This window comes from Tachypleus tridentatus, chromosome 7 (genome assembly GCF_004210375.1).
Source record: "Tachypleus tridentatus isolate NWPU-2018 chromosome 7, ASM421037v1, whole genome shotgun sequence".
NCBI classification, from domain to species: domain Eukaryota; kingdom Metazoa; phylum Arthropoda; class Merostomata; order Xiphosura; family Limulidae; genus Tachypleus; species Tachypleus tridentatus.
The window spans coordinates 52,048,530-52,120,618 of NC_134831.1; the positions used below are offsets into that span (position 1 = coordinate 52,048,530).

Below are 72,089 nucleotides of genomic sequence, written 5' to 3' on the forward strand. Positions count from 1 at the left end.
TGGAGGGAGTGTGGCTAGTCAACATCACTCACGCTAACTCCTAGGCTACTCTTTACCAACAAATAATATGACCTACCGTTATACTGTACTCCTCCACGACTGATAGGGCGTGAATATTTGGTGATTGGGTTGATCCTGTGAGCAGCAGATTGTTAATCGACTCTAGTACCTTTGTCAAAATTTGGCGTTTTACAATATAACTGATGAGTCTTTTTTACTAATGTTTTGATAAATAATGCTGTAATAAAACTATTATACTTAAAGTACAGTTCTAAGAAATTGATTTACAATAACAATTCATTTTATAAAATTACCAAAACTAATACATGATTATTTTGTTCTTGATCAACAGATTTGCTTTTTTTAATTATTTAAATAATTACGAGTTGGTTTTGTTAAGCAGAAAGCGACACATTAAGCTATTTTCAGAGATGATATGCAATTTTTTTATAGAGTTTTCAAGTTAGAAGATAAATTGGAGACTATCATAAACAAATTAGAAGTGGTAGATAAAGAGAAGAGTAAAGAGTGGAAAATGTCAACAAAATTTCAAGAGGAACTTAATGTTTTACAAACAAAGGGTACAGTAGCTAATAATGGCTTTCAGTAAGTCAGAAACAGTACCAAGAGAATTAAAATAATGGAGTTAATTATAATGAAGAATTTCTTTTGATATTTCATTCGTTCACTTTTGCAGATCGGGAACTATAAGAGAGACAGAAAGCAAAATGGATTGTTTATTTGTTTGAAGTTAAGCACAAAGCAACACAATAAGCTATCTGTGTTATAACCACGGATATTTAACCCGGTTTATAGCAGTATAAGTCCACAGACATGCCGCAGTGTCACTGGGGAACAAAGGGTACTGGTGGAGATGGCGATTAGAAGCGTATGGGATTATAATTATACTTGATTTTTAATACAGTACGTGGATAAGATACAATACGGGATAAATATGAAGAAAATAAGTAGATTATACCATCCAGAGAGGGAATAAAGGATCTACTTGACAGAGCAAATTATGTAGTAATAGGTGCAAGCAGTGATGTTATCTCAGTAGTTTTCATAGGGGCTAATTATGTAAGGAAAGGCAGGCCAAGGAAGCTAACTCACAGGCACAAATGATTGATACCAACTTTATTCTATAAGAATATTGCCGAGATTTAAATATGTAGATGAAATTATAAATAGATCACTACAACAAAGTGATTGACTTCGGTTAGTATTTAGGGATGAGCAATATGCTTGGTTGAATTTGTAGAATCGGTTCAAAAGGAGAAGGATATATTTTGGAATGGGTGACTTGTGTATAAATAGAGTAGGAGATGGCTTGCTTCAAGAACTATCAAACCAGTTAGTAAGGGAGGGCAGTTCGACTAGGCAGGTGTGAGAGCCAGAATAAACTAAATTGAAAAAATACAAGATGTTGAGAAATGTGAGCTTTCAGAATAAAATACAGAAGTAATTTTAAAAGTAAACTAAACCTTTATTATTCATCATATTAATTTGCGTTTGTTAACAAACATTTGGAAATCTGAAGAATGACAAAACTTTTGGGCCAGATAACATTCTCTTGGATCATGGCTAACGGTCTTATGAGAAGATATAAAGTTGACTAATGTTACTTCTCTTTTAAAAGGAAGTTATGAAAATTGTCCAAGTAGTTATAAGTCTATCAGTTTTACATCTGTAGTGGGAATAGATTTATGAAAGTCTGATAAAACCTCTTTGTAAAATCGAATGACAAAGTTTAAATTTTCGTTGGATAATCGGCCTGACATGTTCTAGTTGTTAAGGCGCTCGACTTTTGATCTTCAAGTCGTATATTCCAGCCCCATCATAGAACAAGCTCGTCCTTTCAGAGCTGGGGGCATTATGATGTAATAGTCAATTTTAGTTTTCATTAGTAAATAAGTACCTCAAGAGTTAACGGTGGGTGATATCGACCAGTGCCTTCTCTGTCTATCACTTTTAAATTAGAGATGGCTATCATATATAGCGCCCATGTAGCTTTGCGTAAAATTCAAAAACAAGTTTTGTTAGATAATCAACATGGTATCACTGCATAAAAATCTTGCTTTACTAATATATTTGACATTCTTTGAAGATTCTTGTGTTTACGTAATTAAAGGTACGGGTGTGGATTTAGTGTATCTGGGTTTTTAGATGTCAATAAAAAGCATGTTAAAATGATCTCTTTAGTTGTGGAGGATACACTAACACACTGGATAGAAAAGTGACTGGATGGATGAAAACAGATGGTTATTATAAATGGAGTTGAGAAAAAATGTCCCAAGTTATATATTTCAAGACTCACTGTTAGAACCTTTACCCTCTTTGATTTGGATCAGTGATACACATGAAGGAACAAAGAAAAAAATTATTTAAATATGCTGATGATATTATGTTTGGGATATTACTCGTTGTTAGTAAGAAGCTGCTACTTTACAAATGCATTTAGATTACCTTAAGATTATGGCAAATAAATGGCAGATGGCTTTTAATTATAATAAATAAAAGGTAATGAAAGAAGGACACAATTTTAATCATAACTTTGACAGGAATAGTCTTAACAACGTTATGAAAGAAAAGGATCTTGGTGCTGTGTCTCAAAATGACTGGTATGGGTATTAACACTTTTATTGATTAGCAGAGAACAACGTTTCGACCTTCCTAAGTCATCTTCATGTTGTTCTCTGCTTATCAATAAAAGTGTTAATACCCATACTAGCCGATTTGAGATACATTTTTATTTCAAGTGGATTTCTCGTCATCAAGGAGTTTGGTGTTCTTATGCTGTTGCATGTAGCAAGTAAATGAAATGTTGTTGTATATTTAGAGAAATGCTGAATACAAACATAAAGAGGTCGTGATTTAATTGTATAAATCATTGATTAAACCATATTGTAGTATTGTGATCGGTCTTGAGTTCATTATCTCAAGTCCGGCATGGCCCAGTGTTTAAGGCACTCGACTCGGCATCCGAGTGTCGCGGGTTTGAATCCCCGTCACACCAAACATGCTCGCCCTTACAGCCGTGAGGCGTTATAATGTTTGGTCGATCCCACTATTCGTTGGTAAAAGAGTAGCCCAAGAGTTGGCGGTGGGTGGTGATGACTAGCTGCCTTCTCTCTAGTCTTACACTGCTAAATTAGGGACGGCTAGCGCAGATAGCCATCGAGTTGCTTTACGCAAAATTAAAAAAACAAACAAACCAAATAAGCTGCTAGTTTATGAGTGCGTATGCAAATACTAGATACAATTGCTTTAATTTTTCTCATAATTATAATATTGTTGAAACTTTGTAGAATGGAAGGCAACTGCCTGTTGTGGAGACACAAGTGTAGTGGACTTGAAGACGAAAGACTTTCGAAACATCGTACTCTACACTTGTGTCTTCACAACAGGCAGTTGCCGTCCATTCTACAACGTTTCATCATTAATACTCTGCATAAACAATCTATCAAAGAATACAATATTGTTTTTAATTCGAAAGACGATATCCCTGTTGAATGATAAGCAAGTTTTATTTAGTTCTTGATGACGAGAAACCTGTTTGAAATAAAAATGTATCTCAGAACGGCTGGTGTGGATATTAACACTTTTACTTTTAATACCCATACTAGCCTGAGATACATTGTTATTTAGTAAATTTGAAATGGTCCCCTCTAAGTATTTGACATTCACAGGGTATACAGAAAATGAGACTGAAAGGATGTGTGACCAAACGAATAATTATTATTTATCATAAAAAAAGGCACACTCTGTGTTATAAGACATTAATAAAATCAAATTTAATTAACATTTTTCTTACTTTCAAATCGTATAATATTTGATTGAAAAAAACTACTATAGTGTATTTAAAAGCAGTGACCTTTTTTTAAAAAAAAAAAATAGCCATTCGTTTCGGGAATTTTCGTAATTACCGATAGCACATATCACTAGTTACAGAGCTATTTTGCCTTTGTGACATTTAAAATGTTTCATCGTTAGGCTGATTTTCAGTGAAATAATTAAATATATTATAGTTTGAGAAGTATCCAGTTCTGGAAAGGTAAAATTCCGAATTTTAGTTAGTTAGGACTGATAAATTGTGTACTTTGTTGTTGACCGATACCCGTAAAGTGATACACAACTTTGTTAAGCCTAAAGACAAATATTTTTCTCTTCATGTTTACTACGTTTAGGCCTAACATTTGCCAGATGTGCTTTTAACTCGAACGATGAAATATCGTCTTTAAATTTTGGTGATCTGTAATGTGATAATGCAAAACAGCATATTAATATATGTATATGTGTATTATAATAATCAATGTTGATGAGCTACATTTTTTCACGACAACAACAAAACTTAATTTTATAATATATTTAGGTGCTAATGTATAATTTAATTATACTGTTATTTTGTTACTTGAGATTTTAAAGCCAGTTTATATACTTAATTTTTAAAATGGATATTGGTTTAACAAGGTACTTATATTTATAACAAACCATTTCTAAAGCCATAATGTGTTACTTATATAACTTATGGTTAGCATAGTTTCTTATAACAGTTCAAACAATAGCCTCACACCAAGAGTCAGGTTCTAAAGTTTTATTTGATGCACAAAAAATTTAGTTATTTTGATATTCAGTAGTTTCACTGATTCTGAGTAGGTATGTGGTATGTGGTAGCGTTTATGTATAGTAGTCTTACTAAAGTTAATATTTATTGGTGTTTAGGTGGAATACACAGTAAACTTGTAATTATAGTAGATGAAAGACAACTTTTAAAGCTTTATCATGTACACTTATATTTTGTACAAAAGGCAATTGCCATCCATTATAGTACACTTCTTATGTATATTTTGCATAAACTATCAAAGAGTGTTTCAAAATTGTTTTCTCTTAAGGGGAAAATGTACGGGAACCAACTGAAGTGTTTAAGATTGTTAAGATAAGAGATAATCTTTCTGCATTATTGTATCTCAGAATGGCTTGTATTGGTATTAACACTTTTACTGATAATGAAAGAACAATGTTTCGACCTTTCTAGGTCATCTTCAGGTTAAGAAACAGAGATATTTTAGTGTGACTGTTGATGGACACATTTCTTAGGGACGAGAGTATAAAGGGTTACTGGATTGTAGGGGGCATTACAGATGAATGTTAGGTTATTAATTAGTATAGGTATAAAGGTGTTCTTTTATATTGGCTTAATTTTGGTTTTAGTTGCTCTATAAGTAAGGCTTCTTTGATTTTGCATTTGTTTATATTTGTTTTCCTACTTAATATCTGGGCATTTTGTTTGGTTATGTTGTGTGTATTTGATTTGCAGTGTTCAAAAACATGAAGGTGTTTTTTTTGTGTTCTTTGAATCTAGTTTTCATTTTTCTGCTTGTTTCTCCAATATCGAAGGCATGGCAGTTATTGCATTGTATTTTATAAATTATGTTGGTGTTGTGTTTGTCAGTGTAGTTTTTACATAGTATGGACTTTAGTTTTTGAATAAATTTGGTGTTTACTAGACTGTTGTGTTTTGTTAAGTTTTTTTCCAAATGTTGGTTACTTTTTTGCTGACGTTGGGAACGTGGTATACAGCAGTATAAGGTTTTTCTCTTTCTCTCTTAACCTGAAGATGACCTAAGAAGGTCGAAATGTTGTTGTCTCCTTATCAGTAAAAGTGTTAATACCAGTACCAGCTGTTCTGAGATACATTTTTATTTCAAGTAGGTTTCTTATCGTCAAGAATTTTTGTATTATCGTTTTTGTACTTAATGGTGAGAGTGATAGGATTTTGAAGGCACTAGTATCAACTTGGGCAGGATAGGAGTAATCTTCAAGTGGTTAACATTTAGAATGGGTTTCTTTCTGATATGGGGGTATGCAAGTAAGTTTAAGGGGCTTAAGACAAATCTTTATAAAAGGTTAGGCTAGGTTTGGGATTTTTTTTAAAATAGAAATTTAGTTAATGGGTGGGCCTCACAGGCAAACCAAGAGGTCCCTTTTCTGTCTTTAAACATTTATTTACATTAAGTAAATGTTTAAATTATAAAATTAATTACCCACAAAAGACAAGAAGTATTTTACTTCAATAATAAAATAGTAGAAGTCTAACAATGAACTTTAAAACTTATCATCATCTGAATCACTACCATCACTGTGAAAGTGTTCATGGTGCAACTAAGGTTTAGATTATATCATAACACATGAACAACAAAGGACTATTTGATTCTAACAGCAAGGATTTTTTAAGAATGTTCGTATTAAGCAAAATGTTAGGATGGAGACTAAGCATTTACAGGATTCTGATAGCAAGATGTTTATGGAAGATTATGAGATGGCTGAACTTTCAAGTTGTACTTGTTCCACAAAGGAAAATATGAAAAATACTTCTGATTATGAGTATTCTGTTTGAAATATTGGAATTAAACTGAATTTTGTAGGTATTAATTGCTTGGTGGTAAATCAAAATAAGATTAAAGTAAAGGGCAAGAAAATGATTGTAGTTAAAGATGATAATGATGTGTGAGCCTCTTTCAATTGAAATAGGTCAGTAGGCAGTGTTGAGGTACATGAGATTCAGAAGGTTGCTTGTATCACTCCTATTCTTATGGGAGTTGATAAATGTTGCTTGGAAATTATTTATCATATAAACCCATTTTGTATGGAACAAATTCTAGAGAGTGAGATAAGAAACTATAAAATTACTTAGTGAAATAAAAACAAAAGCGAACATGGATTCATCAAAGAGAAATCTTGTCTTACTGATCTTTTATAATTTTTTAGGATGTGAACTTGATGTACTTTGATTTTCAAAAATACTTTTAAGGTTCCACATGAAAGATAAGGTAAAAAAGTCATTGATGGACTGGGAGAAGGTTAGTTAATTGAAGTGTAGTGTGACTGGATGAGACAAAACAAAAGGTTGTTACTAATGGGTTTCACTTAGAATAAAATCTTTGTTACCTGTTGAGTGCCTTGGGGGCCAGTGCTCTAACTTTTGCTTTTTTTTATTTATATTATTAATAATGCATAAATGCATAGTAAGTAGATTATGTAAAGTTTGCTGAAGACCTTCACTTGTTGAGTATTTGTAATTGTATTCATAATGAGATTTTGTCTGATTGTTCTTGAAGTTGGATAGTTATAAATGGATAAAGGTGAATAAAAGTCATAACTCTTAGGTCAAAGGTCATTGGTAGTCAGTTGGAGGCTAAAGCTTGAAATTTTATAAATCGTCTGTTGTTGTTTTTTTTATGTAAGACTGATTTTTTTTTTAATCAAAGTTGGATAAATTAGTAAATGGATAGATATGCCTAAATATTGTTCATGTTTTGTAAGGCTATCAAAGGTCAAATCCTAGTAACATTTGAAATATTTTGTTTGATCCTTTCCAAAGTTAGAGAAATTAATAAGTGGAGAGAGGTTCTTTTAAGCTGTATACAATTTTCAGATCAAACATTATTTGGAGTCAGGAGGTGGTAAATATGAGAAATTTTACTAAGGCCATAGGACATTTTATATCAGCATGGCACCTCTTTTTTTATTCTTAAAGCTGATATACTGTTATTTAAGTCTTATTAGTTAAAGTTAATACCTATCTGATAAACATAATCTTGAAGGATACGATAGCTTCCCAAGCTCCAATAGAAAATATAAGTGCCATATTTACTAAACTGATTGGAAAATTCATTTCTGTTTCATAAATATTAATGTGTACTGTGGCTGTAGTGCTCTTCAGTGAATTTTTTGGACCTTGGTGCCATTGAAAATGAGAGAAAATCCATGAAGTCTTGTCCTGAAAAATGATGAATTTTCTAGCCTGTACTGTCAGCGTGTAAAAAAAAAAACAACAAAAAAACAGATTAATACGTCTTAATAAACTCTAACATTTCAAAAGTTGTAATAATATTTTTAGTAGCACTTCCAATGATTCAAAATGTGCTTCAGATGCTGATTGGTAATTGTTGTGCACAAATATAGAATAATGTGAATGCAAAGAATTGAATCCAGTGAGAAAACACCATCAGTAAATAGATATGAGCTATGGCTGAATTTAATTGGCTAATACTACATAGCATTCATGACCTCTGTGATGTATGCTGTAAACTGGCAACTAGGTTCACATGTTGTTATTACCATTGTGTTTTTGTAAGTTAGTTTTAATGTGTATACATGTAATTGGGGATAGAAACAGTGAAATAAATTACATTCACTTGAGGAAAAGCTATCAGGAAGATTACATTTCCCTCATGTAAAGTAACATTTCCTCATGAATTTTTATTATTATTTAATTCATGCAGTTATAGCATAACTAAAAGGAATATTGATGGGTTTTGTCTTTCTATCATGGTGGGCTGGACTCTTTCAAAATAGACAAATTACAGTTCCTTCCTTTGGTTTTCATATCTAGGGACAACTGGCTGAATTAGGTCTTGCATTGGATGATGTTGGTGTCCTCAGTAATCAGCCCATTCCACCATGGCTTATTAACACCCCTAAATGTAACCTTTTGAGTCATCTGAGGAAGGCAGTTACTCCCAGTTAGAAGTATTATTTTCTTTTTGACAAATCATCTTTTGAATCACTCTTCTATTCCCATTTATAAAGATTGTTTTGAAATCAAGTGACTCTGTGGGCTCTTCCATGGTTTGTTGCAGCTTAGTGGTTGCTCACAGGATCCTTTCTGCAGTTTGTGTGTTCATGGCCAGTGTTTATGCCATTTCTCTTGCATTGGTTCATGTAGAAGCTACACAATGCACTGATTGTTCCATTTATACTGACTCTCTTAACTTTGTATTAACCCTGAAATTGTTTCATATTAGTTCTCACCCTGTTCTTGTTGATATTCAACAATAACTGGTGCATTTTTCTCAATTTTCCATTACTGTAAGTTTTCTGAATGCCTGACCAGCTCAGTATTTGCAGGAATGAGCTCACTGACACTGCAGTTAAGTCTGTCTGCTCTCGTGCAGTTAAAAAAACAACAAAAACTATGGTATATATTTAGTTTTAAGGAAAGATATTTCACTTTCCCAACTGAGCTGCTTGGGGATAAAAGTATCCCCCTCCATCCTACTCATGAATATATTAAGAAGTCAAGCAATTAATTATTTCATTGGTGTCGGTAAAAAGGTCAGTGAATGCCTACTACAAGATTTGGTCTTGTGCAATTACAGTCATGCCTATCCTATATATGAACTATGGTTCTATATTCAAGGTTCAGCTTCACACCATTAGGCAGTCAACTTGGAGTGATCAACATCATAAAAAAACTTTTCCAGATCAAACCTTCTGTTGTTTTTCAGCTGTCTTGTTTTTCTAACAATTAGGAGAAAGTTGTTCTGGTTAGGCTATACATTGGTCAGTTTTTCTAACTCATTTTCTTTTATCTGGGACTGATCCACCAATGTGTGACCTTTATGTTACTCAAGTCACAATTACCCATTCCTGTGTTTTACTACTGTGCTGTCCTTATGACTGTGAGTCTTGGCAAAATTTTAGACATATTTTCTACGAGTTTATTCCTGATGTTCCAGTGTCATTTGTGGTGGTATATACATTTCTCACAGTATCCTTGTACATGGTGGTTTCCATTCTGCTAGTAGGCACAGAGGGTTAAAAAACCTGCCTGGGATAAGGTAACACATAAAAACATTATTAATTGGCAATGTGAAAAAAGGTAACAGAATTATAAGTAAACAACTATGTGAAAACTTTCAGTAATGTGGATTGAAAGTTAATACCATGCTTTGGTCATATCTTGAACTAACTTAGTCATCCAGAAAGGACTAAACATAGGAATAAATTGAGCGATGGCATACTGTTTTAATTGGCTGAGCATTTTCATTAGAGTACTATTGCCGAATATTATCTCATAAGTAAGCAGAAACAGCTTAGTTTGCTGAAAGGTAGTAGCTAAAATATATTCTCTTATATTCAGTTTGTAAACTATTAGTTTATAAAAGTGAAATCACATGTCACATCTTTACAATCATAAAGTGATAGTGTGAACATAAATCATCTGTTAGCAATAAAGTGAACAAGATTGTTTTATTAAGCTGTAACATTTGCAAAATGAAAATAAGCTGTATGGAAAAAATTTTGGCTGTCAGGGAGAGTGTTGTAGTGAATGTATGGCATGTGTTATCAAGCAGTGCTAAAGTTTAGTAGCAATGCTACAAATACATGAAACCATTTACAGCTTCTTCACAATGCTAAATTTGGGTGATGCTTCAAAACACTTAGTTAAAATTCCAGTAACAGTGACTTTAACAGAATTGACATCATCATAATCATTAAATAGCAGTATCATTAGTCACAGCACTACAAGTTCAACATCTGTACAACAATCAGTCAGTCAGCTATACAAGTTTTTAGCATTTAAAGTAAAGCATCCTAAAGAGAACATAAACCAGAAAAAAAGGTAACAGAAGTACAAGTAAATGACTGTGTGAAAGTTTTTAGTAACATGGGTTGAAAGTGAACTCCGTTATCCAGAAAGGACTAAACATAGGAATAAGTTGAGTGATAGCATGCTGTTTTTAATTGACTGAGAATTTTCATCAGAGTTTTATTGCCAAATGTTACCTGATGAGCAAGTAAACACTACTTGGTTTACCAAAACACGAGCAGATTTTCCATTGTCAGACTAAGTGGAACAGCTTTAAAGCCACATTGAAGAGCAACAACTTCTCACATGTATGGCACTAATTGAGTTTGATAAATCAGTTAATGTCAAAATTAGAAATGAGTAATGTGGTAAAGCTGTTTGAAATTTTCTAGAGCTTTTTCATAACTTACTCAAAAATTCAGCAATAAATTTATGTATTTGCTTCAGTTAAAAATCCTTCCAGGGCCAGTTGAAGGTATTTTGGGAATGGTAACACAGATTAATCAAGCTTTGCTTGAGGATGTTGAAAATAGATATAAATCAGCTGCCACTGTTGACATTGTGATGAGAGCATGTTTTCTGGTTGCCAGACTTAAAAGATATACTATTCTTGAACAAATGGAAGAAAAAGGAAATGTGTGATATGATAAAGAATGAAATTATTTGTTGACTCTAAAAACACAATTGTTTAAGGGAAATAAAAAAGTCATTGATGAAGGGACATTCTCATGTAGTTTTAGTGACCAGGAAATTCAGAACTACCAACAAAGAAAAAGACCGTTGCTGGTTTAAAACTGCCGATGTCTATTTACAAAAAATGACAGTCTTCAGAACAGAAACACATTGAAATTATTACTAAGAAACAACTGAATTGAATAGGTGCATGGTCACTCACTCCATACATTTATTTACAAAGTAACCCATTAAATTCTGAGTAGATAAAGTCTATTTTGTATCCACAACTTAGTAGACTTGCAGTTATCCTGTAATTCTAAACACCACCACTCCTGCAGAAAAGTTGTTTTTGTGTTGCAGGTTATATATTGAATACTAGATGAGCCTCATTGAATCAAGAAAAGGTTAACATTTTAAACTTCATTAGCTACAATATTTAGAACTGGTAACTGTTGGCTATTTGTTACAAGTTTTAATGACTTATTCTTACTGACGGATGTTAAATTATTTCTTTACTCACTGGTGATTTAAGCATTAGAATATTTGTTTCTACTTTTTGCTGAATAATTTGTGTTATTTCTTTATTTCTCTAATTTTAAATAAACTGACTGTTCTTCTCTGTAGTAGTATTCTTTGTTGTGCTTATAACACCAGATACAATACCTAAGGCAGGTATTGTCATGAACTTGCTTATACACTTGTAGAAACAATATTGAATTGTCTGGAATAACAAGTCTGAAAAAGTGTAAACATTACACAGGATTGTTGCAAATGGTTATGGAGAAATGAATAAATAGTTTAGTTTCTAAACTTTAAACTATACAGTTGCTTTACATATAAAACACATTTTTGAGTACAGAGTTTAAGATTAAAAGATAACTTAATACCAAATTATTATGCCTGAAGACTGAGGAGAAGGTTTCCTCTGTCTTTTGATATTTTTTGCTGTTTTATTAAGCTTTTGAGACACAAATTATGAATTAATTTTATATGTTAATTCTAAATATATTTCAATGATTGTAACTTAAGTATTTGAGATTCAATATTTTGTCATTTTCTATAATTATACAATATAAATGAAAAAAATTAATATATTCACTTCACAGCTACAGCAAATTTTGTCATGAAACAAAATAGCCTATATGTTAATTATTTGTTTTAGAAATTTTCTACCCCTCACAAATAAATCTTATTTTTCCTGTCATCATCCCTTAAGAATATATTATCAATTTCTTGATTTTCAAGTGTTTCCGTTAGTTTCTGTACAGGTCTTGAAACTTGGTTAGAATCTTGTTATAGTATGGCTTCTAGTGGTTTGATCATTAGTTAATAAACAAAACTGCTATAAAGAAAGTTTTAATTATAATTGAATGCTGTGGATAGAGGAAGAATTAGACTGTCAAGTAGTATCAGAGTAAATGTGTAAGTTTAATTTTTATGGTTACTCTCCTTTCAGTACCTTTTCTTCTTGGACTGTTGAAAGTATTTTTATGTTTGATTGCTTTCGAAATTTTGTTTAATGAGAAAATGCAAAATAACTTTGGGCAAGATAAAGCTTGTATATTTTACAGACAGGTTGAGTAGGTGACAAGGTAAACTTTATTACAAGTTTAATACAATAACAAATGTTTTAGAAGTTTTGCAATCATCAGGTATAAGTAGTTTACCAAGATATAGGAAAATAATTTCTCATCATAAGACAAAAGTCGCATGATAAGAGATTTATTAAAGTTTAATAAAGGTATCTTGCTGATGTCTAGATTTTGTTTAAAACTTTGGTGTTTTAACTTTTCAACAAATGTACTAATTTTTAATGTTTATCAACATGTTTTATATATATATAAGTTCATCAAGTCAGATCAGTATGGATTTGATGCATGCTTTAAAAAGAAACAGAGTAGTGACTGTTTAGTGGTTATGTTATGTTAAAATTTACCAAGTACTTTGTTTATAGTAAAAAATTCTACAGAAGTAAAATAATATTCAAATAGATAATGACGATAACACACATGCTCTTTTTTATTATTATTATTTATGGAAATAGCAGTAGTGGTTGTGCTTTCACTGATACACACAGAGACATTTCTTGTTTTGCTTGATGAGATTGTTGATTAATCAAGTGGTAAATTCCACTAATCACCAAGCTGTAATGTTATCTGACAGTGTAATAGAGGAGACTTCATTGTATTATGAACCAACCCATTTCTGGTACTTGGACCTAGCCAAATAAGACCCATATTTACTTCAGGAAACAGGATTAGGATGCTCTTCCTGCACTTGGTTTCTGTGATACCTTGTGTATTTCTCTTGCATGCAACAGCCTGACTTATCGCCCTAGCCACACTATGCATTTGTATTCGGGTGTTGTTATTGCTTGAATGAACTTGTGTTCACATGCTAGTACCCAAGGTAATTACTGCACATGAGAATGTGTTGCCTTCCTACTGGTGGAATGATATAATCTAATGATTATTATATCACAGGCTACAATGGTTTTTAATATTAAAAGACATACAAAATTCAAGAGCTCTCAAATAATTCACTATTCTTCTTCAGGAAGAAGAAGGAACTCTAAACTGTTGGAAAGTGCTGAAGTTTTGGGTTTCTTAAAAGCCATTGCAAGTTTTGTGTGTGATTATGTGTTCTGATTTCTTAATCAGAATATACCACAAGTTGGTGCAATACATTTTGACACTTGTAGGGGCTGGAAAATAACTACCTTATTGTTTTCAGGGAAACTTTTATTGCCCTCTTAATTTTTTTATTTTTTTTAACATTAACTACTCTTCAGACCTCAGTCACATGTCCACTGTTTAGTGCATTAGTAAAAATTAGAGTGGAACTTAAATATTTTAATTCTAATTTTCTTTAAAACTATATATAAAACTTTGTTTGGTCCAAATGCTTTATCTATTTTCAATATCATTATTGTTCTTACTACCAAGGGATTAATATTTGTTTCTGGTCAATTTCAGTATTCCTCATAGAATTACTAAAATCTAAAGAAGTAATTTTAAAGCTCAACCATCCAATTATATTAGGTAACAACAAAATTGTTTTCTCTTATGAGAGAAAATGCAGCTGACAGTGAGTACTCTGATGATGTTGTTGATATTAAAAATCATGTTGAAAATTTATGATCACTTCTAGTTTTTTGAGTTATGACAGATTTATCCAAACTATTCTTATATATATTGTAAAAGTAATATAATTTATTCATTAAAAATTGTATTAAAAAAAAAAGCAATACATAATAGCAATACCAGTTTTAAAAAGGAATGAATATGATAAGATTATATACTGCAAATACATTTAGGCTATATTTAAAGGTTTCGTCACGGTATTTTTTGTTACGAAATATCTGCTTGATTTGTTGCACCTTCTGTAAGTTCTCAGTTTTATGCTCTAAGAACCAACAGTAATTTCCCATCATTGCAGGATTCCATCAACCTTGATATAACTGTTCCATTGTAGAAACGTGTTGGTGAAAGCTGTCGCCACACTTGTTGCTCACTGCATCTGGATCGTTTGAAAAGAAGTCCAAATGGGAGTGTAAGAAGTGCATCTTTAGTGACATCCTAGACCACATTTTCCTGTAAATTTTAAGCATATCATGAATCATCACAATTTAGTTTTTATCTCCCTGATTTCTGAAGAAAGTTTTGACAATCAGTTTGAAAGATTTCCAAGCAGCAAGTTCTTTATGATTTGAGTACTGTTACAAAATCATCATACATTATTACTTCTTGAAACTTTGTCCCAAAAAAGATACTTCTTTTAATTTTTGGAAACATGTCAAACAATTATAAATCCTTCATGAGTCCTGGTTTAATATGAAGTGGATACAGAAATCTATTTTGAAGACTTTTTAAATGTTGGTATTCAGTATTCTGCTTTCCTTGTAGGTAATTCTTTTTCACTAGCCATATCTTCTTTTTGAAATGATTTTTCTGGTCTTGACTATCCCAGAAACACAAAAAGCAATAATATTTGGTATACCCTCTCTGCAGGCCGAGAAGGAGTGCAATAACTTCTAGATCACCACATACATTCTACCTATAGTGATCATATGTTATGACCTAAATATAATCATGGTGTGAAAATGAAAGAAAAACCACACTTATTAAAGCTTGAGGATTATACTTAAGGTCATAACATACATTCTACATATAGTGTGATTTTTTCTTTCATTTTCACACCATGAACAACAGTGCAAAAAATACATCTTTCAGATCAACTTTAGATGAGACAGTAAAAATTTTCCATTTTAGAGGATGACATATTCAGCACATAATTCCTTCATTAGTACATAAACATTTGTAGAAAACCACAAAGTATTTTGCATACTATAATGAGAAGCAAGATTTTAATGGTGACTTAAAACTTAACTCTTGTTCCTGTAGCTAATAAATGCCATTCCTGTAAACGAGACCTTTGACAGGGAAGTCACAAGTGAGATCGTTTAGCTCTTCTTAAGTGATCAGGTATCAGATAAAGTAGTTTATGTTGAGGTGTGGAGGGAATATAATTACTAGATAAAGAGGATAAAGGTTATTCGTTGTTTTCTTTGCAGGATAACTCTTCTGTTTTCCAATTTGCTGGTGGATGTGACAGTGGAAGACTATAAGTCATGAAGTACTGGTTTCATTGTGCATGGAATATGTGAATATTGAATGTATTGTTTAATTTTGCCTAATTATCCACAAACATTAATCATACAGAAATAAATTAGATGATCTTTTTTGTTCATACCATATTAGGGGAACTGCAAATGGCATACTTACTCTCTTCTTATTCAGCCACTATGCCAAATCAGATATTAAAACTGTACAACACACATATGGAGCCAAAACAGTTTCTGCTACAAGTGTAGAAAATATATTATAATTTCCCAAAGGAAAAACATCGCACACAAGATAGTTTACTATTGGTGTGTTTCAGGTATATAATTGGTGACCAAGAAATACATTCAGTTCAAGTAAAGTCTGAAAGCAGCCAGCATTTCAAATGATTTTTTAAACAGTATAAATGAATTTATATTTACATAACTAGAGTTCAAAAGACAAAATTTTGCAGAATTTTATATCATGGGTTTTATGCAAGGAAGATCAGACTTTGTTAGTGTGTGGAGTGGGGTAAGAAGACCAGCTGAATGAGAAAGAGAAAAGCATTTGACTCTGACTTTTTTATTCTCAATAAAAATACTTCTCAAATGTTTCAAGCAAACTGAACCCATAAGCTTTCATTTAGATAATGATAATTTATTGGAAAAAAAAATTATTTAACACTCCTACGAAAAGACGTTTCTAGTCCTGATTTCTTCAAGCCCGTTCCCCTGGCTGTGGTTTCCCTAGACAGTAGATAGGGACAGTGGGAATCTCGTTAATCAATTCATTAATGGATTTAAATGACAATTTCATTTAAATGCAAAATTATTAGCCTAATATTAATAACCTTTCAAGTTGCTCTGGGGCCTATTAGGCCCCACTTTTCGTAGGAGTGTTAATGTGCTTTCAAACTGCTTTATAAAATCAGTCTTATTTTCAGAAACCTATAATTGACTACAAATTTTTGTTTTGTGTTTCAAGCTGGTAAAAGGGTGCTATTAAACCATCATTTTTTGTAGTTCACTCTTTGTAGCACAACCAAAAAACACTTGTAATAGAATTTAAAATGCTAGTGTCCCTTTGTGAGTTTTTCATGTGAGAACCATCTTTATTAAAATTTTTTCAAAATAGAACAGTATCACTATCATTGAAGATGTTAAACAGTGGTAATAAATATCAAATGTTTTCTTATTTTATAAATTTATTTAGGTTGAAAGCTATACATTTGGTTTCCTCAATGGAAAAGAAGATCAAACTGAAGACACTGAACCCTCATATCAAGTGCAAGCTATGTAAGGGTTACCTGGTTGATGCTACCACTGTTACAGAGTGTTTACATACATGTAAGTATGATACCAAACTAAAGTTATATCTGGACCTGTACTAAATAAATTCATGTTAGAGATCTTCGAAATTAGCTAAGAAACTAATTAGATTTGTGAATTCTCCAGATGTACTTACCTCAAATTTATAAATATATGTTTGTTAGAATCAAAATAAGTTGCCTCAAGTCATTGAGGCTGTGCTTTCTTGTTAATAGCAAAAATAATGGAATTTTAGGGTGCATATGTAGACAAATAAATGTAGACATAGGGTGCATATAAAGAAGTAATGATACTCTTAAAGAGAAAACAGTCTCAATTGGAATATTGTGTACAGAGTTTGTCTCCTGATCTAAGACAAGATATTGATTATATTAGAAAGAATGGATGGAAGAGTTATCCTAGGGGTATAAATTGATATCTGATAACTTGTTCTCTATTGAGAGAAGAAGTGTAAGATATTAAAAGTTTGAGATCATCTGGGGTATTAATAAAGGCTGTATTAATTTGTGCTATATTTTAAAACTATAGCTCAATAAGATAAAATTTTAAGGTGTGGAAAAGACAAGTTAGCCCCTATTTAAGATATGAATAGCTTTTCACATGATGTGAGGAATCTCAGAGCCACTGGCTGGAAACCCATTTTGTAATGACTTGTTTTTTGTTTTGTTTTTTATTTGAAATATGTAGGGAAAATCTATATATATTTTTAGCTCTGAAGGCAGAATACAGAAAATGGTGTCTATGGAAACACATTTTGGCCAACAAGTGACTCCCAAACTTTTTTTTTTATTTGATTGAATGCCTGGATGCTTTCTCGAGAAACATCATACAACATTCCCTATTTTCACTTCTTCATTGCATGCAGTGCAAAACTCAATAGATGCTTACATAATGATTACAACCATCACTTTAATCCATCATGAACTGATAAAAAGAGAATTCACTTCAAATAATATAAGAAATATAAGAGGAATTAAGTTTAATAAATATCAGTATAGTGTAAAAGATGTGTTGATAGTAGTTTATAATAGACTGCAAGGAATTACACAAAATCCTAATAGAACATTTCAGCAAAAACAACTTAAACAGTGAAGATTCACTTCAAACAATACTTTAAAACTTTTACTGTTGACTGCTAAAGCTGTACACATAAAGATTGACAAAAAAAGTATATATTTTAGACTTGCAAGGAAAAGAAAATTTACTCAAAACAGCCCTTTAACAATTTTTCTTATTATTATTGCTATCTTTCCAACGTACAATAGAAAGAGATCGGTATATTTTGCCTAATTTTTTTGTAGAATACCAAATAAGGTGCTGCAAAGATTATAGAGGTATTGAAAAGTTGATTTATTTCTTCTGTATTTTACATAGGGTACAAAACATCATAATTATAAACAATGTCATCATTACCCCTTGAAATTAGCTTTCTTATAAATAGCTGGTGTTCCTTTTAAAAGGCTTAAGTACAGGATGAAACAGGAATTACCAGCCAGTAGTAAATGAATGAGATTACTGTAACATGTAGTTATTCAATGCCTTGTACACTGTACAGTTAGTCTTTAGGGGGCCTATCTCTGTATTATGTACGAAGTGAATGAGGAAAAATCAATACAGGTAATATTAAAATTTATTACATACATTCATAGAATAATTACTTTAAAAGACACAAAGATTTATTTAAAGTGATATATTGAATGTGTGCATTTTATTTGAAAAGGATGTTATTCTTACTGGTAATTTTTCTTTACGCTTAGTGGGCATTGTGTTTTAGTGTAAGCATATACTTGCCCATTGCTAAGCATTATATATATATATATATATATATAGAGAGAGAGATTTAATTACACAGAAACTACAAATATTCACTGTATTCTCAAACAATTTTCAGCTACTGCTTAACATTTTATATTTCAAACTAATATGATCATATAGTTGATAGCTATAGTAAATCATCATGAACTGTACCAGCTAGTTACTAGCTATGTTTAGTATGGTTAAAATGTATAAAGTTAGCTACCATGTTAAGTAAGCTTCTACCTTTAGTTAAGAGTAAAAGGAAATCCAATAAACAAGATATATTAAAAAAAAAAATTGACAATTTCAAAAATTTGTGAGTAGAGATCATACAAAATGGAAACAAAGTTGAAGATACTATAGACATAATTTCCTCAAATTACAAATATTTTTTTAACTCCAAGATAGCATGTGACAGAAAATAAGAACATAACTGTAAAGAGAGATCTGGGAGAGAAAAAATTGATAACATTGTGTGTGGAATCTCTCCCTTCTCCCAAAACAAAAATTATTCTCAGTTTTATACTTATACTGATTAATAACCTAACATCCAACTGCAATACCCCTACAATCCCTTACCTGTTCATACTCTCATCACTAAGATGCACCTGGCAAATGTCAATTGCGAACTCTCTCTCTGTTAACCTAAAGATGACCTAGAAAGATCAAAACATTGTTCTCTGCTTATCAATAAAAGTGTTAATACCCATACCAGCCATTCTGAGATGCATTTTTATTCTTGCCTTGGTTCCATTTGAAACATTTTATTTTTCTAACAGGGTGATTGGCTTATAGAATGAGTTGATGTGGTATTTGGAGCTAGGCACTTTACAAGAATTTAAAGAATGGACAGATCAGTAATTTTATGAAAAAAAAGGATGGGTTAATTTTTTTTTACTTTTTCTCAAGTATAACTGTAGGAACAACCTTGAAGGACTAGACTGTTCCTCATTACGCTAAGTATTTAAGTCATTCTTGCCATGTACACAAGATTTTACTAAATTAATGCATTGTTTTATTTGGATGCATACTTGTGTTTAAATAGTGTCAGATTTTTTTCTGTTGTTAACAGATACATTCTGGCAATGTTTTAATGTCATCAGGCATTAAGTGTCACTCCCATGGAAAATTTATTATATTAAACAATTACACCACCAAAATGTTATATGTAACAGCTTGTGTTCATTGAAGCAGACTTTTATGGTGAGGCATAGGTGGGGGTGAGTTTAGTGACATCTTTGCTTCAATAGAAAGAACTAAATGCCAAGTGTTCAAGACGTAAGAGAAGTATTATGAAAGTATAAATATAAAATAACATTTAATGCTAATAATTTTAATGTTTAAAAAAAAGGCACTCTTCCCAAGGAATATCTTCAATTAATCGACAGTGTCTTTCTAAAAGTGTGACTGATAGCAAAATGTTGTAACAGTTATAATCAAAGGTCTAAATTTATCTTCTAATCAAACTGTTACTATTACTTTATTCTGTTTTGCTGGTTATTTATAATTGTGTATTGTGTATGTTTGTTTGATCTACAGTGTTTTAAAATGGCTGACTCTTAATATGCATTGAGTAATGACTATTGACTAAAGATGTAATTTGCTTAAATCCAGCAGTTGCTTTAATTAGTGACAAGGTGCTCTTCTAGTGCAAGCCTAATTTACCTAACAATGCATGTGTTATTTTATTTACAATTACTGTACTTGCTGTTCTCTGTAACATATTTTCAAACTACATATCAATGTTTTATATTATATTTATACAGATTACCTGTAACATAAGGATACTCAGTACTAGTTATGGCTGTTATTACATTGTGCTCATTAAGACTATCAAAAGTTCAAACCTTCTTTCATTAATATGTTGACCAAAACTTCCATTTGTTGCATGAAAAACTGAATTTGAAACACATTTTTGTGTGGTTTAATGGGTTTATTTGCTCATTATTTCTATTTTTCAGTCTGTAAAAGTTGCCTTGTAAAACATCTTGAAGATAACAATACTTGTCCAACTTGTGAAATAGTCATTCATCAGAGCCATCCACTTCAGTATATAAGGTAAGAATGGATGTGCATTAAGCTCAAAGTGAAGAAAAAACCTTATTTTGTAAACATAAATTTCATGGAGGCTAATGAAAGATGATAAAAGCAGTGTACCGGAAGTGTGGTTATTTGCATATTTATTCCTGTTTTATTGCATTATCAGATATAATACAAAATACAAATACACAAGTTCCTTTATTAAGACACAGTGATACCATAGATAGTTTCACATAGGAGTGATGTCCAGAACGTTTGTGTTGTGACCAATAAAGAAAAGACACTGGTTGAACTATGATTTATTTTCAAGACTCTTTCAGAATCTATGTACATATGTCAGGGATGTTTTAAGGTCTGTATGTCTAACTAAATTCTTTCTTGGTTCTCAGTTCATGACTGGATGGTATATATGAAATCATTGTCATTTTGCAGTCTTTGATCTTTCAGAAAGGTTGAAAGTTAGAGAAGAAAAAGTCACTTGAAGCTAGATTCAGTGAGTAAGGGAGAAACTGAGAAATTCAAAGCCAACATTGTAAATAATTTGATTTGTGAGCTTTGGCCTTGCTGTAATAGAAGAGTGCACCTTTCTTTTTGAGAAATTCTCTTCTCTCTGCTTTGATTTCTTGATTAAGGTTGTTGATTGAGCATACATAGTAATTTTCTGTGATTGCTTGGCCCTTTTCCAAATAATTAACTAGTAAAACATCCTTGGTTCCCAAAATATTAATGTCATGATCTTCCCAGCAGAGGGTTATGACTTGAGCTTTATTAGGGTGGGTGCATTTGAATCTTTCCATACTTCATCATAGTTACAAATATATTTGAAACTTTTGGAATAGGCACTGACTTTAAACAACTTGGATCTGTTTCTGCTCAGCTGACAACATTCTGTGTAACCCCTCTGGCACTAACCTTACTCTTACCTAAACTGTCACTTGCAATACTTGTTGCAGTACCTCTACTGTTTACCATTTTCTCTGCTAACTTACAAATGGTAATTCATATATCATATATAACCAAATAATGAACTTTATCTACAGTTACTGTTATGGTCAGTGTTGAAAGCAGATTTGACCTCCAGTCATTCTCATATGGTTTTCAACCATGCTCAGAGTCGTAACACAACTTTTAAGTATGCCAGGGTACTCTCTCCTACTGTTGCTTCCATGTCTTGGTGTATTTTATGTAGTCTTTTTTTTTTTCTAAACAAAACATTTATCATGCACAAAGTTCTGTCTTCTCTATGATGCTTAACAATTCTCACTTCTTTCCTTCATCAATCTGCAACATACAAAATAAGCTTGTTAAGTTATATGGTGTGTGTTTTTTAATCATAAAAAGAGATCAAGCTTAAGATTTACCAGAAAAAAAAAATATTCCTTTTTTTTGGTTTAAGCTATTAAATCGTTAGACAACCTTTTAATTTTGGGCAGACTTAGTACAGTTTATTGTAGCACTGCTTCTCACTGATTTAAATAATAGGGCTTTTGTATTGTATAGAAGTTCACTTATTTATTTGTAGCTTATACATGTCTTGGCAGTACCTATGTTGTACAAAAACTTGTTTTACTAGTGTTAGACTTTACAGTTTTTTTGTTTACAACTATATATAAAAGTTTTATGCTTAAAATCAGCAATTTGTACATATTGCTGAACTTCTTGTGTATAAGTACTGACTTATCAGATTTTGTGCACAATGGTACAAACCATAACATTCTTAAAAATATAGTTTGTTTAGTACTGATTGGAATAAAACTGTTTATTTTTTTTCTTTTGTTTTACAACAATCCTATGCAAACTTGACAAATAAATTAAGAATAAAACTTCATCTGAAAACTACTAATATTTTACTGTTCACAAAAAATTAAAACACTAACAGTAAGTTTGAATATGATGACAGCTGCACCTTCAGAATGCAACATTATCTTTGTAAATCTAAACTAGAAACGTAATTCCTACCTAATCGAAAGATGAATGAAAACTTGGTTGACAACTTAAGGAGTAAAACAAAAAATGTTTTCATTAATTTATGAAAAGTTTAAAAATCTGCAAAGTCTTATGAAGATATGCAACGTGTATTAAAAGTTGTAGTAAAGAAATCATAGTTAGTACTTAGTGGTTAACTCTATTGTAAGTAGATACATAATTCTCATGAAAGTTCTTTATAAAAAAAAAAAAAAAATTAAACTAGTTTATGAAACAATTTTAAATTTGTCTTGAATGATCCTAAAATTATTTAGTTTTTAGAAAAAATAAGATAATTTTGATTATTTCTATTATTTATTATAAAACATTTGGTATTTAATGTAGTTGTTTGCACTCACTCTTAAACAGTTCACATGCAATGTGATTTTTCAGTTTTAGTATAAAAATATAATTTATCTTATTATTTTCATATTTGATTTGCATAACCTCTGGAATCTTCTAAATGAATATCAAATGTTTTTTAAAGTAAAATTTATTTTATTTTCAATTTTGTCTATTCTGTAATTAAGTCTAGGTATTACATCAATGTACAGTGCAATGCAATCAGTAAATTTAAAGAATGGAAATATGTCCATACCTTTTAAGTGTTCCTAGAATGTCGTCTTTTTCTTATATGCATAAGTTCACCTTTTTATCTCTTCACTTATAGTTTATTTTTAGTTTTTCCTTTTCAGCTCTTTGTCCTTTATTCTTAATGCAGGTATTTCAACCTTTTCCCTACAACATGACCTTTCAGTGTTCTATAGTTATTATACGGCAAAGGTCGTCCATAAATTATTTCACTACTGCTTCAAGTTAAATGTATACAATCAAAAAATTTTAATATATGTATTTATAGACACAAATAATACATAATTAATTAAAATATAATTGTAAATCCTAAATGCAGTTTAGCTGTTTAGCAAACTAATACATATAGAACGAGAAACACTTGCCAAGCACTAGGTACACCTCAAGAGGACAGTGAATTAAGCTTCTTTTCTAACTCATGCAACAAATCTATACACTGGTAGAGGTTTATTCAGGTTATAACTGAATAGTGTGAAATCTCTTTTTATCATTGTAAACTTATCACTGAACTTCAAACTGTCACCTAGCAGCACAGTTTTGACTTTGCAAGTGGGTGTGACTGACCTAAAGCTTAGAAATATTAGAACCCTCATCAGGAAATTCTTGGAAAGACGGGTGGAACTTTAATTTGACTTTTGGTGCTGACAGTCTTTATTATATTCCTCCAGTATCTTGCATAATAATTCATAAAGTTCAGGTTTGTAACTGCAAGCAGATAATGTGGCAGTAAAAACCTGCAGTTTCAATTGTTATTTTAAATGTTGTTACTTTTTAAGGTGATAGAGTTAATTGCCAGTCAAAACTGATGTTGATCACTATAGGGTGTAATTACTTGCAATCTGTTGCTTGGCATATTTTGAATCTGTGTTATTAAGTTTGACACATCTTTAAGCATAATAATATTTAATCACATTTGCCACTTAAATTATACTACATATACAATCATGCACACATAAGATATTTATGTATATTTTCAAAATTGTGTAAAATATTGAACTTGTAATTTGCTATTAACCAATACATATTTGTCTTTTATGTTTTTACACAGTCATGAGGAGGGCAAGTTCTAATGTTACTGTACAGTATTATTTCTTTTTACTAACTACTAAAATATATGGAAATATATATATAATTTGTGGAAGACATTATCTTAGTTGTCAACTTTCTTTGCAACATAGAAAAGCAGGTTTATATTCAATTCAAATGTTCTATATGTTCAGAATACAGAGTGAAAATATTGAAAGAAGAGCTAGGTATTGTTTCTTTTAAAATCATTGCATATCTTGGGTTAATCATATAAAACATGTTGATAGAATATGTCATAACTCTGAAGCAAGATTTTTAAATTGTTGATCTAAAACAATTTAAACTATAAAATATTTAATTTCAATTATACCTACATTTAACATCACTTATTTCTACATCAGTGTGACATTGTGCAATCTAGGGACCTATTGCACACATTATTTCAATGCTCACTTGTATACCATGGCATGTGATGTACACATATAGAAACACATGAATACTAAATGATCCATTTAGTTCAAAATGGGAGATTATTTTATCTGGATATTTTAAGCTCTTCAGAAACAACTGATCTCACTTATGCCATCTTTAGATGAAATTTAAATGCTCATGAATATTTTTATTTTATTGTTTTCAAATAACACAAATGTGATGGAATTTATAAGGATTAAAGATAATAAAGCTTTTGAAATATGTTAGAAAGAAATTTTATTTATCTCTTACATTTCAATACAAAGCCTTCTTAGAGAGAATGATACAAAAACATACAGACAGCACTTTTAAGTACCCTCTTGTAGATTACTTCATTAGTTATAGCTTCATTGGTCTGTCTTAATCTTTTATCATAACTCTTATTATGATAAGTGGTCCCTAATTTTTTAATGGAATGCATAAGCTATTTTTCTTCTTACTTTCAGTAGAAATCTGTCTGTATTTTCAGCTAGTTTTAAATGTAGCGCCATGACAAACGTCTTTATGTCTTCTTTGTTTCATTGTCTTCTAGCTATCTCTGAGACCTTTATCCTCTATCTCTTTATTAACCGTACTAGGTATATTAATTTCTTAAATACTTCCATTTAACAAGTAATATACTTACAGCTTTAAAAGTAATAAGTGAATTTGAGAAATAAAAGTTTGCTTTTGAGTGTAATTATTTTGTGGTAAAGTTGTATAATAGTCTAATTGTTGATGTGATTTGTGCAGAATGTTTAAATTCTTTTATGTTTTGTTTGACATGTGGAGATTAAAAGGCAATGTTAAAATAGGTTTCTGTTTGATTTTTGGTTTAAACAGCTGGCCTTAACATATATAATTGAGTTTTAAGTCAACCTTAAGTATTTAAAAGCTGTGTAAAAGAAAGAAAACTTGTGGATGAGATTTGAGTAAAGCTTCATACTCTGTGTAAATATATTTATATTTTAAGATATTTAGTCTGTGTTTGGGAACAATAAGGTGCAATTTGATGAGAACTTGTATTAATAGGTTAAGGTTTCTCCACATTTACCCACTAACCTTCCTTTCAAACAAATATAAATTTTATTTTTGTCTCTGACTTGCTTTATCTTTACAGCACAGACATTAATCTATGGTGTATGCTCAATATCTCAAGTTACAGGGAAATGTAACTTCAGGGAAAATATTAAGTGAAAGGTCATATTTCTCTGTGGAGTGAAATATTTAGGATACTGTTCATGTTTACCTTTTAACCAAAATGTTCACGTGCTGAAAGAATAAGTAACTTGTCCTTCTTTATTAAGGACTTGTTCCTGGATAAACTGTCACCTTAGGCACAAGTTTTGGCCCAATCTTTGTGTTAAATTTTGAACTTTAGAAATACTATGTGAAATTCTAACAAGAATTTTTTTTTATTCTGTGGCACTCAAACCTGTAAATGTTCAGCATCTTTAATTTCAAATATCAATTGCAACAATTAAAAACAATTATTCATAAAAATATTAGTTCCTTCTACTTGTGTAGACAAGTATATAAAATTCTGTATTGTTTAATTGAATTACTTTGAGAGAAAGTGATCTGTATTGAAATGTGCTAGTTTATTAATATATTGTTTAAACTGTTTCTTCCTTAGCTACGACAGAACAATGCAGGACATTGTATTTAAGCTTGTGCCTAACCTACAATCTAGTAAGTATTTATTGTTCAAAGTTGATAGTTTGTTCTTAATTTCATAGTTTAGTCGTTTTTGTTTACCTTTTGTATTATTATGTAAATGATTTGTAGTTAATCATCTCAAATACATGTGTATGTCTAAAATCAGTAAATTGGGTGTGAAAGACTGTTCTAAACTAGAAAAGTCAATACACATGTAAATGAACTGGTATGTTGTAAGGTGTAATATTAACAATAGTATTCTTATTTACGTTTTTTCAACAACTTTCTTCAACTTTGTCCTTTTTTTTAATTACATACTGTATATGATTAAACACCAAAAAATGTTCAAATGGATGAATACATTTCAAATGTTAAGTGCATGCCTACACGTAAAGTTTTAAAATTAAACAGTTTTAAGTCAGAAGTATTTTAGAGCTGATATTTTGTAATCTTGTAACATTTATATGGTGTAACTTGCCAAAATATTTCCCAATTGTGATTTCTGCACAGTTCCAAGAAGTTTCATCTGGAAACAATATCTTTGTACATTTTGTTTTGTTTTTTTTTTAATTTTTCTGGCACTCCCAAAAGTGTAGGTTTATATTTGCTAGTAAACCTTTACCCCTTAAAAAAAATAATTATTCATGTTTGGTTTCTCCAATGATTTTCCTCCCCTGTTTTTTTACTACAACTTTTAATTACTACTCATTTATGATCTCAAGCATTTGCCTGAACAGTTTCTGGTAACTTACTTTGACGGTAGTTATAGCTAACATTTAAGTGTGATTGGCTAGAGTAGATTATAACTATATAAGTAACTGTAGAGTACTGTCTAACTAGAGATTCTGTATGGTTGAAGAAAGGAATATAATTGGAAGTATGGAAGTCTTAGTAAAGACCCACTAACATGAATTTTTTTTTTAGTTTATTCAGACATTTCACTTCATTTTTGAAAATATTTTTGTTGTTGTTATTTAGTTATATTTTTCAAAGCTTTGGATAATTTTTTTTATGAAAATACTTCTGGTATACTTATTTAGGTATCTCAAGTACATTAATTGACAGCAGAATATTCCATTGACTTCAATTATTAATTTTCATATTCAGTTGCCCCTCGATGTGAATTCCTGCACATGATGAGGGGATGTCTCGGAAAGGTTCTGTTTTGTGAGTTTAATTCCTCTGAAATCTAAACATCCACCCATGTGTTTACCATGTGCGGTGACTCATGAAAGGGAGAAGAGGATCCTGGTGGTTGAGGGGCCCAACCCTAACAGACAACTTTGGCCTTGAATTCCTGTAGATGGGAAGCCTTGGAAAGGCCCCCTTGGGTCAGTCGGCTGGTCCACTTGGACTATGGTCAACCAAATACCAGTGTCGGATGCTCTCAGCAGGTGTTATGGACATTGTATCTGATGCTGGTGTTTGGATATAGTACTCACGAAACCCTGATATTGGTTCTGGGTATGGGCATTTCCTCAAGTACATCTTCTTCTTCCACCTCAAGATGCAAACTGATCATTTGTTCACATCCTCAGTCACTGGAATCTTCTTCCAACAGCAGACCTACCCATGGAGGTAACAAACCTCCCTCCAATAAAGACAATAAAGAAATAGTTGTGGCCGTAAACAAAAGAGCTCTCCACCCAATTTGCCTACACGAAAATAAAAATGGCCACCTTGATACAATGGAACTGTTCAGGTTTATATTCTAATCTGGGTGACATCAAAACAATGATTGCTTCCTACCATTTTGTATGTCTTTCCTCACAGGGTTACGTGGCCATTTGCCCATTTTTATTTCAAAAAAATTTTAATGGACAGGCAATTCCAAGTCAACACTTCAACACTTGCCCATTCTTTTCTTCAGGAACTTGGAGTCCCTCAGTGTTGTTTTGAGTGTCACACTTTTCAGTATAAAGATTAATGTCATCACAGAAAAACTCCCTCTTACTCTTGCAAACAGGCTTTATGTCAACGACTGCCCTCAATTATTTACTATTTACTGAAGTGGAGCACAGCAAATGGCTTTAACTTCTCTCTCTTTCTCTAAAACCATTTGCATGTACTTTTGCTGCCAACAGGGTATTCCTCCTGATCCTGAACTCTGTATCTGTGAAGTTGTACTGCCTGTGGTCCTTGAGACAAAGTTCTTGGGGCTTACCTTTGACAGTAAGCTGACCTTTATACCACACATCAAGCAGCTATGGGTCAAATGTACAAGATCACTGAACATCCTCAGTGTCCTTTCTTCCCCCACTTGGGGAATGGACTGATGTTTTGTGCTAAAGATACATCGTGCTCTTATTCGATCGAAATTCGACTTTAGATCACTGGTCTATGACTCTGCCAGGACCTCGGCCTTAAAGATGCTAGACTCCATTCATCATCAAGGACTTCGACTCGGCACTGGGGCTTTTCTTACTTCCCCAGTTCAGAGCTTGTACACAGAGTCTTATGAACCTTTTTGCACCTTTTGCCATTTGCAACTGTTCTTACTATATGCTTCAAAACTTTGTTCCTGACCAAAGCATCCTACCTGGGGTTGTGTTTTCCTTCTTTGGTTGGCCATAATTTTTCAGAACAGACAGCCTACTATTGCTCCTTTTGGCCTTTGTATCCAGACGCAGTTGGATGAAATGGTTCTGTCTGTGGATAACATTGCTGTATCCACTGGTAAGTCCATTCCACTATGGCTTATTACAGTTCCCAATTGTGACCTATATTTAACTCGTCTGAGAAAAGCAGACACTCCCAATCGGAAATTCTGTCTATTATTTGTTAAACATCTTTCAAACCATGTTTCCATTGCTATTTATACAGATGGTTTGAAATCAGATGACTCTGTGGGCTCTGCTATGGTTTGTAGTGGTTCAGTGGTTGCATGCAGAATCCCCTCTTCAGCTTCTGTGTTCACTGCTGAACTTTATGCCATATCTCTTGTTCTGGATCACATAGAAGCTAAGCAGTACTTAAATTGCACTATTTATTCTGACTTACTTAGTTCTCTACTGGCTGTGGAATCGCTTCACATTAGTTCATGCCGCTGTTCTAGCCGATATATTCAAAACTGACTGGCCTATTTCTCTTTAACACCTACTTCTATCCAGTTTTTCTGCATACCAGCCCACGTTGGCATTCATGGGAACGAGCTCACTGACACAGCAGCTAAATCTGTCTGTTCTGGCATTACCACTGCTGTGCCTTTTCCATACATGGACTATGGTCCTGTATTCAAGACTCAGCTCCATGCCAGTTTGCAGTTGACTTGGAGTGAGCAACGTGAAAACAAGCTTTTCCAAATAAAATCCTCTATTGGACTTTGGAAGTCATGCTTCCGTAAGGACTGGAAAAAGGAAGTTGTTCTAACTAGACTACACATTGGTCACGGTTTTTTTAACTCATCGTTTTCTTTTTTCTGGGACTGATGCACAAATGTGTTGTCTGTGTAACACTCAGGTTATTTTACCATTTTAAATGTGTTCTGTTCCCAGGTTTATCTGTAACATTAGACATTGCTATTGGTGATAGTGACACTGTCCCCTTGGAAATGTTTTTAGTTTTGTAAAGGCCATTAATCTTTTTAATTTTATTTAAGTTTTTTAATTTATACATTAGACCTTTTTTAATGTGATTCCCTCTTAAGAATCAAAGTCCATCTAGTTTGATTTGATATTAGAAAATGGCTGTAATGTCAAATAACTTGAAACCAGGACTGGAAAGGCCAATTTGAGGTGACTTACGGTGGTTTTTGAACTTACCTGTTAGTCTTCCTGGCAAGTTATGATAATTACAGTAATGCTACAGAAAGTCCTTTACAATTTGTATAACTGTCGTGTTTCTCTTACTGCTGTAGACTAGATGTAAAAATTGATTTTAATGCTATTTGTTTTTAATTCAGAAATTAAACTTTGTTTTGTTTTACCTTAATTCCTTTTAAGATTTTTACTAATTTTACTTTAATTTTAACTTCTTACCAGATGTTTGCAGATAGCCTAGTTACTTTGTGCCATAAAACACCAAACCAACCAACCATATTTAGTTGCATCTGCTTAATAGTAAAGAAAATTTTTCTTTTATGGGACATTGCATAAGCTTAGTTAGATTTAGTAAGTATAGTAAGCAGTCATAAAATGTTGTTCCTATCAAACTCCTAGATTATTGAATGTTATTGTAAAATCAAGTACTTAAAAACTAAAAACCTTTTCTTGTTGAGTTTGAGCTCATGCTGTCAACAAAACATGACTCAAAAATTTTTAAATGCCCTTTACACTTTGCAGAACATGTGTCAATTACCCATAAATCTCTACACTCCCACTTTTCTTGTGATTTATTGCTCAAGCATACGGTGATTGTATGCAAGTTCTGCTTTACTACCATAAGGTAGTTTTTTAATTGAAAGTCACGCTCTTCACTTTACTATGTTTTTTTCTAATGCATTTATTTCTGCCATTATTAGAATTTCACACTTTGTCTAAGTCTCAGGAATTTGCCTATAGTGAGTACATCAACTAGTAACTACAGTATGAACTTAGATACCTCAGTGTATTTGTGTCATTGTACAATTGTATGTGGCCCAATGGTCATATGGATACTTTATTTGCATTAAAATCTGTTTTCTTTAATTTTTGATTAATGTTGATTTTTAGCTTACACTTAATTGCTTTCATAATCTGCAGAGCTGGATTTCTCTGCTTCAGTGCTTCATTTAATCTAGATGAGATTTTGTTGGTATCATTTACTTTTCATACAGGTTTGATGTATATTTTTAATGTGAAACCTATTTCATTACACTTGAAAGTGCCTGTGTGATATGAAATGTTTTTGGTATTTTATTCTTTTTTCTTCCACTTGCTGATGTTGCAAGCTTGGATATATTTGAAAACTATTTATTTTCCCCTTTTACTCTTTTTTTTCTGAAATTTCTAATGTTGATTTTGGTTCTTCAGAAGCATTTTGCTTTGAAATATGATTTTTCTGCATTATTGTTAGTTCTTCTACTTATTACTTTACTTTATTGAACACCACATACCTACTTTGATGTCTTGCTACTGTTGTTTCTTTTACCAAATAGCTCTTATTTTCCTTTAACACTTGCTTGATGGGCTGCTGCAAAGTACAGTGGAACCCCTCAGATTCAGTCACCCCTTGAAAGCTGTCATTCAATCTCAGTCCCTTTTTTGTTTACATAATCCCTAATTATGTACAGTGGAACCCCTCTAATCAGGCCAGTTTGTCTCAGTCCCGAAGGTGGCTGCTTTAGAGGGGTTCCACTGTACTCATCTTTTAATCCTTTTGTGACGGGTCACAGATCAAGTGGTTTGTCATCTCATTGTTGACTTGCATTCAAAATATACTGAACTACTATTTCATGAATTTATGTCAATACATTTATTATCAAATTGAAGATTATGATTCAGATTTTAGTATTATATGAGTGAATTTCATATTTTAAAAGTAAATATTAAAAGGGTACAACTAAGTTTTGATTTATTTGTGAGTTAAGTGGTACGTTGAATGCAGCTGTGGTTCAAATTAAGTGTTTGTGATGTCAAAATACTAATTCTGTAGTTTCATACAAATTAAGAACTCAGATTACTAATATTGGCAAGCTAGAATGTAAAATAAGAACCTCATATTTTTTTTTTTATTTTGCTGGGATACAGCTTGTGTACTGAACCAAGCACGGTGGTCCCGTTCACCTTTCTCTGTTTTTGAAAACAGTCCATTATATACACTTACGTAATTTCTTTGGTTATCATATATATATATATATATAAAATCTAAAAAAATATTTCATATCCTCCACATACAGAATACAAAAAGACTAAGCAACCTACATTCAGCAGCAACTGAGTTCAAAGGTCATAGCTAGAAGGGATAATTGTTTGCTTTATTTCTTTATATATTGTTCTATATTTTAAGAGAAATAAGTTTAATAACTAATTTCTGAATAGTAGTAGTCTATATACATATATAATGTATTATAATTGAAATGTACCTGTATATTACAAAATAAGAATCCACTGAAACACAGTCAAGACAATGTCACTTTGTAAAAACTAAAAGTCAGTTTTATATTTTTGCATGTAGTAAAATGAGTGCATGTGCACCTTGTCCATTCAAGTTACACAATGTCAGCCAGGCATGAGTAAAAGTGATACATATAAAATATTGAGACTTAAGCTAGTTAGGCTAAGCATTTGTATTTTCATTCTGTAATTTGTAGTCCTTCTAGAAGGAAAAAAAGCATAATTTATATTTATTTCCTTTTTTTTATAGTAATAATGAGTTCAGTCAAATTGACAGATCCCATGTAGTAAGGGTAGAGAGAACAACAGACAAAATGTAAAGTTGTACTGAAAACAAATATTTGAAATGTATTTAGGAGGTTTTATAGATTACACAAATAATATTGAAGATTTTTGGGACAAAATGTAGTTTTTTAATTCTAGTAATGAAACACTGTTTTACACAAAGAAATCTTTAATAAAAGTACTTCATCAAAACTTTATTTTCTTGTGAACTAAAAAAACCTAATCTTTACTAAGAGTCTACCAAATTTTATGAAGATACATATGCTGCATCAAAAATTATAATATAAATACTGAGCATGTGCAAATGTGTATACAGACTTGTGTATATTATACCAAGCCTGTCATGAAAGGGTTAATCAGCTAACATCTGTATCTATATTAACAAACACTTTGTTTCTATTTACACAGCTGTTTCACATCAACTTGTTTCCTACTCAGGGAACTTGCTAGCAAGTATGGATTAAGAGTTTAGCATCTTGTTTTGACTTTGATTGTCCTGTGTATTTAATCTTTTGTTACTGCTTACAACACCTCATACATTTAGTGTAGCCTTGCATCAGTGTAATAAAAGTGGGTCTTTATGATTTGCTCATTGACTCTCTAAACTGGTGAACTCCTTTGTTTGCACTTTTGAAAGGTTGTATCAAATACTTTTTCATCTATGAACCCTTTGCTTTATGTCCCTTGCTCTTTAGCTTCTTCACTTCAATTTTATATTCATGATCCAAATTCAACTCTTCCAGTTGCTATTCAATTTTGTAACTGGTAGTTTCAGATCTTTTCCACAACAAGGCAATGTTGATATTGGACTTGTGCACATTTCTCATCTACGTATCATATACATTTTGCTTCCTGTTCGGCACCTGTAACATCTTGAGTGCCATCAACCATTAATGCAAAGATTTTGCTTTGCTGCTTTTCGTGTACTATGTTCCTCAGTATTTGATGGCTGAACATCTCCATTATTTCATTCTGAGCCTGGGCTGATGTGAATGTGGTTTTCTTTGACAAGTAGGCCATCAACTCAGGATCTTCCTCTTCCAGGAGTTTCATTAACTGCAAGAAGTTCCCCTCCATATCAGTATGTCCACGTAATGCTAAACCTTGATGCAGTAAGAAACGTAAACTTCTGAATATTTTGGCTAGACTTCTTTTGCATTCTTCCTGCTGCTGCGTTTTTCCATCATGTAGCTGGACAGTCACTGGAGTTATATCAAGTGAACCTTCTGGAGATATAGCAAGTCTGTGCTGAGAGCAGGATTGGTGTTTGGTGAATTTCTGTTTTGCCTTTTTCTAGTTGCACAAACCAGTGGATATGAATGTATACTCCACTGGCCTCTCCAAAAAAGGCCTCTATTTTTCACCTTGGCACAATGAAAGTATATGGTTTTTTTAATCTGATTGTCGAAGTGCAGCCATGGGAACTCATCAAACCACTTGCCCTGGAAGTTGATATTTTGCTTTCTGTCGTGGTATTAGTTGTGCATCTGGATGATATGGCTTTCCACACTGTATCTGTGGAGTGTCAGACTTTTCATTATTGCACAAACTTGTTTTACAACTATCTGGTGATTCATGATGTGCAATAGTTGCACAAGCATTTTCAGACCTGTCCTCTGATGAACATGGCATCTCCTCTGTTTGACAAGTTTCTATTTCTTTGCTTGAGGTTGTTGGATTATCTGCATCTGTATTATTACTTGTAGTACTAGTAACTGGCTTGCAGAACTGTCTAATATTGGAAAGTTTCAGATCCTGGCTTGTCATAATTGGAATCTGTTTCCCTGATGACTCAACAGGCTAAAATACAGTCTTTATTGAAAAACTCTAATGTTTAACAAACGAAGATAGAACAGAATGGAAGTAGGACTGAACTGCACAATGTATTTAAGTTGAATGTGCAAACCTCACAGTGACTACCGACCCGACTGACCACCTGGGCATCACTGGGACAATAATGTGTGCTAGTTACAACACAAGTAATTGCAAGTTTCTCAGAAATACTTAAACAATCACAAATGTATTATATTCCTGTTAAAGCTCATCAAAAGGCAAACACGTTGTGATATAATGTCTATAAGCACGTCTATTAAATAAAAACACCTAAACAAAAACTAGCAATGCAATTAGAGTTGAGGCTTCAGGCTGTTGAAATTGCTCCTTTTGTGTTCTAATTATACAAGAAAATACAATATTTTTACTATCTATGATAAGAGAATATATTGTTCTTTTACCATAAGCACCAGCACTTTATTAGAGGGTGGTGATAATCTGAAATTTCATGGATTAATGAGGGCCACAAACACAGGTCTAATGAGCCTTGTTGTAAAATCGAGGCTCAAACTAAAGGGAGCAGAAGGGGGTGATGTAGGGTGTGTCTGGATCTGAGCGACCTGAACCTGTCATTAACTGTACACTAAACATACACTATGTTTAGCGGCCTCGGCAGCTGAGGAGAGTAAGGCATTTGACAATAAAATCGGCTAGACATGCATAAGAAAAAATGGCATAGGAAAACCATACAATATACACATAAGATTGATGCAGCTACAAGCTACAAATTGCCTGCCACATCTAGATCACAGGAGTTTACGCTTGGGAGTAATATTTTCGAATTTCATGCTCTGTTCAATCTGTTGTGATGAAAATTTTTCTTAATCTTACACTACGTACAAGACGTAGGTAGATTCTGTGACAGTGCTTGCAAGCCTTTGCATGTATACTTAGGCCCACTGACTGATACTTATGAACTATTGCTTAAATTGAAAAGCTCAGAAGCATGCCTATGTTAAAGATGTACATTTCGGCTACTGAAAAAGCCTACATCTAGGCCTAATTATGTAATTCGATTGTAACAACAGAAGAATCACAAGAACAAACACACAATTTGTAGGCCTGTGATTCACTAAAACAATTCAAGAGACCAAATTGTAGGGGGATGATTGTATGAACCATAGTCCCTCACCTAAAATGAAGGGGGGGATGTATCCCACCCATCCCCTCCAGGATCTATGCCCCTGGTGGCAGAAGCAGAGCCTATCTTGATAAGTGAAGAAGCTTGAAAAATGTCAGTGATGCTTCCTTTGACTTGTGACTTGCACACTTTCATATAACAAATCCCATTCCTTAAGCCTAGATGTCAAAGGCTTGACATTCGACTTTGTTAAACATTGAATGTTCTAAAAAATGGGTAAGTTTGAACATTTCATTACCCAGGTCACAAAAGCAAAGTTTGAAGAGAAAAATAGGTCTTTTGCATTTACTTTAGGCATAAACACTTGGAAAATAACACTTTTTTTCTGCTCAGGAATAAGAAAAAGTAAAAATCTTGTTACATAGTGTAATAAGCCGAAAGTAAAGACACAGAGAGCAAAATGCATAAAATGCATCATAATTGGCTAACTAAGGAATTTACCAATGTATGATTTCTAATTTTCTGCTTCTGTTGATCAATCTAATTTTGCAAAATTTATATATTTCATGAAAGTAAAAATATTGATTCAATTTTAAACTGAAATCATTTCTGAAATAAGATATTCTCTGTTGATTTCTTAGTTTAAAGTCACTTTTGATTAAAAAGATTTTTTTTTCTATATATTTCATTTTATACTTTAAGTACATAGACTAATAACAAATGGCATAAAAACCATTGTTGGAATGTTGTTAATCTGATATTTACCAATAATTATTCTAGGAATATGCCACAAAGTCATTTTATGAATGATTTTAATTTTGATTGGCTTGCAAAGGAACTTACTGATCTTTGACTACCTTAATTACACTTTTCTGCTTCTTTGGTCATACTTGATTTTGCAGTTATTTATTTCTGTTAGCTATGATGTCTGAAGTTTGGGTATGCTACAGAGTAGGGGGTGTTAGGACTTGCCCAATCATTTCTGATGGGCTTTATGCTAGTTTGTTTTATAAAGTGTATTGAATTAGAATTTAAAATAATAAAGCCTTTTAAAGAGAAAGTTTCAAGTCTCTCATATGATATTTTGTAGATTATTTATCTCTGTATGTAGTAGATACATGTATAGATTATAGAGTTGCAGATAAGAGAAATTAATGCACTCTGATGGCATAATTGCTTTAATTAAATAATATAATATAAATGTTACACTTTAGTTGCTGTTTAAGCACTAGAATACCAATTGAAGTGTACACCCTTGTGCAAATGAATTGAAACAAATGGTCATTTTACAATATTTTTAGCATGGCGGCCAGTGTAGGCTCACTGGACTCGCTGATTTCCTTTAATAGTTATTTTCTCACACAGACAGCATCATTAGCTGTGTTTTACAGTACGGTCGACCTATTTTTGGGATATAAGACGAAATTTTGAGGAATATTACGTCATTCAAAATTGCATTAGAAGGGCAAGGAGACCAGTCAAAAAGCAACTTCTTACCAACTCAATGAAGAAAAATGGTATCAATGGGGTCAGAAATACAAGAACTGGATGCAAAAACAATGGAGGAAGGTATTATTCAGTGACGAGACTCATTTTTTTGTACAGTGTCAAAGAAGTCTGCATGTTCGTAGATCTCTAGGTGAGAAACTTCGAGAATCTCGCATCAGTTAGTTCGTAAGACATCCCTTGAAGAAGATGTTTTGGGGCTTTTTCAGCTACTATGGCGTCGGAGGCTTACATATCATAGAAGGTATGATGCGAGGTCCACAGTACATTGAAGTTTTGCAGAGGAGAGTCATTCCAGAATTGAAAAAGAGATTTCCAGATGGATCTGGCATTTTTCAGCAAGATCTGGCTCTGTGCCACACATCGAAACATGTGAAGAATTTTATGACTACAACACGAATAAAGGTTGACTGGCCTGGAAACTAAAATCCTATTGAAAAGCTTTGGGCAATTTGTAAAGAAAGACTTTGGGGAAAAGACTGTACTACAAAAGATAAGCTAATTGAGGCCATAATTGAGGTGTGGTACCACTATCCAAAAATTAGTAAAGATTGCAGTCAACTCATGGACTCGATGCCAAAGTGGATTAATGATCTTCTGAAAAATAAAAGGCAAAAAATTGAAAAAATTGTAATTTTCTGTCTTGTTTCAATTAATTTGCACAAGGGTGTATATGCACTAAATTTAAATACACTTTTTCTTCCCTAACATATTTGGATTTATATGGTGTGTATTTTTAAATTGTGTAATTTTAATAAAGGAAATAATATTTGTTTACTTTAGTTATGGTGTGAACTATATGGTATTTTATCATTGCATGATTTGTTTAGAGGTTAAATTATTGTTTAAATTTCCAGATGAAATAAAGAGAGAAAAGGACTTTTACAGAAGAAGAGGCCTCCCATATCCTAAAGGCAATCTTCGTAAGGAGGAATTTCTATTATTATTTTTTTATGTATTATATTTAAGACTGTAAAAAGCTTTTATTTTCTTCAGTAATTTTTTTTTCATGTGTTATGTACAAGTATGTAGCATTTATTTTTGTGCTAGATGTTAATGTGAGTCCTAAAGGTAATGGAATGTGTACAATATAAAAAAATAAACGTATATCATTATTTTGAAGTTCTCGTAAATAGTGACACATAATAATGGTTATTACTAGGATCTTAGCATTATTACTCAATAATCTTTATACTTGAATAAAATAATGTTTTTGTTCTTTCAATTTAAAACTTAAATACATTGTTTACACAGATTTGGAAGAAATTGGGATTGTATAAATATTTCATTTGGCTAAGAAAAGTCCTTAAATATCCTTCAGTGCATTGTAACTGAAAAATAGAGTAAAAATTGCAATGGTTGTGAATAATGGATAAAATGAAGCAGCACCAAAAACAAGGAGTGACTTTTCTGTTCTTCAAATTACTTAACATTTCTTTGTTCTTGGAGTTTACTATTCTAGTCTGATTCTTTGTTTATACAGTTAGACTAATATTTAGTTAAAAATTCAATTTAGATTTTTTTCATCTCCTAATATTTCATGACTAAAGGCTATTAACAAAAAATAGACAATAACTGTCTTGATTGTGATAATATATTCATGAGGAAAATCAAAGTAATAGCAAAATTCTATAAAATTGAAGGAATTTGTTTTAATTTATGGAATTAAAAGTGGTATTACACTATAATTAAACTTCCAGACAGGATGGTTGTTATTTTAAGCTTGTCTGTTATTCTTGCTCAGTTGCTTGTAACAAATTCTTCTAGATACCTAATTTTAAATTAATTTTAGCATGAAAACAAACCTGTAAAATTATTTTAAACTTTTTTTATATGAGCCAGTTTTTATTTTCTTTTTTATTTAGTTGCACTCGGAGATAAGGATTCTCCTTTACAGGCATCTTCCTCCAGAGAAGAAGACACAGACAGTCACCGTTTAGATGAGCAAGTGAACATTCTTCTTGAATCTCAAAACAATGGACTTAAACAGATGAGAAGAAAGTTTATCCGGTGCTCAGCTCAAGCAACAGTGACACATCTAAAAAAGTTTATAGCAAAGAAGTTGTTTAATAACTTAGAGAAATATAGAGAAGTATGATATATTAGTTGTTGGTTCATATTATGCTTTATTTAGAAGTGTATTATAGCATTGAAGACCAGTTTGAAAGCAACAATAATATATTTTTTTTCATCATTTGAATATTCAGTAAAACTGTCTAAGGCAGGATCACACTGGACCGAGTAAAATTTCTGGCTTAGACAGTGAGCATGCATTTCCTTAATTATGTACAATTTTTGATAGAGTTATACTTGTTTGACTCAAGGAAAGTAAGACATTGGTGAATAAAGTTATTATACTATTTAAGCTATATTTATTAGAATAAGAACAAAAATAGACATTCAAAATATACATATGTACACAAAATCTTAAATTTATTTGAAGAAAGTGTCCAATTTCAACCATTTCATTCTCATGCGGTTAAAAGAGAGCACCAATTCTATGGCCTTTTCATGATGTTAATTTTCCCCCTTCATTTTTGCATACAATTTGATAGTGTTTATATAACTTAACACTTGCAATGAAGTAGGAATTTCTATTTCCTCACTGTTATTTCTATTTCATTCAACTTCTGAATCTCTTGCACTGTTACCATCTTGTGATTCTATTATAGATATTAAATCAATTTCATCAGTTTCTGTTGAAACATTCTTGTTAACATTCACAAAACTTTGTTCACAGAATCATCTGTATCAATCTTCTCAGTCAGAGTTTGGATTTCACTAGAATTGTCATAACAAACAACTTCTCCACAATCTCTGCCATTATTAAGAATAAATCCAGTTTCAAAGCACTTATTATGCATTCATCTTTTACGCATTTGACTGAATGACTTACAAATGTAATTGCATCTAACACGTCAATTTTCATGGTCATTTCAGATGCTCTCTTACAGCAATAATATGCTAAAGCATCATTTTTCTGTATTTCAATTTTATACACTGTATAATTCCATTATCTAGTGGCTGTGGAACTGTTGTTGTACATGGAGATAGAAAGACTAAACGAAAATTTGAAAGTTGAACTTTTATGTGACAAATTGCATTATCTAGGAAAAGTAGAATATTCCTATTTTCTTGTTCCATTCTTTTGTTTAATTTAACTACAAAAATAATGATGGCAGAAAAAAGAATAGAATGTATTTAACCAATACTTATTGTAACAAAATGTCCAAGAATTTATTAATATTTAATCAAACATTTTTCTGCATTATTCAGGTTCTAATCCAACTTATTGATAGATGAGGTTGGTGAAATATAGTTTTCCATCCATGTTATGCAGGTTCTGCCACACAGAGAGCATTTTATAAGGGAGAAATCTTAAGATAATATTGCAAAATTTTGATATTTCCAGCTTGTACAGGTTTTTGTTCTATGCAGTTTCTGGCTTAGACAGGTTTCACTGTGATAAAGAAATGGTTGTTGCACACATAATATTATTTTTCTAATTGATTGAATCTTGAATACCCAATATGATTTTGTAGATGGTAGTTTGTTGTACCATTATGGCACCAAATTATATTTATTATTTTATTCACTTGCATATATATACTACATCCATTATAGTGAAATTTTGTTGTTTGTGTACACATGAAACTCTCCTCGGTGTGGATTTTGTATGTGGTGAGGGGATCTCCCAGGGAAGGTTCTGTTCTATCAGTTTACCTCCTCTGCGATCTATACATCCTTACACGTGTATAGTACTCACAAACTTTTGGCATTGTAGTGCATCCCCTCGTAGGGCTCCATGGTCGGTGGAGTCAGTAGGCACCGAAATATTCCCTTTTTCATTATGGAGTAATACAATTACAAATCTTAATAAAATAGTGAAAAAATAGTCTATAGGTAAATGACCACATCTTGAAGAGTCTGAGCAGCAATCCTCATCACCTGTTGTACCTCATTTTTTCATATTGCATTCACTTTTCAGACAAACCTTTAGGGCAAATGTCTCCCTTTCTCATTCTGAAGGGACTAGAGGGACTTGCTTGCTTTCCAAAGACTGTAAAGAAGCTTTGCTCTGGTGACATATTGGTGGAAATATCCACTTCTCAACACTTCTGAACTCCTCTTGCATTCGAAGACAATTGGGGATATACCTATTGAGGTTATGCCTCATGCTACTTTGAATTCATCTCGAGGAGTTATTGTTGAGAGGGATTTTAGAACATCTCAGAGTTGAAGATTCTTGCTGGTTTCTCCACCCAAGGAGTTTCTGCAGTGAGATGTATATCCACTCACAAAGATGGAATTATGATGCTGACCAATGTTTTCATTCTCACATTTATGTCACCACGTTCACCTGCTACTATCAAGGCAGGTTATCTTAATTGCAGAGTTTGACCATACATTCCAAACCCTCTTCGATGTTTCTAGTGTCATTGATTCGGTCACTCAAAGACATCATGTTGAGGTTCCTCGACATGTGCTCAATGCTGTGACAAGGACCACGATGCCTGTGAGTGTGAAACAGACCCTCATTGTACCAATTGCAATGGCTCTCACCCATCCTACTTTTGTTGTTGCCCTAAATGGTTGGAAGAAAAAGAGGTGCAATGTTTGACAACGATTCAAAACATTATTTACCCTGAGGCTCAAAAGTTGCTGTCCACCACTTCATCTGAGATGTATCTTGCTGCACTTCATTCCACTACTACAGTGGGAGTGCAGAGGGGTCTCTCTGTGCCTCCAAAAGAATCGTTCTCAAAACAAATGAAAAGTCCTTTTACCTCCATGGTTAAAAAGGTTGAATCAACTTCAACCACCCATCTCTGTCCCTTCCATACATTCCAACAAATCCCCAAGATCCCCTTTCTTTGGTTTTGGGTACAGGCATTTCCTTGGATACATCTTCTCTCACCCCACTATACAAAACAATCATTCATTTACGTCTTCAGTTATTGGAATCTTCTTCCAACAGCAAAGACTTGCCCAATCAACCTGGAGCAGGATCCATGGAGGTCAATAAAACTCTTTTGAATAAAGACTTTAAAGAAAAAAGACGTAGTCATAAACAGAAGGGTTCTCCATCCAATTGACCTACACGTAAATAAAAATGGCCACCTTGATACAATGGAACTGTTGAGGTTTACATTCTAATCTGGATAACATCTGAGCACTGATTGCTTCCTACCATTCTGTATGTCTTTCCTTACAGGAAACATTTCTGAAACCTGCCAATACAGTCACCTTTCAGCAGTTTTCTTTGTACAGAAATGGCTTGCTGTGTGATGGACGAGTGCATGGAGGGGTGTCACTGTTGGTTGATCAATATGTGCCCATCCTGTCTTTGCCACTTGAGATGCCCTTGGAGGCTGTAGCCATCCATGTTTCCTTTGGTTGTACCATTATTGTTTGTTCTCTGCCTGTTGCCTGGAGAGACCTTGATGCTCTCATTTCCATCTCCCTTTTTAATCCTGGGGGACTTTAATGGACATCATCCCCTCTGGGGAAGCACTGATGTTGATAGGAGGTTTGTGCTCCATAGAGCATATGTTGTCTGATCACAACCTTTCTCTCTTCAATACTGGTTTTTCTACTTATTTTCATGCACCTAGTCAGTCCATTACTGCTCTTGACCTCTTAATTGGCTCCCCTTCACTATTCTCCCATTTTTCTTGGAGGGTTGACAATGATCCACAAGACAGTGATCATTTTCCTAAAATTTTGAGAGAGATTGGTCGTGGTCAGTGCCACCCAACCCATGTGCCCCCAGTGGAAGCTGAATCAAGCAAACTGGCCCTCTTTCATTGCTCTCTCACAGAACTTGATCCTGTCATTGTCTGTTTATACGGTTTCAATGGATGACTATGTGGCATGTGGCAGCAGTGTCTGACTGTATTATACAAGCATCTGCGAAATGTATTCCTAAAACCTCGACACATTTTCCACAATATCCTTGTCCGTGGTGGAATCCTGCCTGCCACATAGCACATAAGGCTCAAAAACAGGCCTGGGATAATTTTTGTAGGTATCCCACACTCTCGCACCACATTGCTTTCCAGCAGGTTGTGCACATGTTCAGTGAGTAAGACGTCAAAGCCAGAAGGAATTTTGGATTAAGTTCACAACCAGCATATCTTCTACCATTAGTTCCAAAGTCATATGGGACAAGATTCGAAAGGCAGGAGGGCAGTATAATTCTGTCCCCTTCTCTATCTTGCTCTCTGATGGCCAGGAAGGAGCTGATACCCTGAGCATTGCTGATACTCTAGGTGAAAGCTTTTGCTAGCACTTCTGCTGCTACTTCTACCTCTTTAGCCATCAAGACTCAGGCAGAGCAAATACCTCAGTCCTTTCGAGCAGATTGTCTTTATGACTATAATCGTCCCTTTACACTGGTAAACTCAAACTGGCTCTTCATTGGTCTGGCAGTACATCGGTTGGACCTGATGATGTACACTATGAAATGCTGCACCATCTATTTCCTGCTTTTCTTACTATTTTTCTGCTTGCTTTTAACTGAATCTGGCTGGAGAATGTTCTTCCTGATGCTTGGTGCCAGGCTATTGTCCTACCTTTCTCTAAGCCTGGGAAGGATCCCGAGATTCCTTCAAACTGTTGTCCAATTGCTTTGATGAGCTGTCTCTGTAAGACCTTAGAGCGGACAGTTAATACTCACCTCATTTGGTTCCTCAAATCAAACAACCTCCTCATCCACTTAGTATGGGTTCTGATGATAGCTCTCCACCATGGACCACCTGATTCAACTTGAAACGTCAATCAGAGAAGCCTTTCTCAAACAACATCTCGTATCAGTATTCTTTGACATTGAGAAGGCTCATGATACAACTTGGAGGTATGGCATTTTGCAAGACCTCCATACATATGGGTTACATGGCCATTTGCCCATTTTTATTAATTTTTTAATTGACAGGAGATTCCAAGTTTATGTAGGTTCAGCACTTTCCCATTCTTTTTTTTAACTTTGTTTTGTTTTACCTTAATTTCCTTTTATAAATTTTCTAATTTTACTTTAATTTTAACTTTTTACTGGATGTTTGGCATAGATAGCCTAGTTGCTTTGTGCTATAAAATGTCAAATCAACCAACCAACCACATGAAACTGCCACAACTTCTGGAAAGCACATTATTATTGTTATTGTTAGCTTAAAATATCACATCAACTGTTGACTGTTTTAATAATAAAGAACAATAACAGTATTGATAAGAACATATTTACAGTTTATTGTGTTATAAAAAGACAGTCTAAAGATAAGAGGAAAGTGGAAACTCATATGCTGATGTCATTATGTACATGAGTATGTTAATTGTTGAGGGTACTGTTTAATGTACGATTTTTTTAAGTTTAACAAATCTGGCAGTATTGAACTTAAGTTTTATTTAGTGCTATGCCACTCATATAATGCAAATGTTTTGAGAGTAAACGAAAACTGTCTTTCAACATAAGTATTTATAGTTTTAAGAACTTAACAGCAATATTGTCTCAATACTACATTTATTGGGCACTGACAAAATTTTGGCCAAAGTATTAGGGGACTCTTTTTTTTTTTTCCCAAATCACACCTTTTTGTTTTTAGTTTATTACAGTACCCTTTGTGAGCCTATGATATAACTTTAATTCATGTTTTCCTTTTATGAAATTCTGAATCAACATGATATCAACAGCATTAGATTTATGTTCTCAGTAGGAGCTAATATTTTTGTTTTTTATTTAAAGTAGTTTTTATTTAATCTTTTTTACAAATGTTGATAATTCTAAACAACCTGCTTACAAATGTATTTGTTCTTCAGATTAAACTACATTATGGTCTTAAAAACATTAGAGTAAATTCACAGTAATATTTATTTCAGGTTGATATACTTTGTAATGAGGAAATCCTGGGTAAAGATCACACATTAAAGTTTGTTTGTGTCACTCGTTGGAGGTTTCAGGTTAGTGTTGTTATTTGTTTTTAAACTTGTTACTTGTATGTATTTAACCCAGAATGATGGGCATTATTTACTGTGCATGTCATGAGGTTTTAGTGACTTACATTCAAAATTTTATTATTCTACTTTTTCTTTGTTATAATAATTAGTATAGCATTAAATCTTCACCATAATCCATATTTTAATAATATATACACTTTAGTTTTAATTTTATTCTGCAATATTTAAAATCATCATGAATTTCTTTCATTGTGGCACATTTTTTTTAGACATCTATTTATTTTATCCACCACCCCTTCAACATAAATTACTGTAAAATTTCTATGCCAAACAATAATTTTTATGGCTTTCAGTTTTCTTTGGTTACAAGAACCATTGCATGGAAAATCAGATCTCTTTCTCAAGATTTGTTAATAGTTCTCTGTTAAATTTAATTCTGTATTATCTGTAATTAATAAATCACTGCCTATAAAATTGTTGTTTCTCTGACAAGCCATAATTTTATAGCCATCAGTTTTTTGTTACAGATCCATCAAATAGAAAATCAGACTCCTCTTATCATGTCATCTCTTTAAAAAAAAATTGTTTATAATTCTCTGTTTTGTTTATTTCTGTATTATGTATGACCAGTAGAAACCCAAGGTTTTCATCTATCAAATGACATTGTATCATGAATGGATAATTGAAACATTAACTGTTAGCACAAACTTAATTCCCCTTAGAAAGGTAATGACTAACATGGATGATTTTGTAGTGAATCTTGTTGCACAGTTAGAAAGAGAAAAAATTGTGATTGTTATGGGAAATTGGTTATACCTTTTGTATGTTATTATTCTATGTTGCTTGGTGCATTATTTAATTAAATAAAAATTACTTAGTGCATTACTGCTATTAGTATGAAAAGTAGGGTTTAGTATTATCGACCACAAGATAGAGAAGACTCAAATAACTTATTATTTTATTATTATTATAAAAGTAAATAAAGTGTAAAAATTATGACCTCTTTAAGTTAGATTATGTAAAATAAATGATAATACAATAAAAATGATACATAAGACATACGTGCAAGTAGCTCGTGGGTAATGCAATTTGCTAGCATAATGTAAGCTTCACAAAGATATTTTAGAAGTTTAAAAAGGAGTAATTTAGATTTAATTTTCTAGTTTTTTGGTGGTTAAAAGTTTAGTTAAAGTGATCAACCTTGTGTAGAGTTAGGGAAAAAAAACAACATAAAATATAGTATTATTGGAAAAAAGAATTGAAAATTATACAGTAGCTTTTAGAAATTACACAAATCTGAAAATTTGTGATGAAGAAAATTATTTTTGATCTTAACCTGAAACTCACTTTCCACATGAACCATTCAAAACAAATGCTCAGTATATTCCTGGACAAATCTTTTTTAGTTTATTTAAAGTACTTCACAAAAACATTTTATTCTATATCACAAACTTATGGTGTTAACTAATAACTGCAAAATTTGTTGTAATATACACACTTTATTAAAATTTGTTAATAGTATCAAATATACAAAGAATTTAAACAAGTTCAAAGAGGACATGTGGTCAGTCAAATAGACTGAGCCTGTATTGAGATAGTTAAACTGGTTTCTCAAACATAGAGTTACACCTAAGCTATATAATAATGAAATAAAATAAAAAGTTTAAGAATTATTTAAAGTAATATAACATGTCATATCGTGAAGTAAAATACATATCCAAAAGGTCCAAGATCTTAAAGAACAGGTTTTGTTTGACACATTTGTTGATTTTGGTCATGTAATTTTATTTTTTTAAATCAAATAGGCAATATCATACATAAGTGTTTTTGGTAACTTATAACATGCCATTGACTCTTGCAAAGGATGAGCCTAACCTCACATCACAGTCTTTTAGCAATTTATTTTTAAAAGTTTAATAAGTAGCTTTATCATTATTATATAGATGTAGTATATATTTCAAAATTTAATATTTATATATGTTTTAATTTCTTAATAGAAAAGCAAATGTGTATATAAAAAACTACATATTGATTTGTGTGTCACATAGCATATTTTCATATCTTGTTGTTCTGTTTATAGTTTTTATGCCTACTGAATATGACTACAGTTGATTAACAAATTAGAAACATAAATTTTAGATACTGGGAAGCTATAATACAAACTTAGAACCCTATGGAGAACATTATCCCTATAATGTTCTCCATATTTTCATATCTTGTTGTTCTGTTTATAGTTTTTATGCCTACTGAATATGACTACAGTTGATTAACAAATTAGAAACATAAATTTTAGATACTGGGAAGCTATAATACAAACTTAGAACCCCTGATCACTTTGATTTCCTGAGGAATCAGTGTATCCAACAAATAAATTTGAGTTGGGCCTTCTCCTACTCCATTTTTTCTAAACCTCTTGTTTAGTTCTACCTAATTTTCTTAAGGGTGTGTTTATGACCAACAGAAAAGACAAGTTGTACTTCACATGCTTCTGACAATTGTTTGTAAAGAGGTTGGAAGAGAAAATAATTTTGACCACTATTGAATGGTAATAACCAAATTGTTGCTCTAAATGGATATTAATTTTATTTCACACGTACATATTTTATTTTAAACCCAAGCAAATTAAAGATGTTTTGGATGTGCTATTAGAGTAATCAAATATATGTTTACTTTCTAAAATTTATAGTTGAAGCCTACAAAAATTATATTACTACACTCATAAAAATAATGAAGCTTAACAATAAAGGCACACAAAAGCAAAATATTTTCCTATTACTATAACTTTTCATAAGTACTAGAAATCATTTTCTAAGTAATTCTCTTTTTTTTAAAGAAAAATAACGAATTTAAGCATTTACAAGTAAATGTACACATGTGTAAGGTTACGGTAGCTGAAATATCGGTGTAGTTGGCAAAAATGGTACTGCATTAGATTTGTACTTTGTAGTTAGGCCTGCTGAACTTGTGTGTTTGTAATTATCTAAAATGAGGTAAAGTAAAAGCAAATGGTGCAACATTAAAAACTTTACAACTTATATTCACTCATGAAATTTAAAAATGCACAATAAAAGAAAGCAATGAAGTTGTACTACCTCATCTGTAAAATTGTATGCAAATATTTACTCACAATATACATTCAAAAAATGCATCAAATGGACAGTTATACAGAATTGTAAACATTCTTAAACAGATTATATAAAACTGTTGAAGAATGTGAACAACTTTCAGAAAGCCCATACAGTCAAAACAATAAATACCGATCAAAGTAAGAATGTTCTCCATAGGGATAAGTATTATGGACACCTGAGTTTTTATTGGTTTTCAAGTAATTGCTGCAAGGGAAATAGGATTGTTTTTTTAAGTATGTGCTCAAAGTGTACATAACCCACTAAATTCTAATCACCCCAGTACAATTATGAATATTTAAAGAATTGCAATGTTTATTGTATTGGCACCAAACTACACTAAATCTTTTGGCAAGTTCAAAATACAGCATTGTTACTCTAGAAAAGTCTTGTTGTGAACACTTTTGATGCATACACAAGAAGCTCAGCATTGTTCTTATTGATTTTAAGTGCAGTGTGATTACTCAGTATTCCAAGAATACATTGTAAGATGTATAATCTTGTTCATTAGACATCCTGTTTTCAGAGCAGAGGTCAAGTCGGATATTTTTCTTATACATGCTTTGTTGCTTTCAGGAGTATTGTATTATGGTAATATCATGTGAACAACCTACTGAAACAAGCAGAGGTTTATAGGTTTATTTCAGTGGAGTTCTACTTTTGTCATTAACAGTAAAATAAACAGAAAGTAAATGTAAAATGTTTAACAGCTTGAGCTCATAAGAGAACTACTTTGAAACTTCATGACCAGTTATGATGTAAAAATGGCACAACTGTTCTTTTTATTTGTAATTTTACAGATTGTCTTTTCATTGTACTGTCAGGATTTGTCTATAGGCTTGAGAACTCATATATCATTAAATAACTGATAAGATATCTACCAATAATAAATATTCTAAAATTCAAATAATTGTTAAGGAAACCATACATTTTTATTTTTCTCATGTATATTATAATGAGCCAATTGCAAAAGGGTTAATCAGTTTTGTTTTTATAGTACTTGATGTCTAATTTTAGAAATTTCAAATAAAAGTTAAATTCTCATGGTTTCCATAAGTAACCATTTTTCAATAAATAATATTGTTTTCTGTTTGTTTTTAAGTGAGTAATTTATATTTTAATTAAGTAACATGCAAGATGTACTGTATGTAATGCAGCATCACGTTACTTGTTCAGGAAAGTCAGTCAATGTTGTGTTGAGCTGTATTAGACTTTTCATGAAGTGAAACTTTTTTTTTCTTTCCAGGAACCTCCCTTAAGACTGTACTATAGACCACGGGTAGACTTGTGACCAGAACTGTGGTTGTAAAACAAATGTATATAATTGTACATAAATTCATCTTTTTCTTTTCTTTTTCTTCTTTTTTTTTTTTTTTTTCACCACCAGTTAGAGGATACAAGTCATTCTCCATATAGTTTTCTGAACAAAGACTGATCTGAAAAAAATTAATTGTACAATTGTGTCGGTTAGTTATTTAAGAAATATGGATATTGAACTTTGGGGGGGGGGAAGCAAATGAAAAATATACTTCAAAGTGGAAGCTGAAAAGTTAATGAACTTACTTGTATGCAGTAAGGTTAAAGGATTTCCACAAGATTATAATACTGAAAGCCGTCAAAGAGCAAAAGTAATAAAGACGAAAGGCAATCATAGTGTTTGTTTCACCAATGATCATCGTAGTACGAAGTGAAATGTTTCTAAACAGCATAGCTAAATTTAGTTAACTAATGTTATTTTTAAGAGAAGGTAAATTTTTAAATTCCACAATTTTATTTCGTTTTATATTTTTCATCTTTAAAATTGAAATTATGCTTTAATCAGAATATACTGAAGTGTAATGAACATATATAATTTTTAAGAGAATAAGAAAAAACAGTTTGATTCTTTAACTAATGTTATGTCATAAATTAAACCTGTTTATATATTTTGATTATAAAATGATTTATTTTGTTTAATGCTATATCTACAGTTAAATGGTGCACATTAATTACATTGGATCTATATACAGATAATAGTAATTATTTCAACAATTGTGTTCAATTGTTTTGTTGTTTTTTCTTCTAAAGCATTCATGATCTATTTCCACACAACCTGATTACTTATTTAACACTTATATATGTACATACTACTAAACCTAAATGAAGGTTGCAACAAGTGTACATCTTGTATGGAAAGGTAGATTTTTGTGTACATAACAAGTAGTATATTTAGCAAGTTGTGAACTGTGTGTTTGTACATGGGCTCAGTGCAACAGTTGATAAATGTTGTATGTGAGAGATTATTTTAAGAATCTCACTCTAGTGAGAATGTGGATTTTTTTTCTTTACTCCATAAACCTCTCCTTTACACAAACAATACAAATTGAAACAGCCAAGATAAATATATATCTCCATAAAGAGTATTTGCAATAAATATTTTTATGTATGCCTAAATAGTCCTTTTATCTTAGGATTATTTTTAAAAAAAAGTACCCTAATAAACACACTTTTTTACATCATTGAAATGTGAGAACAGCAGTGGTTTGATAAAGAATAGATAATTCAACTAGAATCATATATTTTAATGGATTCAGAATGGTTAAGCTATTATTGTCAGTGAACTTAAGTTGAAAAGTCAGCACTTTTTCTAACATGTTCACATAATTCTGTTTAAAAAAATAATAATTGGTTGTTTCTTGGTAGTGAGTTTGGAATTAACATATACTAAAAAGAAAGATTGCTTTTGTAATTCCTAGTAGTAGGAATTGGTCTTGTGGCTTTGAAACAGCACATCAAGAGGATTTAAAACTTTTGGCTATTTTTACTTTTTAGCAGGATTTAGAATAATTGAAGTAACTGCTGAACCTTTTTAAATCAGAATACTGATATTGTCACATCACTGCCATTCAAACAGTATAATTTATCATTTATTTAAATCCTTTTGTGATGTTTTATTGCAGGAATTTATAAAATTTGAATGCAATTTGTATATTATAGTTATAATAAAAGTTATGAAACATTTTGAGGCCTTATTTCATAGTAGTTAAATATGAACTTTATTGCTCTGTACAATTGGATTGAATTTCAAAAAATCACCTAAGAATTCTTTAAATGTTTTTGAACATCACACATATGTATACATTTGAAATATTTCGAAAACTTGTGAAATTTTTCTATATATTTTTAAATGGTTAAATTATCAGTAATGATAAATTCTGTATCAGTATTTGAGATACACACATGTTACAACTAAGAAAAAAAGTTGAAAAGAGGGACCACATTAATTTTTGTTCCAAAATGTTTGAAAATAAGCTTCAATTTCTAAGTCGTTTAATTATAAATTTTCTTTGCAAACTATTGTACAGTTAAGTAATTTATACTTAAATATCGGATACTTACCAAAAAAAAGTAAAAGGACCTAAAATAGTATAAGAATAATGTTCAATGTGTGTAACTTGATAAAAGTAAGTAAAGCAAGATACTGATTATAAGAGATTCGTTGTATAAAATGTATTAGAACATATTAGTTGATTAGTGAAAAAATTAACCCTATGGAATAAAAAAAAATGTTCAATTAGCAACTGATAAAGTCAAAAAGCTAAGCCTAAATTAAGATAAAACCAACTTTTACCTACCTTGTGAACAATCTATAGCTTTTACCTCACGACGGCTGTACAAAACATTGTGATTGTATAATATATTACAAAATCTGCCAATTTAATTAATTGTTTCTATGAATCGATAACAGCAAACTTTCTTTCTTGCCGAACAAGTCTTTGAGAAATTTCTTCAATTCCTAATGTAATCTCGGTGGTTCAACGGAAACTGAAGCGTTCTGACTTAAAAAAAAAAAAAAAAAGTTTCTATGTCTGTAGTTCTCAATACAAATAGCCATTTTGTGCAAAGTGCAGGAAACACAGATTAGAACAGTGTTCGTAAATAGCTAAATATAAAAGATCATCTGACATTTCAAACCTGTTTTACTTGATCTATTAACTGAAATAAACACTTTTTAAAATTTGCTACAAATAGATATTCGTTTCCTACTATACCAGTGGTTCTTAACTTTGTTGGGGGTATTGAATCCAGGAAGTTTCGAACTTGCATTCACTGAACGCTTCGTAATTGAAAAAATAAAATATGATATTTAAAGTGCTTTCTTAGCAATAAGAGGGTACGCTACTATTTGGTGACACCAAAACGTTGAAAGCGTTGTTCTGAAAAGTTGCTGTTGAACCTGGCTCTGCTGAATGAAGTTCAATGATTTCGTCGAGTTATTCATCATTGGCATCTGCTGTCGCAACACGAAACGTGAACGGCTGTCTCACCCATGTTGGATATGACTCTCTGGTGGGGAAATATCCGTCGAGAGACTTTGCGAGCTCCTCTTAAGTGCATGGCTTTTGCTTACTTCAGTTCCCAGGGTACAGAAATGTCTCCGATTTCAGACACATCTTCGATCTTACACAGTCGTCCAGCAGGGGAAAGTTTGCAAAGTTATCATTCTCTGTTCGTCGTTTCCATAACGGTAGCTTTTTTTGAAAAAGCCTTCAGGTTTTCTTCCGCTTCGATGATGTTGACTCCACCGCCCTGCATCTGTTGATTAAGATGATTGAGAGCAATGAAGATATCGGCCATGTACGCCAAAATGAAAATGAACTCAGATTTTTCGAAGCAATCTGATGACAATGTTGATGCTCTTGCAAAAACAGGGCTAATTCCACATGCATGGCAAAAACACGATTCAGCATCTTTCCACGGGATAACCACCGAACGTTAGAATGGCACAGAAGTACCTCGAATTCAGAATCCTATTTCATTGCATACCTCTTTGAAGATGCGGTGCTTCAGGGTACTATTTCGCACAAAGTTCACACATTCCACAACAATTTTTAATACTTCTGCCAGTTTTGAAGGAAAGGTTTTTGTTGCCAACGCATGCCTGTGCAGAACACAGTGTGTTACAATAATGTATGGTGCATCGGCTTTCACGAGAGTTTATTCCCAACATGACTGGAGCTCCGTCCGAACAAACTGCAGAAACCATATCCCACGAAAGATCGTTTTCTCTGAAGAAATCATCCATAACTTTCTTCACGTCGGCTGTCTTAGGGCCCGGTATGGCCAAGCGTGTTAAGGCGTGCGACTCGTAATCTGAGGGTCGCGGGTTCGCATCCCCGTCGCGCTAAACATGCTCGCCCTTTCAGCCGTGGGGGCGTTATAATGTGACGATCAATCCCACTATTCGTTGGTAAAAGAGTAGCCCAAGAGTTGGCGGTGGGTGGTGATGACTAGCTGCCTTCCCTCTAGTCTTACACTGCTAAATTAGGGACGGCTAGCACAGATAGCCCTCGAATAGCTTTCTGCGAAATTCAAAAACAAAACAAACAAACGGCTGCCTTAGTTCTTGTTGTAAGAGGCTTACAAAATAAAAAATCTCATCTCGTCGTTCTTCACATAGCGCACGAATACAACAAACTGACTTAGATTGGAAACGTCGGTGGTCTAGTCGAGTTGAAGGCTGAATTTTGCTGGGCTTGAAATCAGAGCTACAACTACTTGAGCCAAGATGTCGTCTATTCTGCTACTGATGGTGGCATTTGAAAGAAGAATTTAGGATAACTTATTTTCAGCAGCTTTTCGCAGCATGATATTCGCCATCTTCAACGCATCTGGTTTTACGAGTGCTCACCAATGGTGTGTGGTTTGCCCTGCTTTGCGATCAAGTACGCAACTTCGTACGATGCTATGAGGATCGGTTTGTCGATGGGTACAAAGCCGAGAACAGGTAAAGTAGCCTTTTCATCGAACCTGGCTCTCTTTACCTTGAATTCAGAAAATGTTGTGTTCTTGTATTTCCCATCTCTATGCAGCTTTAGGGAGTGTTCTCTTAGTTTTGTCGGTGCTACACTAGAATTGCTCAACTTGGCATTGCAAATCATGCATTGAAGACGCTGACTACCATCATGTTTCGTTATACACGTGAATCCATATTGTACGTACTCGTCCGACCACTTTCTGTTTTTGCTCGACATAGTTAGTAAGAAGAGATTGAAAGATTAGGAAAAAATCACAAATGACGCACGATTACTATAGTCACAGGTCAACTGCTAAGTGCACAAAGTTCCCTGCAGCATAGATATTAAGGCCAAGTGATGTGATGTGATCAGCCGCAGCCAAAGATGGCCAGATGGAGTATGACGTCACGAATCATACGAGTGGGGTGAACGGAATGGACACACACACAGTGTGTGTAGCTTGAACTCCGCTGAACCCCTCAGACTGACTCACTGAACCCCTGGGGTTGGAGTGAACCCAGGTTAAGAACCACTGTACTATACTGTGAGATGCCAGGTGTCCAAGGCGCTCGACTCGTATTCTGAAAGTCCCGGGTCCGAATCCCCGTTGCACCAAACATGCTCGCTCTTTCAGCCGTAGAGGTATTATAATGTAACAGTCAATCACACATTTTGGTGGTAAAAGAGTAGCCCAAGAGTTGGCAATCGGCAGTGATGACAAGCCAACTGCCTTCCTTCAGTCTTACACAACTAAATTATGGATGACAAGCGCACATACTTCTTGTGTAGCTTTGCACGAAATTTAAAAAAACAATAACATTCTTTCTTATTTGCTTTTGTAAACTAAAGCACATTTACTAGAATATGGCAATGTTCAAAGGTCACTTAAATTTGCTATTCATACCTTTTCAAGCCTAAACAAACAAATATATTTCTCTATGAAATTCCCAATGAAAAAGACGCAAATGACACATTATAAACAGGACAATTTTGTTTTTCGATGGTCGCACGTTATAAAATGAACTTGTTTATCTTAGGATTACATAATCAAATTTTAAACACAGATATCGCACTTGAACGAAATAAACATTTTAAAATTATAAGGGAAGCACCAAAGATGTGCTCTATGCGCAATTGTTTTAATAGTTATTTATCAGTTAGAAAGCGTTTTGAAAGTTACCACAAAAATTACTAGTCATTTCTAGGCAATATAAATTTATTAAATTTCACTTACTTGTTCTTCACGAGAATCATGGAACAAAAGGATGTCTCACGTTGTGTTTAGCACTTGGATTACTTGATATCTTTGACAGATATTTTTAAATTTCCAAATCAAACAACTAATGTATCATATACATTTACGTTAATGAGATGAATAATTAGATCGGTTTTTACAGCAAAGGTACGAAATAAACAAACCAATATTTCTGAATATTTTGTTTTTCGATGGTCGCACGTTATAAAATGAACTTGTTTATCTCAGGATTACATAATCAAATTTAAAATAAAAAAAAAAGTAAAAATGTTTAACAGTAAAACAAACAGTAAATGGACAACACTCAGTTTCCCCTTGAATAAGATTATTATCTACGTTAAGTCCGATTTTCATTGTGTTTCAAAGACATTCTTCTGAAAACGTTTTCAGGAAAATGGGAGTAATGTTTTCGTAGTGACATCACGAACTTTGATTCTCTGTCTTATGGCCGTTACAAAACTATACCACTCGTACAAAGCATACAATTTCTAGATACTATTTACATAAACCTCACGCAGCCTGATAATCAAGTCACTCGATCGTAATCTCAGGGTCGCAAGTTCGAATTCCCATCACATCAAACATTCTCGTTTAACAGCTACTTCCCTGTAATTTTCGGCGTAAAGAACACATAAGATAATCTCAAAAGCCAACATTAATTCGGTGATCTCAATGTGCTTAGTTCTTCAGTGTGTTAGTCAGGCTGTTATTTCTAGAATAGTGACTTTTATTATCATTAAATTTCCATCAAAACAACTTATCAACATAGATCAAAACCAGAACCAAGCTGAGAGAGTAAATAATATGGCTGACTTAATTTACAGTTTTAACTAGGAACATGTAATGTAAAAACTAAAACAACAAGATAATTTAATATTTGTTCGTCTTAGCGTGAAACTACTCAATGCATTGTGTGCACTCTGTTTGCCAGGTAATAAAAGAAATCTTCATCTGTGCTGGACGTACTCGCGCAGAGTCGAAAGTAAATAAAACCAAAATTAAGAGTGACCAATGTTTTAATTTCTTTCTTTGAAAGTTCACGTGTCATGCTGTGTTCTATCCTGCAGAGTGCATAATTCTTCTCGTGATTTATGGCATGCGCATATTTTCCTAACGTCTCAACAGTACAAATGGCAACGTTAACCGTTTCCTATGTGACTTACTGATAGACAACACTCTAGTGTAAAATGGTGCGAGTGTTTAAATCAGGTGACCACTCCAGACGACCTTCAGCCCCTAATCGGGCTACGAATAAAGAATCCATAACTTGCAAAAAAAGAAACAAAATTCTTTCCATAATAATTTTACGTTTAGTTTCAAGATAACCTCTGATTGTTAAGTTAAAGTAGTAAACACATAAGATATTTACATGTTTAGCGGTATACGAAACTCGTGTAGATGACCTGTACTCATGTTTAGTTCCTCACAGAGATCTGGAGTACATAAAAATGAAGATACATGTATATTTTATATATGTTTGATTTCTTTAACACATGCCTGAAATAATACACGTAAGTGACCACTGTTTGCTTGCATTAACAGTATCTAAAAATCTTAATTCGATTCACCAGTAACCGTTTGAGTAACCAGATGGTTTTGAGAACATATACATGATTGGACTGTTTGGAATATTAGCTAAATGTCTCTCTTTACTGCTCTTGCGCATGACGATGTCGAGATGCTCAGCTTTCAACAAGCTCCTAAGTCTTGTTTTTATTACATTTATCTTCAAGAAACATCTCTCACAGTGAACTTGAGTGGTGGAAAGTGTCAAAGGAAAATGAGACAATTCACGTAAGTCGTCATATGTTTTTTGAATGTTAGATGTAGTTCTCAAGCAACTGACAAGCACACGTTAAGCATCACTTGCACCTGTGGAAAGCATCAGTCCTGTGTAGTCATAGGTGATGTAGCTTTATCATATTCTGTGGGTGAAGTTTCATCATTACTTAGCTTTTCTATTTTTCTTCCTTCAGACACGCAATTCAGCTGACACCTTTACTTCGTCTCATTTCTCAACATCTGACATATCTAGCTAATTAATTTTACACAAAATTTCTTCCATTTGTCTGACAAATTCGTTTGCTCTAGTTACAATACTTTACATGGCATCTCTCAGTGCTCCAAGTTGAACTGCAAAAAACTTCCATTTTCCTACAAATCTGAATAAAATCAAGTCCACTTGTTTCAAGGTATTCTGATACAGGAGTGATATGAGGAAAAAGTGGCGTGAATGTGTGAGCATTTAAAATTGTTCCATACTTCAGAAAGCTCTCTAGCCTTTGGTTTAGTGGCAGCATCTCGGGACTTTAAATGCTTCAACATAATTTTACATTGATCTGTAGAAATCATAAATACAGCTGATAATGCACTTCGATTTCTGACCAACGTATTTCATCTGTCGGCCTTATTCTTTTCAGTTTCTCTGCCCTTAACGTCCTCTAGATTTCCGTTTTTTCAGATATTCACTCGCTTGTAGAAATCTGCAGACCTTTGCAACAGACTTAATAATGATATTACTGAAAGAAATATCTTCGTTAAGTCTATCACAACCACAACATAATTGGGTATAAGTGCATTGCACAACCGTACGTTGACGTTTGTAGCCATGACAGAACAGGGCTTTGCCTATGAGCCATTATACTGCCCCTTTCCAACTGGTGTTTCTTGAAACATTAGTCGATATCACTGTTGAATTCTCCAAACACTCTTTACTAGGTCGAACAGTCCTTGTTCACTACGACATTGACCATGTTATTTAAAGTTGGGTACAATGCTACACAAACGGCTGGGTTGTCTAACTTCATCTCATGTAACGTTTTGTATTATATCCTTGATGATAACTAGCACCTTGTTGACTGTTGTTTTACTGATAAAAGTAACTAAAGCACCTCTTCTAGTGACTCCAGCGTTAGCAATTACTTTTTTTCAGATGTTTCGAAAGCGTCACTTCATAGTGACTCAGAAGTGTTATCAATTCCAAGAAAACAATGTAATTTACTTCATCTTCTTCCAGCATCTGAACAGCTTCATCTCTGTGTCCACCTAAATGGCAGATTAATTTTTCTAATAGCCTTGACAACAGCACTAATTCTATCAAAAATTTCACGATTATATTAGACTTCAAGTTTTCGTTTATTTTTCAGTATGTCACGTACTTAGGACAAGGTGTTTCTATCATTTTTTTCATCACATGTACTTCACAATTTAACATGCGTTTCTCATTTTGTTCATGTTACTGTTGCTGAATATAGAGTCAGTGAATGAAGTCACCCACAAATGACGATTTGGTATCGCTGATTGAAATGGTGCAGAAAAACCTCTGTTGCTCACTTGTAAAAAAGAGTCACTGTCTATTAATTGTTTCTATCAACAATTGTTTTTCGGTAATACACACGTGTGTGTCGAATGTAATATTTTTAAGTGGTTGAAACGGATGTTGTGTAAAACGTTTATTGTGAACATCGTGACTTGATGATTTACAAAATATTTTCACACCATCAGAAATTTCACTCTGATGAGAGCCGTCTGCTCTTGTCTCTGTGTTGTATTTTTCACTACTGTGTGAGGTTCACATGCTTATTGCAGCTGTTACTGTAATATCATTAACTTTGCATCAAATGAATAAGTGGCGTAGTTTCAATAGTTTCTTTATGGTCAATTTTTTGCCTGTTGATTATTTTGAAATATTTAAAGTGGGAAGTGGTTTTATAGTTCATTTTACCGAATAAATGAATAGATATGACGATGTTCTTGTATACTGTAGAAACCAAATTATTCTCATAAAAGGCATCCCGTTTAGTGTACTATGCAAATTTCGCTGAAAGTCGACATGAAACTTTGTCGTTGTTAGGCAAAATTCGCTGTCCCAAGTACGAACAAATACACCATGATAGTGTCGTTATCAACGAAACCGAACAGACTGGTTATTAACTCCTCATAACACTTAGCAGCGGGTCTGAAGTGTTTTGAAACGACTAATGGATTACACGTGCCCTACAAAATTTGAATTTTTTTTTATAAATACTCGAGAACATATATAGTGATATGATTTTATTTGTTGAAAATATATTTTATTATACCCAATACATAAACATTCATGAAATAGTGATATTGATAAAGTAAAAAAATTACAGAGGCCAACGTCCGCGAGCAAACGCTTGTTTTTGACATTTGCGCAAAGGTACTCGACGGCTATCTGAGCTAGCCATCCTTAATTTAGCAGTGAAAGACGAGTGGAAAGGCAGCTAGTCATCACCTCCCACCGCCGAATTGATCTACTCTTTCACCAGAGAATAGTGGGATTGACCGTAACTTTATAACGCCCCCACAGCTGAAAGGACGAACATGTTTGGTGCGATGAGGATTCGAACCCGCTACCCTCAGATTACAAATCGAACGCCTTAACGCACCTAACCATGCCGAGCCGCGAGCGAATGCAACATGTCTCCGCTACACAGTCCAAACATGGTCAGTTCTGACACCAGAAAAATACAGGCGAATCAAAAGCTGTCTATATCATTCGAAATTTGCCAAAATATATCTTTGCACCGACATCCATAATATTCAATCACTCACATCCATTGGGGAGAAACTGCATGGTTTACTTCATTCTGTTGAGTTTTGCTGTTTAACATTTGACAATTTTCACCCGTACATTCACGTGCAAATAATTATTTGTTTTCCGTAAAACGTTTTAAAATTATCACTACAATGCCAGGAGTGGGGTTCGAACCCACGCCTTCTTACGAAGACCAGATCTTAAGTCTGGCGCCTTAACCACTCGGCCATCCTAGCGTGGAATATCAATTCTTCTTATATGAAAATCATTGTTAAAACTATATATTTTTTGTGATGACAATAATGTTTCCAATTCGTATAACAACTTTCTATAATGGATAGATCGTCAACACCCCAAACTGTCATTTCCTAGGTGAAAAATTCCAAAATAGTCTATATCTTTGTATGCTACCTGGAAAAGGTATCTTCGTATTAAACTATATCTATATTTGCCGACATACGGCGGCGAAATTCTCTAAAACTTTAAAATTATCTTTTTGTGGCACCTTGGCCTCTAAAATTATTAAAAATTATCAAGTTCAACATTTTTGTTTGTCAGTAATGCGAGGCCTCTAGAAAAGGTTCTTTTACCTACTCCCATGTAAACTGGTCAAAACAGCCGAGTAACTAACCAGAAACCCCTAATTCATCCTCGTTGGTGAGCTCCGACCCCCGCCCAGAAGTACTAAAAATCCAACGTTTTTGTACGTCAGCATGTTGGTCATATGAAAACTTGTATTTGTGCCAGTTTCCCACTTGACTGCGGTAACATGACCGCACAAGAGCCCAAAGTATGCATCTTTCGCCCAATAAGAATTTAATAAAAGAACTAAATCCGACAATGAAAAAAGTATCTGAGCGTATTGGTCCTAGGTGCAACCCTCATACGTTTCGAGTTAATGAGTCGAGAAACGAAGGAATAGTGGTCCATTGAAAATGTTTGTAAGCAAAAGAAACAATAGAAAAGTGTTATGTCTCTATAAGGAGTCATGATAAATTATACAGACCAAAAAACCCTGTTTTAAGTTTATTAATTTCCTTGAGAGATAGTTTCAAAATTTATAATTTTTATAACCAATCGACCACAGACCCTATAATAAGTATTCCGCTTTTTAAATGAGGATGTATTAAACATTCTACTGGTCAACTTGCATGCAAAATGATTAGTTACGTGCACATACACACATTAAATGGTATGTTGTGACAGTATGATTGTCTAGTACATTTCTGTTAATCGTATAAATCACCTCTCCGAGGATTTGGAGGTAATAATGACATTGCTTAGAGCAGAATACCAATTCCCAAGAACACATTATTTTATGAGCTTTCTAGTAACAAATTTAAAATAATCTTTGAAACGATTGTTTTAACAACTAATGACTTAGAAGCTATGTTACTATATACCTCTTCATAAATAAACAAAGTCTCTGTAATAATTACCTCTTTCCCAGTCTTTGCGTCTGAGGAAATGAAACATACATTTCAAAGATCTAGTTTTAATCACGTTTTTGTTTCATTTTTTAGCTCATTGGTTTTTTTGGCTATCGTGAACACCTCTGCAATATGTCATGTTCTCAAAATTCCAATTCAAATTGTTTTCGTGATCGGGTCAGAAAAATAAACCGACAGTTTTAGTCACAATGTCTACATTCTGTTTGATATTTATATTACTACTTATATGCGTGGAGTAGTTATTAAGTTAACGCCCGAGTAGTAAAAGAGAAGTTATAGTATGATCAGATAAACATGGACAAGTTGTATACTGGCCTGTATAAGCTCTTTTTATCACTTTTTGGTCAAAACGCACATACAACACCTGTTTTGTATAAATGTGTGTGATTTTGGTATAATATTGTTTCGAAACAGATAAAACCTTTTTTCAAACAATTTCTCTGTACTTGATAACAGTGTCATGCCTCGTCACGGGCCAGAAGTTATAAGGCGTCAAATTGTCCGGCTATCCAGATATAGTATAAAGCAAATGAACATTGCCAAAACAGTAGAGTATTCCCAGAGTACTATATTAAAAGTCCTGAAACGTCATAGAACTATAGGAAAGTCCACCGATAGACTTCGCAAAACAATTACCCGAAAAGATGGTGTTTGGTTGTTGTTGTTTTCTGATCAGGTTAATACGTCAAATTCGAAAATTAGTCTTGCAACACCTAACGACAGAAATGGCATGAAGGCATTCGCTTAGGGTATTTAGAAAAGCAATGGATAGGAATACTGACCTAACGAGGTTGTTTTCAAGATGAACTATCTGTAAACCAATATTAACCAGAACTAACCGCCATCACTGTGTTACTTGAGCAAGACTGCAAGCTAACTTACAGTTATGCCACTGGTAGCATGTCATATTTTCAGAATATTTTCTGTTTTCAGCTTCTTAAAGCTGATGGTAGAGTTCAAGTTTGTTGATTACTTAGTGAACATATGAGAAAAGGGTGTCTTTCCAACAGAGAACATACAGGAAGTGGTGCAAAAAATGTTTGGTCAGCTATTCATTCTGGCGGAAAACGGTTCTTCATATCCTCCCTGAAATCTCATCGGTGCCTTCGACGGGCATCACACTGAGACTATATTTCTATGATATGCAGATTTGTAAATAACTTTGTACTTTGAGATGACAATGCTACTGCCCATACTGCGTGTATTGTGAAGAATTATTTCGACGTTAGAATGTTACTATGGCCAGCAAAATATTCAAATTTTAATCACACTGAGAACTGTTAGGCAGAATTATGTCGAAACATTGCTAACTACGACTCTAAAGCAGCTAATTTAACTGAATTGCGGCGCATTTTAGTGATAAAATGAGATAAAATCAATGTGTATTATATTAATAATCTCTTTTGCAGCATGCCATGTGGCCTTACGGAAATTATTAAAGTTCGAGGAGGTCTACACCCAAGAACATAATGTTCAGTGTGAACTGTTATAACTTGACAGATGCTATTTATAATAATATGATATAGTTTGTCATTATGTATATTTCAGCAAGATTTTGTTGTGATACGTGAAATGCTGAATTGCTCATATTTGTGTTCTAATAAATCGTTCATAATGTTCATGGAACCATTCTAATTATATAAATTACATATGTGGACATATAATATAACATGCATTTCTTGATTCGACAGTGCAAAGTGTGTTTGTATTCTATCTTAATAATAAGAATCTAATTTTTATAAAATATACAGACATTTTATCAAGACTATACCTCGTCTATCTTTTGACTGTTGTCCACAGTATTTTTAGAATTAATAAAATTAGTTTCCAATAGTATAGTTTTATTTTTGGAGCTTTTAAATGTTTCAAAGTTTAATTATGAACTATATTTTGAGGTTTGTTCGTTTTTAAAATGTATTAGATTTTCAACAGAAAACGTTCACCACGTTACTCCTTTTTGCAGATTACACTTGTGTCAACTATCTTTCAAGAAAATGGAAAACCAAAATTATATTTTCGTGTTTATTAATGTGAGTAAACTGTTTTTCTCAAACACTAACAGGTAATGGGTTATATGAGCCCTTTCGAATCTGAAATTTTAGCGTTGTAAGTCCTTTCGCTTACTGCTCTGCATGCCCAATGAAAAAGACGCAAATGGAACTTTATAAACGGAACAATTTTGTTTTTCGATGGTCGCACGTTATAAAATGAACTTGTTTATCTTAGGATTACATAATCAAATTTTAAACACAGATATCGCACTTGAACGAAATAAACATTTTAAAATTATAAGGGAAGCACCAAAGATGTGCTCTATGCGCAATTGTTTTAATAGTTATTTATCAGTTAGAAAGCGTTTTGAAAGTTACCACAAAAATTACTAGTCATTTCTAGGCAATATAAATTTATTAAATTTCACTTACTTGTTTTTCACGAGAATCATGGAACAAAAGGATGTCTCACGTTGTGTTTAGCACTTGGATTACTTGATATCTTTGACAGATATTTTTAATTTTCCAAATCAAACAACTAATGTATCATATACATTTACGTTAATGAGATGAATAATTAGATCGGTTTTTACAGCAAAGGTACGAAATAAACAAACCAATACTTCTGAATATTTTGTTTTTCGATGGACGCACGTTATAAAATGAACTTGTTTATCTCAGGATTACATAATCAAATTTAAAAAAAAAAAAAGTAAAAATGTTTAACAGTAAATCAAACAGTAAATGGACAACACTCAGTTTCCCCTTGAATAAGATTATTATCTACGTTAAGTCCGATTTTCATTGTGTTTCAAAGACATTCTTCTGAAAACGTTTTCAGGAAAATGGGAGTAATGTTTTCGTAGTGACATCACGAACTTTGATTCTCTGTCTTATGGCCGTTACAAAACTATACCACTCGTACAAAACATACAATTTCTAGATACTATTTACATAAACCTCACGCAGCCTGATAATCAAGTCACTCGATCGTAATCTCAGGGTCGCAAGTTCGAATTCCCATCCCATCAAACATTCTCGTTTAACAGCTACTTCCCTGTAATTTTCGGCGTAAAGAACACATAAGATAATCCTAAAAGCCAATATTAATTCGGTGATCTCAATGTGCTTAGTTCTTCAGTGTGTTAGTTAGGCTGTTATTTCTAGAATAGTGACTTTTATTATCATTAAATTTCCATCAAAACAACTTATCAACATAGATCAAAACCAGAACCAAGCTGAGAAAGTAAATAATATGGCTAACTTAATTTACAGTTTTAACTAGGAACATGTAATGTAAAAACTAAAACAACAAGATAATTTAATATTTGTTCGTCTTAGCGTGAAACTACTCAATGCATTGTGTGCACTCTGTTTGCCAGGTAATAAAAGAAATCTTCATTTGTGCTGGACGTACTCGCGCAGAGTCGAAAGTAAATAAAACCAAAATTAAGAGTGACAAATGTTTTAATTTCTTTCTTTGAAAGTTCACGTGTCATGCTGTGTTCTATCCTGCAGAGTGCATAATTCTTCTCGTGATTTATGGCATGCGCATATTTTCCTAACGTCTCAACAGTACAAATGACAACGTTAACCGTTTCCTATGTGACTTACTGATAAACAACACTCTAGTGTAAAATGGTGCGAGTGTTTAAATCAGGTGACCATTCCAGGCGACCTTCAGGCCCTAATCGGGCTACGAATAAAGAATCCATAACTTGCAAAAAAAGAAACAAAATTCTTTCCATAATAATTTTACGTTTAGTTTCAAGATAACCTCTGATTGTTAAGTTAAAGTAGTAAACACATAAGATATTTACATGTTTAGCGGTATACGAAACTCGTGTAGATGACCTGTACTCATGTTTAGTTCCTCACAGAGATCTGGAGTACATAAAAATGAAGATACATGTATATTTTATATATGTTTGATTTCTTTAACACATGCCTGAAATAATACACGTAAGTGACCACTGTTTTCTTGCATTAACAGTATCTAAAAATCTTAATTCGATTCACCAGTAACCGTTTGAGTAACCAGATGGTTTTGAGAACATATACATGATTGGACTGTTTGGAATATTAGCTAAATGTCTCTCTTTACTGCTCTTGCGCATGACGATGTCGAGATGCTCAGCTTTCAACAAGCTCCTAAGTCTTGTTTTTATTACATTTATCTTCAAGAAACATCTCTCACAGTGAACTTGAGTGGTGGAAAGTGTCAAAGGAAAATGAGACAATTCACGTAAGTCGTCATATGTTTTTTGAATGTTAGATGTAGTTCTCAAGCAACTGACAAGCACACGTTAAGCATCACTTGCACCTGTGGAAAGCATCAGTCCTGTGTAGTCATAGGTGATGTAGCTTTATCATATTCTGTGGGTGAAGTTTCATCATTACTTAGCTTTTCTATTTTTCTTCCTTCAGACACGCAATTCAGCTGACACCTTTACTTCGTCTCATTTCTCAACATCTGACATATCTAGCTAATTAATTTTACACAAAATTTCTTCCATTTGTCTGACAAATTCGTTTGCTCTAGTTACAATACTTTACATGGCATCTCTCAGTGCTCCAAGTTGAACTGCAAAAACTTCCATTTTCCTACAAATCTGAATAAAATCAAGTCCACTTGTTTCAAGGTATTCTGATACAGGAGTGATATGAGGAAAAAGTGGCGTGAATATGTGAGCATTTAAAATTGTTCCATACTTCAGAAAGCTCTCTAGCCTTTGGTTTAGTGGCAGCATCTCGGGACTTTAAATGCTTCAACATAATTTTACATTGATCTGTAGAAATCATAAATACAGCTGATAATGCACTTCGATTTCTGACCAACGTATTTCATCTGTCGGCCTTATTCTTTTCAGTTTCTCTGCCCTTAACGTCCTCTAGATTTCCGTTTTTCAGATATTCACTCGCTTGTAGAAATCTGCAGACCTTTGCAACAGACGTAATAATGATATTACTGTAAGAAATATCTTCGTTAAGTCTATCACAACCACAACATAATTGGGTATAAGTGCATTGCACAACCGTACGTTGACGTTTGTAGCCATGACAGAACAGGGCTTTGCCTATGAGCCATTATACTGCCCCTTTCCAACTGGTGTTTCTTGAAACATTAGTCGATATCACTGTTGAATTCTCCAAACACTCTTTACTAGGTCGAACAGTCCTTGTTCACTACGACATTGACCATGTTGTTGTTATTTAAAGTTGGGTACAAAGCTACACAAACGGCTGGGGTGTCTAACTTCATCTCATGTAACGTTTTGTATTATATCCTTGATGATAACTAGCACCTTGTTGACTGTTGTTTTACTGATAAAAGTAACTAAAGCACCTCTTCTAGTGACTCCAGCGTTAGCAATTACTTTTTCAGATGTTTCGAAAGCGTCACTTCATAGTGACTCAGAAGTGTTATCAATTCCAAGAAAACAATGTAATTTACTTCATCTTCTTCCAGCATCTGAACAGCTTCATCTCTGTGTCCACCTAAATGGCAGATTAATTTTTCTAATAGCCTTGACAACAGCACTAATTCTATCAAAAGTTTCACGATTATATTAGACTTCAAGTTTTCGTTTATTTTTCAGTATGTCACGAACTTAGGACAAGGTGTTTCTATCATTTTTTTCATCACATGTACTTCACAATTTAACATGCGTTTCTCATTTTGTTCATGTTACTGTTGCTGAATATAGAGTCAGTGAATGAAGTCACCCACAAATGACGATTTGGTATCGCTGATTGAAATGGTGCAGAAAAACCTCTGTTGCTCACTTGTAAAAAGAGTCACTGTCTATTAATTGTTTCTATCAACAATTGTTTTTCGGTAATACACACGTGTGTGTCGAATGTAATATTTTTAAGTGGTTGAAACGGATGTTGTGTAAAACGTTTATTGTGAACATCGTGACTTGATGATTTACAAAATATTTTCACACCATCAGAAATTTTACTCTGATGTGAGCCGTCTGCTCTTGTCTCTGTGTTGTATTTTTCACTACTGTGTGAGGTTCACATGCTTATTGCAGCTGTTACTGTAATATTATTAACTTTGCATCAAATGAATAAGTGGCGTAGTTTCAATAGTTTCTTTATGGTCAATTTTTTGCCTGTTGATTATTTTGAAATATTTAAAGTGGGAAGTGGTTTTATAGTTCATTTTACCGAATAAATGAATAGATATGACGATGTTCTTGTATACTGTAGAAACCAAATTATTCTCATAAAAGGCATCCCGTTTAGTGTACTATGCAAATTTCGCTGAAAGTCGACATGAAACTTTGTCGTTGTTAGGCAAAATTCGCTGTCCCAAGTACGAACAAATACACCATGATAGTGTCGTTATCAACGAAACCGAACAGACTGGTTATTAACTCCTCATAACACTTAGCAGCGGGTCTGAAGTGTTTTGAAACGACTAATGGATTACACGTGCCCTACAAAATTTGAATTTTTTTTTATAAATACTCGAGAACATATATAGTGATATGATCTTATTTGTTGAAAATATATTTTATTATACCCAATACATAAACATTCATGAAATAGTGATATTGATAAAGTAAAAAAATTACAGAGGCCAACGTCCGCGAGCAAACGCTTGTTTTTGACATTTGCGCAAAGGTACTCGACGGCTATCTGAGCTAGCCATCCTTAATTTAGCAGTGAAAGACGAGTGGAAAGGTAGCTAGTCATCACCTCCCACCGCCGAATTGATCTACTCTTTCACCAGAGAATAGTGGGATTGACCGTAACTTTATAACGCCCCCCACAGCTGAAAGGACGAACATGTTTGGTGCGATGAGGATTCGAACCCGCTACCCTCAGATTACAAATCGAACGCCTTAACGCACCTAACCATGCCGAGCCGCGAGCGAATGCAACATGTCTCCGCTACACAGTCCAAACATGGTCAGTTCTGACACCAGAAAAATACAGGCGAATCAAAAGCTGTCTATATCATTCGAAATTTGCCAAAATATATCTTTGCACCGACATCCATAATATTCAATCACTCACATCCATTGGGGAGAAACTGCATGGTTTACTTCATTCTGTTGAGTTTTGCTGTTTAACATTTGACAATTTTCACCCGTACATTCACGTGCAAATAATTATTTGTTTTCCGTAAAACGTTTTAAAATTATCACTACAATGCCAGGAGTGGGGTTCGAACCCACGCCTTCTTACGAAGACCAGATCTTAAGTCTGGCGCCTTAACCACTCGGCCATCCTAGCGTGGAATATCAATTCTTCTTATATGAAAATCATTGTTAAAACTATATATTTTTTGTGATGACAATAATGTTTCCAATTCGTATAACAACTTTCTATAATGGATAGATCGTCAACACCCCAAACTGTCATTTCCTAGGTGAAAAATTCCAAAATAGTCTATATCTTTGTATGCTACCTGGAAAAGGTATCTTCGTATTAAACTATATCTATATTTGCCGACATACGGCGGCGAAATTCTCTAAAACTTTAAAATTATCTTTTTGTGGCACCTTGGCCTCTAAAATTATTAAAAATTATCAAGTTCAACATTTTTGTTTGTCAGTAATGCGAGGCCTCTAGAAAAGGTTCTTTTTTACCTACTCCCATGTAAACTGGTCAAAAACAGCCGAGTAACTAACCAGAAACCCCTAATTCATCCTCGTTGGTGAGCTCCGACCCCCGCCCAGAAGTACTAAAAATCCAACGTTTTTGTACGTCAGCATGTTGGTCATATGAAAACTTGTATTTGTGCCAGTTTCCCACTTGACTGCGGTAACATGACCGCACAAGAGCCCAAAGTATGCATCTTTCGCCCAATAAGAATTTAATAAAAGAACTAAATCCGACAATGAAAAAAGTATCTGAGCGTATTGGTCCTAGGTGCAACCCTCATACGTTTCGAGTTAATGAGTCGAGAAACGAAGGAATAGTGGTCCATTGAAAATGTTTGTAAGCAAAAGAAACAATAGAAAAGTATTATGTCTCTATAAGGAGTCATGATAAATTATACAGACAAAAAAACCCTGTTTTAAGTTTATTAATTTCCTTGAGAGATAGTTTCAAAATTTATAATTTTTATAACCAATCGACCACAGACCCTATAATAAGTATTCCGCTTTTTAAATGAGGATGTATTAAACATTCTACTGGTCAACTTGCATGCAAAATGATTAGTTACGTGCACATACACACATTAAATGGTATGTTGTGACAGTATGATTGTCTAGTACATTTCTGTTAATCGTATAAATCATCTCTCGGAGGATTTGGAGGTAATAATGACATTGCTTAGAGCAGAATACCAATTCCCAAGAACACATTATTTTATGAGCTTTCTAGTAACAAATTTAAAATAATCTTTGAAACGATTGTTTTAACAAGTAATGACTTAGAAGCTATGTTACTATATACCTCTTCATAAATAAACAAAGTCTCTGTAATAATTACCTCTTTCCCAGTCTTTGCGTCTGAGGAAATGAAACATACATTTCAAAGATCTAGTTTTAATCACGTTTTTTGTTTCATTTTTTAGCTCATTGGTTTTTTTGGCTATCGTGAACACCTCTGCAATATGTCATGTTCTCAAAATTCCAATTCAAATTGTTTTCGTGATCGGGTCAGAAAAATAAACCGACAGTTTTAGTCACAATGTCTACATTCTGTTTGATATTTATATTACTACTTATATGCGTGGAGTAGTTATTAAGTTAACGCCCGAGTAGTAAAAGAGAAGTTATAGTATGATCAGAAAAACATGGACAAGTTGTATACTGGCCTGTATAAGCTCTTTTTATCACTTTTTGGTCAAAACGCACATACAACACCTGTTTTGTATAAATGTGTGTGATTTTGGTATAATATTGTTTCGAAACAGATAAAACCTTTTTTCAAACAATTTCTCTGTACTTGATAACAGTGTCATGCCTCGTCACGGGCCAGAAGTTATAAGGCGTCAAATTGTCCGGCTATCCAGATATAGTATAAAGCAAATGAACATTGCCAAAACAGTAGAGTATTCCCAGAGTACTATATTAAAAGTCCTGAAACGTCATAGAACTATAGGAAAGTCCACCGATAGACTTCGCAAAACAATTACCCGAAAAGATGGTGTTTGGTTGTTGTTGTTTTCTGATCAGGTTAATACGTCAAATTCGAAAATTAGTCTTGCAACACCTAACGACAGAAATGGCATGAAGGCATTCGCTTAGGGTATTTAGAAAAGCAATGGATAGGAATACTGACCTAACGAGGTTGTTTTCAAGATGAACTATCTGTAAACCAATATTAACCAGAACTAACCGCCATCACTGTGTTACTTGAGCAAGACTGCAAGCTAACTTACAGTTATGCCACTGGTAGCATGTCATATTTTCAGAATATTTTCTGTTTTCAGCTTCTTAAAGCTGATGGTAGAGTTCAAGTTTGTTGATTACTTAGTGAACATATGAGAAAAGGGTGTCTTTCCAACAGAGAACATACAGGAAGTGGTGCAAAAAATGTTTGGTCAGCTATTCATTCTGGCGGAAAACGGTTCTTCATATCCTCCCCTGAAATCTCATCGGTGCCTTCGACGGGCATCACACTGAGACTATATTTCTATGATATGCAGATTTGTAAATAACTTTGTACTTTGAGATGACAATGCTACTGCCCATACTGCGTGTATTGTGAAGAATTATTTCGACGTTAGAATGTTACTATGGCCAGCAAAATATTCAAATTTTAATCACACTGAGAACTGTTAGGCAGAATTATGTCGAAACATTGCTAACTACGACTCTAAAGCAGCTAATTTAACTGAATTGCGGCGCATTTTAGTGATAAAATGAGATAAAATCAATGTGTATTATATTAATAATCTCTTTTGCAGCATGCCATGTGGCCTTACGGAAATTATTAAAGTTCGAGGAGGTCTACACCCAAGAACATAATGTTCAGTGTGAACTGTTATAACTTGACAGATGCTATTTATAATAATATGATATAGTTTGTCATTATGTATATTTCAGCAAGATTTTGTTGTGATACGTGAAATGCTGAATTGCTCATATTTGTGTTCTAATAAATCGTTCATAATGTTCATGGAACCATTCTAATTATATAAATTACATATGTGGACATATAATATAACATGCATTTCTTGATTCGACAGTGCAAAGTGTGTTTGTATTCTATCTTAATAATAAGAATCTTATTTTTATAAAATATACAGACATTTTATCAAGACTATACCTCGTCTATCTTTTGACTGTTGTCCACAGTATTTTTAGAATTAATAAAATTAGTTTCCAATAGTATAGTTTTATTTTTGGAGCTTTTAAATGTTTCAAAGTTTAATTATGAACTATATTTTGAGGTTTGTTCGTTTTTAAAATGTATTAGCTTTTCAACAGAAAACGTTCACCACGTTACTCCTTTTTGCAGATTACACTTGTGTCAACTACCTTTCAAGAAAATGGAAAACCAAAATTATATTTTCGTGTTTGTTAATGTGAGTAAACTGTTTTTCTCAAACACTAACAGGTAATGGGTTATATGAGACCTTTCGAATCTGAAATTTTAGCGTTGTAAGCCCTTTCGCTTACTGCTCTGCATGCCCAATGAAAAAGACGCAAATGGAACTTTATAAACGGAACAATTTTGTTTTTTCGATGGTCGCACGTTATAAAATGAACTTGTTTATCTTAGGATTACATAATCAAATTTTAAACACAGATATCGCA

General features: G+C 33.0%; 1 protein-coding gene and 2 non-coding genes across 13 annotated transcripts; 1 reads left to right on the forward strand and 2 right to left on the reverse strand.

The window, feature by feature from the left end:
* Positions 1-3,899: 3,899 nt before the first annotated feature.
* Positions 3,900-51,322, forward strand: l(3)73Ah (polycomb group ring finger 3-like lethal (3) 73Ah). 11 transcript variants are annotated; one of them, XM_076511644.1, is made up of 10 exons: positions 3,916-4,054; positions 14,489-14,602; positions 15,624-15,725; positions 16,867-17,000; positions 20,741-20,837; positions 26,488-26,543; positions 38,105-38,170; positions 39,113-39,339; positions 45,120-45,200; positions 49,569-51,322. In XM_076511644.1, coding segments are annotated over exons 3-10 (708 nt in total). In that variant the 5' UTR covers positions 3,916-4,054; positions 14,489-14,602; positions 15,624-15,723; the 3' UTR covers positions 49,614-51,322. The 11 variants fall into 11 exon arrangements, with proteins under 11 accessions (XP_076367758.1, XP_076367761.1, XP_076367759.1 ...); XM_076511637.1 differs by having other exon boundaries at positions 15,624-15,712; XM_076511642.1 differs by having other exon boundaries at positions 15,624-15,685.
* Positions 51,323-60,068: 8,746 nt separating this feature from the next.
* Positions 60,069-60,151, reverse strand: TRNAL-UAA (transfer RNA leucine (anticodon UAA)). Its single transcript has one exon. It is a non-coding gene; the product is annotated as a tRNA-Leu (tRNA).
* Positions 60,152-68,524: 8,373 nt separating this feature from the next.
* TRNAL-UAA (transfer RNA leucine (anticodon UAA)) lies at positions 68,525-68,607 on the reverse strand. Its single transcript has one exon. It is a non-coding gene; the product is annotated as a tRNA-Leu (tRNA).
* Positions 68,608-72,089: the final 3,482 nt, after the last annotated feature.